At 37.2% G+C, this 72,089-nt stretch overlaps 1 long non-coding RNA gene across 1 annotated transcript; it reads right to left on the bottom strand.

Annotated features, from left to right (window-relative positions):
- Positions 1 to 49,803: 49,803 nt before the first annotated feature.
- Positions 49,804 to 71,696, bottom strand: LOC128943341 (uncharacterized). Its single transcript, XR_008483691.1, has 5 exons — positions 71,603 to 71,696; positions 55,241 to 55,421; positions 54,542 to 54,656; positions 52,046 to 52,238; positions 49,804 to 50,206 (listed from the first exon to the last, which is right to left on the bottom strand). It is a non-coding gene; the product is annotated as an uncharacterized LOC128943341 (long non-coding RNA).
- Between the last annotated feature and the right edge of the window lie 393 nt (positions 71,697 to 72,089).

The following is a 72,089-nucleotide window of genomic DNA, read 5'->3' as shown; positions in this document are numbered from 1 at the left end:
ACATAAATATTTAATTAGGCATAATGTGAAGCTTTAATAATGCACTCTTTACCGCCAAAATTTAAGGCAAAACCAGCAGAAACCTTTTGAGAAAATAAATGCCCAATTGCTATAATTTTGCTCAGCGTTCTAAAACCTTGCCTTGACTGAATACATCCTGAGGGTGAATACATTGAAAGAGCAATGTATTCATTGCAACTAAAAAATAGCAAACTAGCAACTAAAGGGGACTTTCAGGTTTGCTTTGTATTATCAAAACTGAAGACGCAGCTAACTTGATACCTACCTCCCTGCTCCACACAGCTCTTTGCAAACTGCTTCCATGACTCTTCAAAACAGCTGGAAAGCTGATGAGCCTTGAAACTGCTACCATATTTTCTCCCTTATATCTCTCTATCTATATACATAAATAAAGAAAGCCTCAGCACAGTTCTTGACAAACATAGGACAACTGGAACAAGAAGTAACAGGGATTCCTTCATGCGTTCAAGCTCATTACAAAGTTTGGCTCCTAAAGCTCTTCCCTGCAGTTTGTTTACAAATTTTGTCTCTTGCAGTGCAGTTTTTAAGCTCCACTAGACTAATTCTGAGTTGTTTCAATTTAAACTGTCAGAGAGCGCATCCTGGAGTTTAAGGTGACTGGAAACCCAACATGCACAGTCTAGAGAAGAAGGTGCTGCTGCAGCAAATATCCTCTCTCAGAGTTCATGTTAACTACTCCTGCCAGCTGCTCTCCTGATAGCAGTGTAATCACAACAGCTTCCACCTCAGAGTAAAAATACAAATATTTTTTAAGGGTCCTCCATTCTGTGGAGAACTCCCAGTGCTGTGACTAACATATTATCAATTTATTTAAACTAAATCTGACACATATATAAAGGAATTTCAATCACTCTTATCAGTTTATGGCAGGAATACCCTGAATGACTTTTTTCAGCATTCCAGCTGGTTGCATGCATTAAGAGTATTTATTACTGCTCACAACTAATAAGACTTGCATAACTGCCCCTGAGGGACTTGGAATCATTGCTATCATCTGGAGGCTCAAACACCAATAAACTCATACAAGAAAGTCATGTTTCTGCAGCACTTAGAGCATGTTTAAAAGCTAAAATATGTTACACAGTCAGAAGTATAATAGGATACACTTGCTTACACTTGCTGAGCATTAATAATCCTTGAAGAAATTTATCACCAACTTTTAATTTGAATGCCAAATAACATTTGATTAGAACATTTAGCAAAACTGTTACCTATTTCCAGAAATTAAATAAGAGTAAAAAACTCTGTCCACCATTTATTCTGCAACAGACAATATCAGGTTCACATATCATAATCTCACAGCTCCATGAGGTTGGAAGGGACCCTCTGGGGGTCATCTGGTCAAATCACCCTGCCAAGAGTCACCTAGAGCAGGTTGTCTATAGCTCTGTCTGGGGGGCTTTGGAGTATCTGCATGGATGGACACTCTGCACACTCTCCTGGGCAGCGTGCGCAAATGTTCAGTCACCCTCACCAGTGATAAAAAGTGTTTGCAAATATTCACACGGAACCAGATGTTTCATTTTGTGCCCATTTCCTCTAATCCTGTTACCAGGCACCACTTTGCATTTGCACCCTCCTGTCAGGTACTTGTATAAGTTGACAAGATCTCCCTGAGCCTGCTCTCCTTTAGGGCCAATAGTGCCAGCTTTTATCAGCCCTCCTCAGGCATGAGGTGCTCCCGTCCCTTCATCACCTTTCTGACCCTTCTCAGGACTCCAGTATGTCCAGTACCTTTCTCTTGTACTGAAAAGTCCAGAACTGGATGCAGTGCTCCAGGTGTGGCCTCTCCAGTGCTGCATAGAGGAAAAGGATCTCCTTTCCTAGCCTGCTGGCAATCCTTTGCATAGTGCAGCCCAGGACATGCCCACCTTTGCAGCAAGTGCAGGCCACAGACTCAGGTTCAGCTTGGTGCCCTGCAGGGTCCTTCTGTGCCCAGCTGCTCTGCAGTGTCACAGCTCCCAGCACGTACATTCCAGCATGGGAATGCTCCTTCCCAGCTGCAGCACTCTGCATTTCTTTCCTAACTCCTCCAGGTTCCTGCCAGCCCATCTCCCCAGCCTGCATACGGGCATGCATGCGAGGCACTAAATCTCATTCTCCCTTTTTTTTAGATGCTGATCCTCATTCTTAGAGAAAGGAATTACTAATGCAGAAAGACTGACATGCACTGTCCAAAATAAAACAGAAAGAAAATATAAACAGCAACAAACACATAAACACCAGGAGGTCTGCCACTCACTGGGGAGTAAGAACACAGTCACTGCAAAGCTTTTCAAATCGAAGGAATATGGAGCATATACTGAAGTGCAGACAGTTAATCAGAAAACACTTGTTTGTTTTCTGCTCATTTGTTTTCAGATGACAAGCCCAACATAGAAATCTTGTGTTCACAGAACTTGTTTGCATAATTTACTCGCACATGAACTGAACAAAAATTTCCCACTGCAGTAGCCCCACATTGGACACATTTTTCCACCAAGAAAGAGCTCTGGCCAAAGTGCATTTGTAAATAGTGTTGAACATCTCACAAGGGATACATGAGCAGACCTTCGTGTATTGTCTATTTTGTAATTTTCTAGCACAGCAGTTCACTTAAAATTCTTAAGCCAATAGTCAAAACCGTGCACACCTTTAAATGTTTCAATAGATAGGAAAAGAATAGCTTGAATCTTTCTTTAAATATGCTTATTATTATACAATAAGTAGTATCTGTTTCACAGCAGCATGCATAAAGTACCTAAAAACAGACATGAATTAAAAAGCTAAAATGGCACTTTTTGTTATTATCCTTAGTATTTGTCACCCTGTCTTTCATCCTTTTGTATTCTGATAATCCAAATCTTTAAATCCTTCAAGAAGTCATTTGGGGTTTGGGGTTAAGAAAGACTTAGTTCAAAATGCTAAAATTTCTCCCACAAATCTTTGCCTTCATGATAGTATATAAAATAAAAAATACTTTAAAAAATGCATATAATTATAAAAAGTTTTAATGAACAATGAAGTGTTCAGTATGGCACAAATATTTCACAATAAAGCTTGAAAGGACAATGTAGAAGTGATAATTTCTGATAACTATTATATTTCAATATAAAATAGTTGAGAATTTATACTATAGCAGGCTTATTTCACAAGAAGAAAGGCAAAAAAATCGTAACATGGAAGAACCATCTCTTTAGAAACTAGAAAATTATTAGGTCATTGATCAGATTAAATAATGCAGTTAAACTGGTTGTTGTATCAAAAGACTAGATACATACAAAGAGTGAACACTGGGAGTAGTTTATTTCCTCAACATTCTTCAATAGAGAGGAGTTTCTAAAGATAATCTTATCTTTAAAAGTAAAGTGAGCAATTTTCAGATGGTGCTGTAATCCATTCTGTTTCGTAAAATAAGACCTTATGGAGGTCTGGTCTACGCAAAGACAACCTCCTGCCTTTCCCATCCCAGCTGGCCATGTCCAATGGCCTGAGGTGGAACCAGTGGGGAACAGCTCTTCCTGCTCCGTCTCAACCACGTGAAAGTCATTTTCACAATTTTCTTACCATAACCTGCTGCCTTCCCACTGGATGCCAGGCACAGCCAAGCAGGCACCCACCAGCTGTTATCATTACATTGCAAGAGTTCTATTGCAAGGGTCCCATTTCACTAGAGTTTCATACCTCCTTGAAGTTTCTTGTAGGCATCTCCTCTAGGCACTGACTCTTCCTTGTCCTCACAGCGGCCAACTGACTCCATTTCCCCTCAACCAACCAATCCACTCTTTTATAACACTCTTATTATTGGCTACAGCTATGGCCTGTTAACATCAGGCCTGCCCCTAATCCATAATAATTGGCTCAGCTGCATCTCTTTAGGGGGTAAGATTACTTTCTATACTACCTTTATTTACTTACGGTCTGTCCCCCTACAACCAGCCTCCTCCAGCCCCCAGGGCTGTCCCACAGCAGCCCCAAAAGGCCACAGCCACCACACACAGGGAATGAGCCCCAGGCAGCTCCTGGGGCCTCGAGCTGCAGGACTGCTGTGTGCAGCCTTCTATGGTGAGTGGGAAAGTGCTCAAAAACACCCAAATATTTCACACACCATACAGCACACTGCCTGGCAACATGTCTGCAGCCTCAGGTACTGAGCTAGCAAGGGGTTTCTCCGAACTTATTCTTGGCTGCTTCTTAGAGCTCATCAGCAGCAGCAACGTCAAGTGGCCTTCCATTGCAAAGATGAAAAAAACGTTCAAAAACAATTACCAAAGCACAGTGTCTAATGCAAACAAAAAAGAGTCCTATGGTATCAAATGTCTAATTTATCAGTCCTTTGAAATGAGAAAGCCTAAAAATTATAAAGATCTGCAGGGAATCCAGGCCAGAAACTGGAGTCTAGGAAGGCTGATGTTCAGTTACATTGGAATGAGTTTCCAAGACACCTGCCAACAACTCAGCCGGCTTCACCAAATGCATATAGGGCATAGTCAGTTCACCAGTGCTATCTGGGCACTTACACTTCTTTTCTGAATCTGAAAAACCCTGCATAATATCTCAATAATGTCTGTGCCCCCAGAACACCTTTAACAGTGCCATGGAGAATTCCTGTGAGCCCACTTGTGTTTCCATGCAGAAGCTGACCCCCAAAGCCAGCCCTTAGCTTAGGTTTTGTAAGCATTCATTCTGCAAGATAAACATTTTACAAGTTATCTGCAAAGAGCTGTGGGAATACTTCATGGCTTTAAAATGAAAATTAGTACAAAGGATTGTGTTTGGGTTTTTTAATAGTAAAAAATCAATGGCAAAATGACAACAGTGCTATCAGCATGTAGAAATAATTCTGCTACTGACTAAAATTTCAAGAGGTCAAGAAAGAATAGAGATTAAGGGCAATGTATAAACCTGATTCATGTCTGGATTAAACAAAGTATTACTTAGCACAGCTGGAAGTAAGCTTTGATGTAAGATTACAAAAAGTACAATAAGATGTTGAAGCTTTCAAAGTTATTCTGTGGTTAATAGTAATAGAGGGTGAAATGAGAGCCATCTACATGGGTTTCTCTGCCACTGCAGACCAGGCACTACTGACTCATTATCTCCTTGAACAGTCATACTTAACTAAACCATTGCAAACTCATATTCTTAGCGACAAAGCAATCACAAGCTTAAAATATTCACCTTACTTTTCCTTCCCTGACATATCATAAATCCATGCAACCCTTTGTGGCAAAACAAGAAAATCTCATGTCTCCAGAAGATCCAACAAAAGAAAAATTATGCCCCTTTGGCAAAAGCCAAAGAGGGCATGATGATGCAACATCACCCTGGAACAGATAGGACACCTCCACTACGTTAAACTCTTGTGCAAAGCAGCTGTTTCAGCAGGGAAATGCCTCTGTTTCCTCTGACCACCCCAACACAACTCCCATTTCACTACAAGACACCTTCTGGCACTGCACAGGGGAAGCAAACACCTCCCTGACTGTGCTCTCCAGGTTTTCTGCAGGTTTATTATGTAAGCAAGAACTGTGCATCCCTTCACAATCCTGCTCTTTGTTTCTGGAGCTCAATAACTGGACCAAGTTAAACATGACCAAAAGCACAGCCATAGCCCCGAAAGAGCTGTGGCTGTAGCCAATGCACCAGCCTCTAACTTGGAAATGAAATTGAGGTAGAGGATTACTAACTGCTGAAATATCAAATTTGATCTAAGTGACAACTTCCAATGCTTTTTTTCTAAGTTTCACTATGTATGTTTAAATTCTGAAGATGGCAAATGACAAATCAATGAGGATATGTCACAGGAAATATATCAAAAAATTGTAAAAAAAAGAAAAGAAATTTAAGAATTGTGTTTCACCAAGAACATGAGGTGAATACATGAGCCCAGAGCCTTGATCCAGATTAACTTCATGTCTCACTTTGTGCATAATGTCTTTAACTAGTAGCTTTCCAGAAGTGAAGATATCTTCAGTTTGTACCACTGAAAAGAGTTCAAGGTATTCACATGATACATACAAACTTCACTAAAATACACTGCACTAAATGCGCACTTCTGCAATGTGAACTCTTATTTTTATATCAACAGCAATACAAGTATGTTTGCATCAGTAGGAAGTCTTAACATGTGAGTCAATGCTCACATGCACACCCAGCCAGCCTCAGCAGATGCCAGGTGACTTGTCCTGGCATTAGGTGTTTATTAGCCGTCACCTTGTCTGCCAGATTGTCAGAGATATTTCATCCAAATTCCATGATACTGAAGCTCATAGCTCCTAATGTGCTGATATTATTAGAATGTGACTTGGAGCAGAGTGAGGTACAGCATCCTGTGGCATCTAATCAGCCATCCTGGGCCTCCCCCTACAAGATGAATCTTTTTTCTTTAATACCAGCAAAGGAAAAGTATCACAGTGATCCAAAGCATCACAGTGTCTGCAGATTAGATACAGATGATCATTGGCATAACTGTTGGTCTGATTTGCCCAAACTACCCAATTACACTTCCCATGATCCTGGAAATTAAAGTTACTAGCCCTATCAGCTTTACTTCCAGCAGGCTCTTTTATTAATAATTATTTTAGGCCCTTTTATTAATAACAGCTTGCAGCTGCTCACAACGCTCTCCCAGAAAACCCAGTCATGCTCCCTTTGTCAGTATGATTTAAGAAATGAAATCTCCAGGTCCTACAAATTCTATTTCTTTTTCCAATTCTAAGTTCACAGTTCTGTCACAGTAAAGGAAAATTATATTCCAAAAGCGCTAATAAGACATCTTCCCAAGGGATTGCCTATCAAGTTTCAGTTTGCCAGAGACACATTTATTCTCTCCTGCACTATTGCTGTTACAGAATAAGTCTCTCAGGAAGATTTAAATTCAAAGAGATATTTCAATAAGCAAAACACAACTGTAAAAAATCACTTACTGACTTGTATTTAAAGGAAGAAATATGGGAGAGAGCCCAGCTACAGAACCCACCTAAACCCCTCTGAGGAGCTGAGACATCCCCAACAAGCATTAGAGAACAGGATTAGCAGAACTCCTGACTGATCTCAGCTGTGGAGAGGCCAGGTCACAGAGCACTTGTTGGGACTGGAGGACTGAAAGGCACCAAGGAAGGAAAAGCACCACTTGTGATGGGACCCTAATAGAAGCTACAAGAGAGAAGCTACAGAGAAGGTGTACGAGGTGTTCAGTGGCAGCATCACAGCACATGATGTGCACACAATGGATTCCTGACTGCTTTCTGCTCTCCCTGCTTCCATCAGCTACAGCATATGTCTGCCACTCTGTCAAGCATCATGTGATGCCTTTTAGCTTACACCCACTGTCAGCTCTCCCTACTGCCATCTCCTTTCTGCCAGCACAGCAATATGGTTTGATCATTCTCTTGGAACCCATTAATGCCACCTTCTCATTTCCCAGAGCATTTCTGTGGGATGACAGCAAGGTGTTCCTTCCCTTCAATGCCTTCCTGCATTTGCTGGAGTCTTCTCAAAGCCACTTCCTGCGCAGCAAACCAGACACCAAGATCAAGGACTGCATGCCACACGTTAGCACAACAGAGCAGAGAAAGAGTCAAGCCTAAGCACTAACTGTGTTCATTTGACTCAGACTGAACCTTGACAGGTTTTCAGGCTAGATAAAGTTTTGATAAGAAAGATTGAAAATAGTTAAGCCAGTTTTCCAAAGTACACCTACACTGGACAGTTTGTAACAGAAAAACCTCTATGTTAATTTATGAGGTTAATAATATTCAGCTAATTAAGCAATCGGATTAGCTAAGAATGATGAGCTTTTCAGCAACACTGAGGATCAAACTGTCAAAGCTGACAGTACCATGTTGCACCCAGATACAGCAGGATGTAAAATATAGTGAATTAAAATAGAAATATGCATTATACAGAACTATTCTAGGACAGCAGGAAGATTACAAACTAACTCAAGACTTAGCAATTACCAGAATTAGAGCTGTCTGTGTATCTAGAAAACAAGGAAACATACTTGGAACAACTGTCAAAAGAAGCTGATCACAAACTGCTAGGCCAGTTTCCAGGGCAAGGATACAGAGTCACTAAAATCACAAATGCAGGCTCAGAAGTCTGGTGATGCTCATGTTCTACAGCTTTCACTTGCCAGCCTGTGGATCACTGACCTCAAAGGTAGCAATGTAAAGCAGTATTTAGGAAACCAGCCCACTCACAGAAGAAGTCAGTTTGCAGAGTTGTATTCTCACTGAGGAAAAAGATGACACGGATTCCAGAAGCAATTACTAACACTGACACTTCCAAAGAGGGGAAAACCCAGCTGAAACACATCTGAACACAAAAAGAGACATTCTAATCAAGATGTCATCATGCAAACTTCTGCCATCTTTCCAAAACCAAGGAAAAAAGGAATCAACATATAAAAGGTTTCCATCAGCTGCCATTATGGGCTTATTGAAGCTTTTAAACATGATGTTGTAGGAAATGCATCATACATTTAGCATGGCAGGAAAGAGGAAGCAGGTAAAGAAGGGCACTGATAACTAAACCAGCTATTAGCTGGATTATCTGACAGGTATTTGTTCTTACCCAGCTGGGTGTTATTTAGTCCTGACTCAGTGAGCCTGAAATGCTTTAGAAACACCTCAGGGAGTCAACATCCCTGCTGTTAAAATGACAGTGACTCAGTAAATGGGTTCCTTATGTACATGCCAGCATACTCTGCGTTTGCCTGCATGATTACGTCTTAACTCTTTCAAAAAAAAAAAAATAAAAAGGAAAAGAATCATCTACAATCCTTGAAAATATTACTTAAATCAGACTATTTTTTGGTAGGAATGTTAGGTTTAAAAGGTGTTACGTTTACACCTGTACAGTAAGCAAAAGATCTGATTAATCCAAGTGACCAAAAGCACTCATTGCTAATTAAGTTATCCAATTTCACTGGTGGCCTGAAAGTATGCTGCAACCTTTCACACTACCAAAAAAAACCACATAACCCACCATAATCAACAAAAGGAAGAACAGTGGCTGAATATTATAACACGGAATAAACGTCAGATCTACATTGGGATTTTTTTTCAGGTAGATTCAGAGTGGTCACATGCTGAATTCACAGTAGGAAGGAAAACAAATGATAGACAGAAATAATATTTGTGCATAGTATAATTGCAGTTGTAGAAGAAAGCTACATCATTTCAGGGGAACATGACATTACCCTCCCCAAGAATAGATGGATTCACAATTATCACTTTACCTCCATCTCAAATATTGTCAGCAAAGATACTACAGAAATAAGCAAGGGTACATGCTATGGGTTGTTTTAAAGTACAGACTGGGAGAAAACACCTGACAAAGCAACAGAATTAAGTGGATGGCTGGGTAACAGCAAACTGGGCAAGAGATCAGAGCAGGTATCTGTCTAAGAAGCATTTTAAGAAAAAATGTATTTTTAATATTATATTAAGGAAAAAATCATATTCTGGTTATAATTAATTAGATTTTTTAAAATTTATCCATTTAAAAGAAGTGACAAGTACCCAAATTGTCCTGTCTGCCTAAAGAATCTTCGTGTGCATGTTGGTCTGTAAAGGGAAGACAGACATTGGAGCTACCTCATGTCTAAACAGGGCATCTATTTCTCTACAAATTACTATCAAGCAGAATATCTGGAAAAAAATGTAGTTATCATTTTGAAAGTGAGCCTCAGCAAACACATATGTAAAACTGACAGTTAGCTGATGGCTTTCATGACTCTGGTAATTACTAGATTTGAATCCAAGTCAGACTTTGCAGTGACAAAAAAAAAAAAAGCTGTATGAAAATGCTGGCAGGGAAAAGCTTCGATAATCTACACATGCTTGCAGCAAGCTATCTGTAAGAGTCAGCTGCAAGAGATAAACAGTTCTGCATGGATTGCATTAAAACTGCAGTGAAACAAAGGATCTTGAAAAAAAGTGACTATTCTTAAAAATAAAACCTCTATTTTTGTATTCTTTAAAGTACTTTTAGGCACAGAAGTCAAGTAGCAAAATGCTAGAAGGCTTGTCCATGTAAAGGAGATGAGAAAACTTAGAGATCTCTTTGAAACCTACTGAAACCTGGTTCTTAAAGATCAGAACAGTGGAAACAACATCCTTACAATATTTCAAGGAATAATAGAACAAAATATAACAGTTCTTATTGTTGTGCATCAGCATCAGAGCAGCTAATTGCATTTAAGTAACAATCCTTAAACAAGCAAGAAACACAGGTCAAATTCCCCTTGATTCCTGCCAGTGCAGATTAGTAGGAGTTTCAGTGGGGACAAATTGATCTATTGGCAGGACTATCAGGCTTTGGCCAATACCTTTGTGCAGTTCCAGCCTACAGCAGGACACTGTGGCAGTCACTTACACATTCTGAATGATCCTGAATAAAACAAAGAATAATCCATCCCAGCTATGCAGCTTAAGTCCAAAATTCTACTTTCTTTACATCTTAAAAATTATTACAACCTTGAATTGTCTAATATAGTTCAATTGATCAGGACAGGGCAATGTGATCTATAATACTTCTGTACTATTGACCTCTGGTGTGGGTAATCATTTCTTTTCTGTAAAAAATTGACTGGCTAACCACTGACTGAGACAGAGTGACATGATCTTTGACCTAAAATAAAGAACCCTCAAAACTGAAAAAATGCCAATAATACAGCACATAATTGCAGCAAAATATTACCAGATGATACAGAGCTCTTTAACAGTCATTTTTTTCATTATTTATTATAATCTCAACTGTTGTTACCCATTTATTTACACTATAAACTAAAGGATTTTTAGTAAAATACTTCTAAAGGCTCAACATGTCTCTCATAAGAGTCTACAAGGATTATATCTGTGGTGACATTGGGTTAGTGACATTACCATGTTCACTGACTGCTGATTGTCACCTAACTATAAATGAGCCCAAATATCTCCTTTACAGAAGAGAATTTAATCTAAAATGTCTTTGAAGATATACGGTAGAATTTCCAGCACAAAGAACAAAAAAATATTATAAAAGAAAATTCCAAGGACATTGAAAGATAACTTTGAAGTTATAAAATATAAACATGGTATGCTTTCCCAATGTACAATATGGTGTTTCTTTTGTGAAGGCAGAACTGAAAAGCTACAGCAATTAGTGAAAAAAAAGAAATCCATCCTTTAGAATTCTCGTGTAAAAGCCTCAGACAGACCACTAAAGTGACACAGGTTTAGTCTCTGCAGAAAAGACAAGAACAGTTAGCCTTGCGGGGCAGAAAGGTAAACATTATAAACAGACACACACTTCTGGCTTGGTTCCACACAAACTTTTTACTTTGTCTTACTTGCCACTTATTCTCACTTAAAATCCACTGAGAGGAGAATAATCACCCCTAGTGTATTTAGAAACTAGTAAATATTGACAGTGAAAAACACTTCTTTCATTCCCAAACTAGTCCTCAGCTTAAAAGGTAAATGAGTTTTGCCAATCATCTTTTCCACATGCTCTTGAAAGTGCAGGACATTTGTTTAGACAAGTGGAACCTTATCTAGTGCTTGTCCCTGTAAAATTCTAACACTTTGAGGGATAAGGAAAAGTAAATAATATACAAGACCTTGAGTTCTTCAAGTATATTCACACTATCTTGGTGTCAATGACACTTCTAAACTGAAATGCTGAGTAAGCATCTTCTGTTCATGGGCTGAACTAACTTTGTCTTAAGGATGGGAATTTGAGTTGTTGATTGTCCACTGTAGCAAAAGTTATGAAAAACTAATGAAAAAGGAATAGTTCCACCAATGTGTGAGGTATGGGATGTGTGCAACATTGAAGGAAGGTCATGAGGAAAGAGTATCATTATTTCAAACACAAAGCTTTTCTTTGCTGTTAGTCCCTTCACCTAATTCTAAAGGCAAACAAAAAAAAAAAGTAATCTGCATATCCCCTGGTGCAGGATAATTGGTAATACTGCTCAGTGACCAGAGAGTAATTACTCAGAGAAACAGTGCTGCTTCCCCTGGCTATTAGAATTTTTACATTCTTAAGCAATTCTGTCTGATCTTTCTGTCATGGTCCAGTTCTCTCACCTGTCCCTAAACATTTTCAGCTCTATTTTCATCCCAGAAAGTGCCATCAGGACTGTCCTAGGACATGACTCCTTCCAAGCTTCTTGCAGGTTGCAGGCCTGCTCTTGCCTTTTGGAAGTTCTTGATTTTCATTTCTTACTAATTCCTTGTAAATATGCCAAACATAAGCACTGAAAACACCAATATTACTGTAGGAAGACATTTTTAGATCTCAATCTTATTTTCAACCTTCACATCCTAATTCCAACAATGACCCTGCAACAAGTTACTTCATTCTGACGTTTCAGAAATGCCTACCAAGCACAGAACAGCTACAACTCCTGGTTTCCATTAATTTATTTGTATTCACTTTAAACACATCCCCCCTTTCCAGAGCCATTGTCTTCCCAGCAGTGATGTCTTTCTTCTTCATCACATTGAACATCACAACCAGAGCATCACTAAGGCTGGAAAAGACCTCCAAAGCCATCAGGACATCCACCTGGAGTAGTGTCCAGCTCTGGAGCCCCCAGCACAAAGGCCAGAAGAGGCCAGAGGTACTCAGGGGTTGAGCACCTCTCTTCAGAAGACAGGTTGAGAGAAATGGGGCTGCTCTATCTGGAGTAAAAAAGGCCTCTCAAGGTCTCCTAGGAGAAGCCTATAGCACCTTTCAGTAACTAAAGGGAACTTACAAGAAACCTGGAAAGGGGTTTCTACAAGGACAGGCAGTGATAGGACAAGAGGAAATACTCTCAAACTGAGAAGAGGTAGGTCTAGATGAGACACTAGGAAGAAATTCCTTACTGTGAGGGTGGTGAGCCCTGGCACAGGTTGGCCAGAGAAGCTGTGGATGTTTCATCCCCGAAGTGTTCAAGGCCAGGCTGGATGGGACCCAGAGCAGCCTGATGTAATGAAAGGTGTCCTTGCCCATCACAGGGCAGGTTGGAACTAGATGACCCCTAAGGTCCCTTCCAACCCAAACCCAGACCTGTTTCTATTACATTCTTGTCATTAGAAAGTCCTAGATACGCCCCATTTGCACATTTTTTAGCAGAACTCAAGCAGGCAGAGAAGAATTTAGGGAGAATAAAGCATGAGTGTAACTTTGCTTTTGCATTGTGTAAGTGCATAGGCAGTACTTCTGATGCTGCACTACTCAGGTGTAAAACAGCACTCTCTAAAAAAAGCATTTATTTAACCTCAAGAGTAATATTAAGAAAATAAAGCCTCCTCCATCACTAAGCTAAAGGAACTTGAATGAGTAAACAATGCTTTCTGACAGACTGTCTGATGAGTATTTCAACTCCAGGAATTCTAGTTTTGCTCTTCTATCCTTGAAGAAAGTTTATTCCTCAGCAGCTCCACATCTGCAGTTATCATCAGCTATCCTCAGGAAGTGCCTGCGTTCTGCTAGGAGCACACATTTAGTATAGTCAAGTCAAATTACTCTGCTTGCTCTACACCATAAATTACTTTTCATCTTTTTGTTATTACTGGCACAGCTTAGTGGCACCTACTAACAGGCAATACCAACTACTACATTCTGCTGAGAAAGGAACAGCTGGCCTTTCTCTCCATGCATGAACATTCACAATTAGACACACAGAGCCATCCTGGATCGATTCTTCCCACACAAGTGTAAGTTGTTAGCACACTACATCAACACTTAAGTTCAGAAAAATGACATTTTATAAAAGTCTAAAAACACTAAACCCAAAAACCTCACATCACTGCACTGATTATAGGTTAGGCATATTAATTTTACTGCCTATCCAGTAAAAAGACACAAACTCCCCAAAATAACCATTTTCTGAGCTGAAAGAAAAGAGAACAGATTTGAAATAGTTTGAAGCCTGAATAACAGCTAACAATAGTAAATCAAGCAACATCATTACAAGGACTAAGTCATCAGCAATAGGACAAAAAAATTCAGAGGTGCCAGTCCCAGTCTGGGGGATACAATAGATACAGTGTATATTCACTGATGAAATAACTTCAGTAATCAGTGATGCTGCAATGAAGCAGGGGAAAACAGACACTTGCACCTGAGGAGTGGAAATTGGGAAGCAAGCAAACTCAATGAAACAGAAAAGGTCAAACAAACAAGAGAGGGGCTCTAACTGCAAGAATCCAAAGCAAAGTGGTTAAACACAAATCTGCACAAAAGTACCAAACACCATCCTGTCAAAAACCCTAATTTGAGACTAAAATAATGACATTTCCAGGACAAAAGACTTCAAGGCACCCAGTTCATTTGGGTTTGGAATTGGAAAGTTAAATTAGTAGTTCATACCAGCAAGAAATAATGTTTATTGTATAATTAATCATATTATAATATTTCGTGAAGTAATAGGTTTGCATTCTCATAAAGGTATTTTTTGTCCTAAGTATGGGGTGGGGTAAGAAAAATCCCTTTTCACAGAAAAGTTAGAATAGTTTTACATAAAACCAATTATCAAATCACCAAGGCAAATTCCAATATGCAAAGGACTCATGCTGGCATGCTGATATGTAGGGTTACAGAAGTTAGGGCCAAAGGCAAGCATTTAAAACATCAAATATCCTAAGCACAAAACACCATTCTGAATCCCCATTCTGGAGAGCCAGGATCAGCTCACCACAAACAGGAATAAACATCAGAATATATCTTACACATGCTCAGATCTGAAATACCACAACCAGCTCTAACATTCAAAACCTTCAATGCCATTTTTTCCTGAATTTGTTTTAAAGAGCATAAAGCTTCAACACTTTATTATTCATTGAAAAAAGAGCAGAACAAGCTGTTCTGCTGTCATCTGTTCTGTTCACGTGAGATGCCAAAACAACTCTGCAAATCTCATCCTTGCTAATGCAGCAGTTATGCATACCCCGGTTTTGTGTGGAAAGCCACACAGACTGCAGGCAAGCCCATTTGTATCAGGTTGTGCCACTAACCCATTGCACAGCACCTCTCTCAGGGAGGAGTTTCACAAGTGTCCCCAAGAAGTCCACAGGTACCAGTGGAAAATCAAATGTATGCCTGAAGGATCCCATAGGATGCTTAAAGTAGACCAAGTATTTTCTAACTGCAAATAATTCCAAGGGGGAGTGTGACAGCTTTACTTTGAACACTCTGTAAAAATCACTGTAAACCAGCCAAAAGAAATCACAGGCCTGAGTCTGAATCAAACCATGCTGAGCAATCATTATAAGGTTTGTTTTACCCTTTTATTTGTTCAAGAACAAAGAACTATCTCCTACAAGGATGCTCAGTTTTGACATTTGTGAAGCTCCTATTTCAGTGTGTTGAAAGATGCTTAAATTCATAGAAATGGGTAGAATGTATTATTAAACACTTCAGGAGCTGCTCTAGTTACATGTAGTGGGGAGTCAGCTCTCATCCTACTGCTCCTTTTGACTGGTGATGTCCTTGGACTTTCCAGTTTCCCCTGGATATATTATGTCATTGATATTGACTGCATAAATGGCTTAACTTGGTCCTGAATATGACAACACATTGTTTTATGAACTCACCAAAAACATCTGCACTGAGTCTGATGGTTCATACCATTTAAATTCTAGGGAATTATTGCACAAAAATGTCTGAAAGAAGCAAAGTTTGTTAAACAAAATTCAGATATGATCCTACCAAATCTGAAAAGAAATATATTTGTGGTATTAACGGCCTTGGCCATATGGACTTCAACAGAGAGGTGCAAGAGAAAGTTCTCATAATACATTCATGCCATTATTATTTTTAACATTTTCATCTAAAGGAGCCACTGATTCACCAGGCCAGGTCATGTTTTAGTCATAAAAATTTTTAAAGCCTCATAAATGTCCTTTTGGGAAGGACAATAAAAGAAAAAGCAAAACAAAAAACAGAACAAAAAAGTTATGAGGATGAACATGAGTGGCAAATAGATGAAGGGGAGTAGTTATGCATGAACACACAGATCACAGAATGGCCAAAATCTTGCCTGCTGCAAAGTGTGAAGCTTTCACCCCCTTTTTTCACACAAAGGTTTCCCTGACAGTCTACATGTACTGTGAAATACATGTAAAATTGTGACTCGATTTAACCAAACACTGACTCACAACTGTTTGCTATTTGCAAGGCTAAGTGCAAGGGTTAGGTATGGACACCTGAAATTTTCTGTTTGGGTGATAAAGGGGCCACTGTAACAGCTCATGTAAAAACACATTAAAACTGGTTAGCAAAAGGAAGCTTTGAGTAGAGTACCACACACTCCCTGAATCAAATGTGAAATGCATGTTTTACATGCAAATTCTTCTAAGTATGCCAGTTTTGTGTGGTTGGTAACAAAACAGAACTGCTGTTAGGAAGCAAACTGACACGTGTATCAATTTCTAGCACATTCCTAAGACCAGCTAACAAATGCAACAGAGCACTAAGCAAAGGGCCTGACTTCCCCCCTCACATCCAAAACATTGCTCCTCCTCCAGTAAAAAGCTCCATACTGATTTTTTAGCAGACACTAGCTAAGACCTAAATCCCATTACCTGTCCCTTTTAACTAGTCTCAACTAGTACTAGAAAGTTTGGAATATTAATGCAATTCTTGAAGGGAGCAAGGGATATAAAAGGTATTTTGAAGCTCACATTTTACAGGCATCCAGCTTTGTTCAAAGTCTTAAGGAAAATCGAGAAAGAATCTAAGGAATTGCAGTAGGAGATACTTATCTCAACACCTTTGGTAGGAAAAACAGAAACTGCTGTTGGAAAAGGAGAGCTGAGCACAAAGCGTTCATCCAGAATTTGAAGTGCAGGTCAGATGCAGATTATGAAGGAAGCAACTAGAGCAAAAAGCCTTCTAAACGCAGCAGCAGAGGGCTGTAACAGTGAGGACTCAAACTCATTGGAAGAGGAGAGGACCACACATTTCTCAGTCACCCCAACACTTGAACTTCCATAACTGCATTTTAATAGAAGTCTTGTTTTCAGCTTTGCAATAACCTAACAATATAGTTTTCTACAACAAGTTTCCACTGTTTGTTTTTTATCCCAAAGATTGGAAGCCTTAGTAATGTTGGAATATGCAAATACTTGATCTTTATGGAAAGCAACTAACCTGAGCTGTGCAGGCAGCAGCTCACCTGATACCCTTAAAAGCAGAGCATAAAGCAGCACATGAACTTGAGCAACTGAAGCTTCAAAGCTGTGATTTATATACACCACCAGTGTAATTAATCTGATATTATCTCCTGCTGGGCACTGGTATATTAAGCATTCCACGATAATATTTCATGACGTGTAGCATACGTGACAAAGAGGCTGAAAGTACATTACACACATGGTTGTGGCTGTGGTAAATCACTGGAGCTCAGCTTCTCTGTCATTCCAGCCAGAAATGACCTACACAACAGGACCACCACTCCAGAGGAAAATAAATCAGAAAATATGAAAATACTGCTGCAACCTGCAATACCTCAGCTTACCAATTATCGTGCTCTAATGGAAACCTGGCACACAACTGAGTTAATTGCAAGAAAAGGACTCACAAAGGTTCCGCTAACCCCCGGGACTCGGCTCTCCCTAGCGGCTCCCAGTGACACATCAGCAGAGGAGGTGATTTCCCGCAAAAAACTATTTAGGACAAAAAGCCCAGAAGAGAAGGGAGTCGTAACGACCAGGGAGCTAATGATGAGGCGCGAGAGCCATTGTCCTGCCAGAATAATGACACGAAGAGCCATGAAGGGCTCGGGGCGCTCCGGGGCTCGGGCTGGCCGGTGCTGGCCGCAGGAGCGGGCACAGAACCGCGGGGAGCACGAACCCCTCAGGGGCCGAGAGAGCGCTGCTTTCTGCTGAGACTGAACAGGAAAACTGTCCCAAAGTGCATAAAATCCTCAGAATCTATTTGTGCGTGTGTGGATATACGTGTGTGTAAATAGATAGATAGACAGACAGACAGACTCAGTGTATTTATTCTTAGTGTATTTATATTTTATACACACATACACACACATAACATAAAAACCACCACATAGAAACATGAAAACCACCCCTCTGAGCAAAGCCAAGAACTCAGAGGTGAGCGAGGTCAGTGGCGGGCAGAGGGGGAGCCCCACGGGCTGTGAGGGCATCTCCCAAAGTCGGAGCGGCCGAGCCGACAGCTCAGCGGCTGGGGCCCGACAGCCACGGAGAATTATGGAGAATTATCCGTCACCAGGACTAAAACCGAGCACATCCCCTGAGACCAACAAAATAAACTTACCTGAGTGTGGGAAGAGACACAGAACAAGAAGAGCAGCCCCAGCTCCCGGTCACTGCAGCCCCCGTTCCTGTGCCCCCGGTTGTGAGGGAGGCTCGGGGGTTCCGCGCCCCCTCCCCAGCTGCAGCCAATTAACCGGGTAATTAATTGCACCTGAGGCAGCCGGGCCCCTCAGCCCAGCACGGAGCTCACCTGCGCTCCAGGGCCTGGCAGCCACCTCGGGAACACCCAGAGCAACCACAAAGCACACCAGAAAGATTCCATCTTCTGATACCTAGACACAATACACAAAAGAGATTTCTTAAACTATTTTGGATGTATGGCTTCGTTGTTTTGTTATTGTCAGAAGCACAAAGTACATTTCTTCTGTAAATAGCTTCTGGGACTGCAGGCTGCCTTGTTTTCTCTAGCAGTACCTGAGAGATTTACCAGAGAAAGAAGACAAAATTATAATTCCTCATTCCAAATTTGTGAGGGTCTTGTAAATTTTCTGTCTCGTTTAGGTCTTCCATAGAAATGAACTTCAAAAACATTTCATAACAGGATTCTCAGACTTATCAAGTGGATACAATTATTTATTCCCACCCTAGTGTACACACTGAGAATTGCCCAGCACAGATGCACACAGTCACTAATTCATGAGAATCTCAGAGAACATGGGGGAAATTGACCTTCAAGAGTAAAATACTTGAATATTCTTCCAAATTCCCACCTTAAATTCTTCAAACCAAAACAAACCAGGTATTCTGACATTTGTAACCTCACTGGTGCTTTGTCTTCGGTGTTGTCCTGTAAAATTTCCCTGGAATAAGAAAGGGCAAGTTAAGTTTTATCAAGGTTTTTAGTACTGCAGTGCTCTACACTCCTACAGCACTACTGCTGGCCCAGTGAAAAAAGAATTGATTCAAAACCCAGCTGGAGAGGAGGTTGAAGTTTTAAAAGGCTTTTACGGCTTGATCCCTTGCTGCTACCTCCTCTTCAAAGCATGGGAAAAACCTAGGGAGAATCTAATAAAACAGAATCAGGCCTCTTGAGATGAATGTCTTATGTTTTCTTTTACCAATTGCCCTTTGAAATTCCTTGATGGATGGCATCCATTGCATAACAGATATGTGGCAAGAAGTGTAGAAGGCAAGAGACCCATTTTCTGTCCTATTCATATACTATATATTTGTAAATGTTATGAATGGATGAGTGTCCCTGAAGCTGGCAGGTCCAGCCATTGACTAGAGCATTGTTAAACATCCTTAAACAAATTTCAGATTGACACTTACGTAGATAGCTCTTCTATGACACGGTGCCAAATGCTTGCTTAATGCAAAATAAAGAAATATAATGTAATTATTGAAACATTTGCTTTCTCATTTCACAGTCAATTCAAATTTAGGAATAATCATACACACATAAAAAATAGACCTTGTCTATATAAAAACGACAGCACCTTTAATAAAATACTTGCAATAAAATAAATAATACTTGCAATAAAAATAATGGGATCTTTTAATAGGCAGTGTTTTAGAGATACAGCTCATGTTTAGTGTAGTAGACATAAATCATTAAGGTTAAATTGCAGCTATCAAGTATTGGGGTGACTTCACTGTAGACCTATTTGACTCACAACCCCACATCAAAGCCACAATGATTATTTTGAGAACCTTTCCAAATCCCTTGAGTATTTCCTTCCTAAATAGGAGATAATTTCCTGAAAATTTCATGCAGTGTACATTTCCATTATAAGAAAACTTTTGCATCTAGTTAATAAATAAGCAAAGCAGAGGTGAATTTATTGACTGCATGTCAAAGATGTTTAAAAATCCTTTTTGAATGTCAAATGGTCTTTCATTTCCCCACCTTGAGATTCCTGTCTCTATTCTTTCTCTATATTTCATGTCTACTAGTTCTTTCAACCTCCTTGGAGTGCAGCCAGGCTCTCAGCCTCCAGTATGAATGTGCTGCTCTATTCCTGTTTGATCTTCCTCCCTTGATGTGTCAGTTTCTTTGTGGCCTGCCTACTTGTCAAACCATTTTCACTCTTCAAAACTTTTTATGAATTTTTAAAAAGCAATGCAGATCTCAATACATTTGATGAATTTTTCAAGAGCTAATCACACTCAAATATCACAAACATTGCTGTACATGTGTTAATATACTAAGGACAAACATTTATTTACAAATTTCTTTGCCTAAACCAGTCAGATAGCAAAAAAATACATCACAAATACACTGAGTGGTAGGTAAAAGGGAGAATGCATCTCTTCTATCTGTAATGGAAGCTAACTGCTCAAAATGTGGAAACCAGGGAGAACCACAGTTAAAAGTGTCTATGTCTACAAGCAAAACACTGAACTATAAATCTTAGCAATACCAAAGACATGCAGAAGAAGAAACAACAGGCAATCTTCACTTAAAATACATATTTAGGAAAAAACATAGAGTGGTGCAACTCCTTGTTATGAGGTGGCTTCATTCTTCTATGATATAGATCAGGATTTCTTACCAGTTCTAGTATGTGATAACCTTCACACAGTAGTCCATCCATAGGCATCCATAATGCACAGACCAATACATTAATAAACTGTTTGCTAAAGGTCATAAGAGATTACCGACAACACCTTTTTGGAGGTTAGTATGCTTTTCAGATGGTTAAAATTACTCTTGTTATGAGTTCATCGTACAAGCATACATCATATACATCAACATACAATGTTCCCTGGGTCAGATGGGAAAATAAATCCTAGAATGCTACAAAATAGGATGTCTAATGTCTAGACAGGAAACAATTTTAAATATTGTATTTGTGAGGTGGTAAATAACATTGTTTTACTTTTAAACTAGAGTCAGGAATGCCATCAGACAAAAGCTATCAATTAATCTAAAATAACTCATTGTGCTCTTTCCCAGGGAAGGCCACAAAAAACCCCATACTTAACTGAAATGTGCAATATGAAAAAGCATTGCTAATGTCTCTTGGAGTCAATGATACAGGAGGAGACAGGATAAGTGAATATAAGAGAAAAGGTATATATACTAAGTTGTAATAAAGCAATTTTTAATATTGAGAACATTCCAGCCAGGAAATGGTCTGTCCTTCCAGGACATGGAGAGGGTTTGTCATAACCTGTTACATGCTAACCTGAGGACAACACTCATTCTCAGACCACATCTCAGGATATGTTACCTTCTAACTATAGCATGACAGTTTTGAATTGTACACATTTTATAAAACTAACATTGCATAAAGGGCCCAAATATATTGGTAGAGTCTACATGTAAAATAAACTTTTTTGGTAGTCATATCTCACTGAAATTTCCTGTCCCAATTGTAGGAAACACAACATGAATATTATATTTTTTCAAGTAAGTTTACATTTCAATGAGACCTATGGAATATTGCTTGTTTTATTGTATTCAATTTTTATTTCCATTTGAAAGTGCAGATGCTGGTACATGAATATGACATTTTTGTTCTCACATAAGAGAGCTAGAGTAAGTATAGTAATGTACTGAAAATAGATTTTAGTTTTGAAACAAGAATAATTCCTGGAAATAGATTAATAGAATGGTTGGGGTGGACATATGCCAAGAACAGGATGTTGGTACAAACTCAATATCTGTCAAGGCTGAAATGAATTAATTTGTCTGTTCCACTTTACAAATCACTCTGATACCTGCACCTTGAGGGATCAGGTTCTCAAAGGCATTAAAGTTACTAGTTCCCATGGAATAGATATGAAAATAGGTGAAAAGAAATTTTTACAGCAAACTAAATTCATGAACACTGACTTTTATATCCCATCAGAAACAAAGGCCTTAAAAAAATCTTTCAGAGCAAAGAGAAGGTCGATTAGGTTAAATGATTATTAGTTCAATTGTCATAAACCACAACAATTGTTTACTAAACAAAAAAAATTGGTCTGCACCATATTTGACACAGGTGAAATGTATCAGCGCCCAGAGGGGACGCATGGAAGAAGAACCTAACAAATTGGGGTATATTTAGCATTACTGAATCATCCCTTAATGACTCCAGAGATTTTACTTTCTTGCTTATGAGGTAAAAAATAGTTTCCTTTGACAGGATTTATTGATCAACCTAAAATAAATTCCAAATTCTCCTGTTAAAAACTAGAATACAAAATATTAAGGAGGAAGAAAGTGTAGATTTACATCTATTGTGACTTAGAGCACCCTCAGAAACAGCTGGAGGAGAAAAACAAGGCTCCTAAAAAAGGGTGAAATCAAATAAGTACCATGTTGTGTTAGAAAAGGTTGGCATCTGAGAAAAAGGTAATTATGAAATTTCTTCATCCCTTAGCTTAGAATTCATTAACGGAATTTTTGGTGTTATTAAAAAAATTGATAAAAATGAGTTCTGACTGACCTCAAGAACAAAAAGTTTTTTAGAAATTTATTGTCACTTAGAAGGTTATTAACAATCCAAGTCCTAGGAAGTACCTGACATAATATTAATTTTAGCTCTGTGGATTCTAGAACATTCATTAGCCTTCTTTATTGTCAAATAATTTTACTGAAATTCTGTCGTAGCAGTAGATAGCATGGATATCAAGAGAAAATCACTCATCCCCTTCCCTGTTTCACCCTTCACCATAGATTTCACATGCCAAGTACATAATTAAACCTTACAGTATCATTAAAAAATTTAATATTTCCTTGCCATGGTGCTGTTGGCAGAGTCAACACACTGCAGTGGAGAGTTTGCTCCCTTTAAAATGTCTATGACAAGAAATCACAAATTTCCAATGCTCAGGGGTGCATGGGATGTCTAAATAGGGACTTCACATATTCAAGCCATTTTTTCAAGGGGGATCATTTCTGTTGTCAGTCTTGTAAGAACAATGATGGCAGGTCATTATGGGATAAAGATGTGATAGAATTGAATCCTGCTCCAACTGTCAGAAATGTCAGGTCTGAATTTCATTCATTTTGGTAGAGGCTTTCCTTACACAGAAACATGTTTTTCACTGTGGCTTTCAATGTGTAAACATTTCTGTACAAATACACAATTTTAGCCAATTTGCAAAACAAGACATTCCTGCAAGTAAAAAAATTATAGTATTGGTTGGTTCCTCCTGATGGTACTATTTGCATGAATTATTTATTCCTGAGCACAATACTCAGTATTGAGCAAGCAGGATAAAATCAATTGATAGCCATCATACCTCTGAAAGTCATAATCTACAAAGAAGCTGTTTTCAAGCCATGGATGTCAATGCAACCCAGCTCTGTAATGTTCAGACTAGACTAGCAGCTAGACTGAAAAAGCCTACAGATGGTAGGTTATGCCTTGGCACACTATATTTTTAGAATATTTAGGTTTATTTCATAAACCAACAGGTTTATGCTGTTACTGTCATTTTTTAGATTACTATTATGCAGATACAAACAGCACTATGCACGCAGGAACTGTTCACCTTTCTGCTCCCTACTCCCAGCCAGATACAAAACACAGAGACATTATTTAATGCCTATGTTAATTCCCAAGTTTTAGCTGAATAGGCATAAGAGCCTACACACTGTAGTAAATTGGGGCCAGCGTCTTCAAAGAGAGCTGGGAAAAAATAGATGTGAATAAAACTGTTACATTTTGTCACTTGTCTTTTAAAGGGTAGGAAAGGCATATACTAATTGGATGAAGAGACTGTGGGGAAAAAAAAAACCCTAAAAGGTTGAAGTATGCAGCTGAAAGAAAAATAAAGTGCAGAAAAAGTTATTTAAATAAAAGAAATTAAGAAAAAGTAAGGATTAAAAGAAGTGAATAGTTCTCTGTGCTGTTAAAAGCTCAAAGTTTGGAAAATTTGTTCATGTTTTTCTGTGATTATTTTATTTTTCATGTATACATATGAGCATACCTATAAACATGAAAGAGAGGAAAGGGACATTTCAATAGGCTTGTTTAAAGAATTTGGGATTACTGTGTTACTAAATTTGGGGTGCAGACATAGATAAGAATAAAAATCCAGCACATGTGAGTATTGTTTTTTTCCTACTTTCAACCATCTTTTTGTTATCTTTTTTTCCAGACACAAACTGAAGAAAACAAGCCTATATACCTATACATCCTTCCATAAATTAAATCTTAATGTGGTATATCAAAACAAGCCACTGGAATAGCTGTAAAATACAGTTTTAAATTATTACAGCCTTATGCTGTCTGAGCTGAGGAGTGGATAACTTGTAACAAAATAAAAGCTCTGTAGTTCATTGCAAGTAAAACTTTTTTGCTTTGCTTTCACAGTGGTTTTATAATGGGAAGAAAAAGTAAAGGTTGCAATACCACAGACAAATGGACCCACGCTCCACTTCCCAAGAAGCAATGGATCTGTTCCTTCTCACCAGCAGCCAGAAGCAGGAAACCTTAGAGGAGGAGGGCAATCAAAAGCGGTTTTTGTCTATGGTGACTCCTAAATACCAAATACAATATTTTTCTCAATTGCCAGAAAGGTGTCCTCAGATTAAAATTACTTAATTATTCTGAGCAGATTATTGAAAAGCTTTACATTCTACATACATTATATCAGTATTGGAAGTTTGTTCTATCCTAACCACCAGCATAACTTCCTTTGCCTTATTAGTTAGCATGCTGAAAAATCTGCAGAATATCCTGTAAGAATTGGAGATTGCCAAACTTTAGATGAAAAACTAATTGGATTGTTCTTACCTGGAATACCTTCTCACAATAGAAGGTAATTCTTAGAGGCACACAGATCAGTTCTGGAACTTCACCCAGATGACTTAGAACATGGAAGTAGCTCATGTGGGAAATCAGGTAAAGTAAAATTAAAGCTCTATGGAATTAAAAGTCCTAAAGAAAGAATCTATGTGTTATAGCCCTACTTCTTATCAGGGATCTACATATTTGCAGTAGTGAAGAGTCATCTGAGTCAACAAAATTGTTATGTTCTAAAACAAGGTTATTCAAATCACAGATATTGACAGGGACCTAAGCTTTGAATAAATTTGGCCTGGATCTTCCCTGTTCCTGTTTCTTAGCAGCATAAGGTCTCACCAATGAAAATACCATTTCTTAGAGATCCTAGGACCTTTTTGTCAAAATGCCTTCTCAGACAGCATACCTTCTCAGGAAGAGAGCAGAGAGGGTGTTTGAATTACCATGTGAATTGTAGTAGTTGATCAAATGAGTTATTCCACTGACTGATTCTGAGGAACAGGCTGAAGGTCAATCAATGGACACTGACTTTCTACCTCTGCTTCACTGTCATCTTTGTATGGATTTTTCCTTTTGCTGTTGACCTTCCAGCTCTGGCTTCCTGCTCTACATATTCCAAGGTACTTCATTCTTCATAGTTCACCTGAACTGGCTCTTTTTCAGTAGTAAAATTTAAAATCTTAGTTTTCTTAGTAGGATAATTTTAAGTGCAATTTTAAAAGATCTTTCCAAGTTATTTTAGCTTTCTAGTCTTCCAAGCAAACCAGATAAGATGAAATGGCTTTATTCTGTATGATACAATTGTGAGCATTTAATGAAATCTCTGTCTCCAATTTATTATTATTCCTTTCTTATCTTTTTGTTCTAAAAATTGCACACTGTAAAAGATGATTGTATATCAAAGTAATTTCATCATTAAAAGCCTCCTTATAGCCTGTGCTACAGTAACAGTCTAGAACTTGTATTTTGTTGAACCAGCTAAGAAGAATCTGCAGAACGGAGCTCTTTGCAAACCCTTCACATGTGCATGTTTCCCTCCTGACATGAGAGGACCAGGTTTCACATTGGAGTAGGTTTTCAGGTCAGCCTTGCAGGTATAATCTCAGTGTAAAAACTTAGGAAAAAGAATTTGCTATAGATTAAGGGTCAGATCATGCTCCAAGTTATCATGATAAAGTTTCATTACTGATCTATTAGTTTCCAAGAATTACCTTCTATTGTAAGAAGGTATTCAAAATAAGGATAAGTCCCAGTGAACTTTTCATCTGAAGTTTTGCAGAGTCCAATTTTCTCTCTTTGATAACTGTCCCAGAGAAAATGGATTAGAAAGAGAAACTTAAATAAGATCAGCAATAGACTATCAAATCAAGTTACAAAACAATCAATCTTTCTGCTACTTAGCTATGCTGCAATGTAATTTCAATGGCAAAGCTGTTCCTACCTTTAATTACCTCACAATCCTCTTTGGATATTTTCATGTTGCTGTCATAAAACAGTCAATAAAAACAGCACACACTGTTGGTGTGTCTGGTTATGTGCACTGACCAACAAACAGACCTTCTATATCACACAGTCATCTCAATTGAATGTTCCTATATGACTGCTGCTTTAGCTAACATAGTCAGTAACCTCACTTGTTTTGTGTGCTTCTTAATTAATATTATACTATGAAAATTAGCATTTATTTAAGAGATCTTTTCCACGCACAATCAAAAATCTTTAAAATGAGGACTTCTTTGCCAAAATGTGTTTAGAACAAAACACATCTCTGCTTTCAGCTAAATTCTAAGTCACAAAAAATGCCAAAAATAAGAGAGTTAATTTTTTTTTTTTTTTCAAGAAGACCATTTATAGCTCTCTTAAATAATAAAATGGGGGAACTGGTTCTCTAAGAAAAGTGTCAAAAGCAATTCTAGTCACAGAAGTCAGAAGCTCACCATACTTGACTTGTGACTCAACATTCATTTCCAGGAAAGAAAATGTTGATTACTTAGAGGCTGTGCTAATTTGCAGTTCTAGTTTCAAAAATGAGTTCATAATGATGTTCAAAAAACTGAAACATCATTCACACCAAAACAATCCCTTTTTAACCCACATTTTGTATCAAACTATTTCCATAGAAGAAAAATAATATTGAAGTGAATTAATTTGCTGTAAATACACTTTCTTTTTCTTATTTTCTTTGAAATGAAAAGAATTTGGGAATGACAGCTGGGTTTTTGGGGGGGCTGTCATTTTATTTATCAACTTCAAGGACTCAATTTTTAAATTTTTGTGTGACACCAAAAACATCTGGGTTTTTTATCTTGGATGCTTCTCTCTGTTACTCAGATAAAGATATTAACATTGGCACAAGAATTTATTATGACAATTTAAATACTAGAACCATGTAGGTAGTAAGATTAAATAGAAATATTGTAAAAAATAATGCAGTCCATCAAAGAAAATACTGCAAATCAGATTGACAGTTCACAAATATGTAAACTCTACGGAAAATGATAATATTTTTAATTTGGAAACACCTTTTTTATATATATTTTTGAAAAATAAGGCAGTTATTAATATAAAATATGCTTTCAGAATTAAGGTGTGGAGATTTAAAAAATCCATCTTTTCAATTAAAATGAAAGTCTGTGAGGATCTCTGAGGTCCTGGTACAACCTCAGATCTCTCATCTATCTTTATATCTTAGTCATATAATATAATGCTGATAACATTAGGTGTCTTGTTTGGGGAAATTGTAAGTAATCACATATATAGGAATACCATTACTGTGTAGGCACACAAAACAGGCAGAAAAATGGGGGAATTTTAATGTTGCAGCTTTTGTTTTGCCATTTCCAAGCTGTGAAGTACTTGACTGCGTGCTTCCAATAGTGTTTATACTAACTACATAGATTAAAATGTTCTCATCCCTGGATCTTTATCTTATATTACTTCTCTGTGCTGAATAGCACAGATGGTACCTGATGCCTCATCCTCAAGGCTGATTTTTTTTTTTTTTTCCTGAGGGTGTTTAATAAACCTAAAATTCCTGGCTTGTTCTAGTTTCCACTGAAGAAAATGAGAACACTCATTTTGGCTTAAATGCTAGAAAAGTCCAATCAAAAATTAGAAAGAACATTTGTATGTTTTCTGACATATGATCCAGCAAATAATTACACTTGATTTGTTCTCTACTACACCTTATTTATTTTTTCTGCACTGTTACAGGAAAGGGAAAAAAATCCATCATAGGAAATTCTGAGAACTTCTCTCATCTGCATCTTGTAAAGTTACTTTTGTTTTCTTTTTCTAAATGTATGTAGTCCCCATACCTAATGTATGCCTCCAATTATTATAATCCTGTAACTGTAATTCAAATGATACAGAACTCGAATAGTCAACTGTCCAAAGGCAAAAAGCACCAAGTGACCCTGTCTGAACTAATAAACAGTACTAAATAAAATAACAATTGGCCCAGTCTAAACAACAGCAACATCCTAATTTTATCTTTTCTAAGTGTTTTTTTCTTTCCTTAAGTAATGTATTGATATTAAAAATTTCCTTCATATGGTCATGGACTAAATCTATATCGAAAAAAATACAACAAAAAATTGTATTAACATATGAATAGTACAATTATCTACATTCAAAAAAAGTCAAATATGATTCACTACCTACAAGACCTGAAAATACATCAATATCTATCATGGTAACATTAATTATAATTTCTATTTCAATATGCAATGTTTTTCCCTGTCAGACCCAGACCAAAGTCAATGTAAACCATTTCTGAATCACTGGATAATTAAATATAGTAAACATATTTCATTTGGTTTTGCATCCTGATTTTTATTCTACTGCCATATGGTTTTTGCTTTCTGCATAAATGATAAAATGACAGATGATAAAATGTGGACCTATCTCTAATTTATTGCAGAGAATTAGTTTGCCAAACTCTTTATTACTAATTTTTAGGTATTGTTAACATGTGATTAGTGCAGATTAGAGGAAAGAGGTCAGGTTTCTGGGTTATAAGAAAGAATGGCACCATGATTTATATTCAATGCACAATTTTAGAAATTAATTCCTTGACCAAAGCCCAAAATTACTGTTACATGAATTCTCTCAATGCCTCAAAGAGAAAAGCAAGGTAAAGCATCCAGCACACACATGTCAAATCTGTAAATTTTATGATACAACAGGCACATAAAATTACCAATAACACATAATTTAACAACCATAGCTGATGAAGAGTTAAACAGATTGATTATCTCAGGCAAAATCCAGATCTATTTTGCGAACACTGCAACAAAGCATGTGCATGTGTGAAACTGATACGGTGCAGCACTTGCCAAAAATACTTCCCAGAATCCTGATTCTGTATTAAGGTTGCACGTCATAGCTAAAATTAAAGTGCATTTTGCCCACTATAGGCTCCATGTGAAGGAAGGGTGAGAAATCAGCTGTGCAGTCCCTTCCACTTACTTTGGAGCAATTGTTCCTTTACAATGTGCTTCAAACTCAGTGCTGACATTTTCACCTTTGAACTGGCCAGAAGCTGCACAGACTGAGCTGGGATTTCTCTGTTGTGTCTGTCCGGGATCAATGGGAAGAAGCAGGATCTTCATCTTTCCTCAGCAAGGCACCTGCACAGAAGCCATAGCCAGGACAGGCATGGGAGTGGGAACATCTGACCATGGGCCTGTGTTCACTTGCTCCAGAAGGATGGAAGGAGGGACCTGTGCTTCCCCAGAGACCCCTGACAGTGCTGCAAGGCTCTGCAAGGCACAGCTACATTCAAAGTGCTTCCAGAAACACACCAACCCCATCACAGGACCCATCCAGCTGCACAGTCCTTTTTCTCTTTTCCCCTGTAGGACAAATCCCAACCTTATTTACAGCAGGTAAATGTCCCATCTGCAAAATGCCAGTTGGCTAAAAACGTGTTTAAATGCTCTCCTACTCCTGAGGGAAAGAGCACTCTTAAGAATATTGCCAAGGAAACTGGAGCCATTTTCATGCAAAAGGCAGACTGCCTGGAAAGGCAGAAAGCAGCACAACAGAAAAGCCCTTTGTGTTGTATTTCCCATCCCTGTAGTACCAACAGGCTAAATACTTGCAACATCCAAGAGTAGGAGAACAAAACCTAAAATTGGTTCAATTTAAAACTAAGTGAAAAGTAATTATTTTCAAATATATATATTGTTCTGTCTAGCAGAGGGACACCACTGCTTGACTGTTTGAAATCAGGAAAGGCTGTCACTTTCAACACTAACATTCGATATAAGGTTTAAAATTAGATCCTATTTAATATAAGCAAGGAAGATATTTCCAATGCAGTCTGCTATCAAAACTTGTCTGTCTGTAGCTCTTTGACAGTGCAGATTATGCATTAGCTTATCAATATTACAATGTGAGTGGACCAAAACATTGAGATGATCCTTGTGCCTTAACCCCAAGTTTGCAGAGGTTATAGACAAGTTCACTGCAGGTACAACATATTTCCTTGCTCTTAACAAGAATTTTCAGGAGCAACATTTTAGGTTATCAGTCTATTTGCATTACTTATAAGTTAGAAAATTAATAGATTTGGTATCTATTTGTAACCCCACTGCTGGGCTTTTCTTTATCTGGTTCGGTTTGGTTGGCTGGTTTAGATTTTTTGGGTCTTTTAGGGTTTTTTAAACCTTGTAAGCGTCATTATTGCATGCAAAAAATATTACTTAGAAACAGTAGTTTCATTGAATGACGCTGAAAAATGTGCCACCATTACAGAATTTACTGAAGAAAAATACAGATTGCCTCTACTGTGTATTATTCGGTCATTTTTATAGACATCAATATAAAATTAAACAGAAAAAAGCATGTAGCACAAAAAAGAAACTTCTGGTTTTCTATACTCATTATTAATACAGAAGAGACTGACCCTTATTAAAGGAACTCCAGAAACATTTCTGGGGGCTCTTTAGGTATAGCTATGTTTCATTGTGTTTGGCTAGATTCAAAGATGCTCTCAGGGCTTTATCCTGGTCCCAGTTGAGCTGATCAAATGATTCCCAGTGGTCAGTGCTGATATCAGGCTTAATATCAGTAGAATTCATACAACATCACAGAGTAAGAGTCGTACAGGTTACAATTTCAAAAAATGGTAAAGAATCTCTGCTACTCTGGTTTTACTGGCAAAATACAAGAGCGTTTTGCCTTGGAAAAAGAACAAAACCCCAGAATTTAATGTGGCTTCAAACTATGATAGCAGCTCTGGAGTTGCAATTTTTTTTCATTATTGGACATGGAATGTACTTTCCAATTAATTCCCCAAGAACACATTTGAAACAGGAACAGACTGTGTAGTCAGTGCTTTAAGCTCTGCAAGCCTGGAACTCTAAGGTAGGCTGTTACTGTTTCCTGCTGAGTTGTTGCAGAAACATTTCCTTTAAATTCCAGCTCTGTGTTAATTTGTGATGGAAAATAACAGGATTATTAGGGGCTATTAACAGATTATTTTGACTTTTAACTAGGATAAATCTCAATGATGTGAAACAAAATCAACATTTTCTGAAATGCGGTCATTTACCCTAACAAATCCAATCTTGCACTGGAACTAAGAAAGAAATGTTTTTTATGTTTGTTTGGGTTTTTTCTTTTTTATTTGTAATTGTATTGTAATGAAGCAGTACCTATCAGATCTACCGTAGCCACATCAGTCCTGTTTCCCTGGAATAATTTTGATAATGGACTTCTTATTCTTTGCAAATTATTTATTTTCCCTTCTTTTTGTAACAATATCATTATTCTTAGGCATTCCTTCACCTCCACTCAAGCAAATACATGGCCCTCAGCATTCATGTGACCACTGCAGCCACAAGGCCAGATGTAAATGGTAATATTTTGGGGCTTTTTGGGTAGTTCATTTTTTATTATTTTCACACTACCTCTTTGCAAAAAATAAATGATGGTCATCTGAGAACAGGCATGCCTGCTCTGTGTGGGCAGTACCAGGCATTCAGGAGATTTGCCCCCTGATAACTGATTCTTGTTTGCATTTTAAATCAGACATTGCAGACTACAAAGACACTTTAAAAAAAATTAAGACACGACACATTATAAATTCTGTCTCCAGGCTTGATTTGAATCAATGCCCTAACCTTTTTAAAAACCTTCTAGCTCATCAATATTGCCCAATGGGGCAAATTATTTTCTCATCACTGATTTTCTATTGAACATAAAAACATACTTTAACTTTTTTAAGGTTCTTACTTGCAAATTACATATCACCATTCCACATGCAACACCTTTCTTCTGGAATCCTTTTGCTGGATTCCTCTTTAGTGTTCCTTTCATCAAAGTGCATCAACATTGGTATTTCAGGTCAGACCAATACTGTGTTCCTGAGGTGATTTCTTTTCTTTTGTTTGGTTTTGGGAGGGCGAGGGGGTTACTTTTTTTTTATTTTATTTTTGTATGTCAACAGTATTTAAAGTCCTCGGGTTTAGCCTCACAGCTTTTCCCAGTTGGATTAAGGTTAGAATGGACTGCATGGATTTTTAAGTCTACAAGGCATGGAAGTAAAATTTCAGATAAGGTCCAATATGCAAATCAAGGTAAATAATTCATCTAAGGAAATATCTCAGTTCCAGAATACTTTCCTTAAAAAACTCTTTAACCTCCATTTTCACCTTGTTCCATCGGACAATTGTGCCAAAGGCAGAGCCTTGTTTTACCACCCCCCAGCTAACAGATGCCGTTGAGACTGAGGCAGTAAGGAGCTGTAAAACTCCATCAGCATGGAGCTTATCTCCTGACTGGCTCTATGCACAGCACTCTGCACAATTTGCACTGCTCCCTGGCCAATCCAAGTGCAGAGGCCCTTGGCAGGGATGAACAACCTTGCTTTATGCCCTCCCCAAAGCCAGCCTGATTTTTCATTCCAGATGTAACTCGTGCTGATGATTCCTGCATTGCTGCTGGGTTTTCCTGCATCCTAATCAGGTCAAACCCTTATCAAGCAAAATCTCCTGCATTTGCATATGATAGAGCCATGCTGCTGCTGGTAATCAGCAACGTGCATGTGCAGCTTCTTAATACAGATTCAAGCTCATGCCATCATCCCTTCAAGGTGAAAAATCTGCTTCTGATTCTGCTCCTCATGCATTGCTCTTTAGGTCTCATTTTGATCAAGATCAAAATTTCATGATCTTTTTGAGGAAGAGAGTTAAGATATTTACCAATTCATGATTATAGAAGAATTCATATTAAAATATGCTGACGGAGAAATGAGTTTCACACTACAAATATTTCAGAAACGGTATCCTCAGCTAAATGGTTCCTAGTCATATGACTCCCTTTAAATTATACCTCCTTATGCACACACAGCTGTAGCTAGACCTGATAGTGGTCTACACATACACAATTATCAATGATAATTAAGAGAAAATAAAATCCCCTGGGTTACCCTGGGTTACAGTTTAAAGCCTACTATAAATTCTTAAGAACATTTTCAGAAGCTTACATCAGAAAAAAATTGTTAGCTGTGTAGATTAATATTCTAGGAAAAAAGAAGATAAATAACGTGGAATAATGGCACTGCAGGAAGAGGCAGAGAATTCTCATTACTTGTTGAGAATTTTTTTTTCAATTTTTTTTACTTTTCAATCTCAACTTTGAAGATACTGACTTTCAGCAAAGGGACAGAAATTAGCATATAATCAGTGGTTTTGTACATATACCCACAATCATCTAACCTGCTTAATATTCTTGTCAAGGGAGAGTGATATTCAAAGTAAATGTAAACAAATTACTCTTACTTGGGCAGTACTTGACCCAGAGCCTTTGTCACCCAGCTCTGTGCAGAGGCATGGATCTCATCATGGGCTCCAAGCAGAGCTCTGACACAGGGAGCTGAGAGAGGAGAGTTGTGAAAACAGGAAGGAATGTTTAGCACTGCTGTATTAAACCACAGACTATAAGCTTTAAATAAATTTTATCCCAGGGTACACTCGGGGGGCCTGGGACAGGTTTTGGCAGCAGAAGAGAAAATCCAGCAGTTTGCCATATAGGAATAATACACTGCCCTGTTTTTCTTTTCAAGGAAAGAAAAAAGCTAGATATCTTACTATAATGAGGGGACAGAAATGGTGGTGAAATAGATCTTTACAGTGTGATTTTTAACTTCTGAGTGCAGCCAGGCTGGAATGTAGGGTAAGTAAGAATAATGTTCCAGGGTCTTAATGCAGGAAGTGAAGAGCAGAAATACTTGTGAACAGCTTCTCCCTCTTCAAAGCAACTGCTTTTTTTTTCAGATTTGCAGTCATAAGCACATGAAAATTTTGCTTTGGTTTTGGTTCCAGGAAAGCTTTTCACTTTCTATGTTAAAATGCATATGCATCAAGTTAATGTCATTACTTTCATCTGCTGGATCTACCTGCAATTTAGCATCTTTAAGAGTAGCTGGAAGAATTTTGCTGCTGTCAAATCTCTGATTGAGGCTGCAAGATTAGAAAATCCCATTTAAAAGATTTTTCCAACAAATGTATAGACATGCTCACTTTTAGGGATATGCTCATTTCCAACATTGCAGTGTCTAGAATTAGTTTGAACTACAGTGGAAATAAAATGTTCTTTGGTCAGATTGTGGGTTTAGCAGAAAGCGCTGAGTCTGCTTTCATCAAGAAATTCTATTCATAAATAACATTATTTTTCAGAGATAACAGGAAACGGAATGTAGTGCCAACAGAGGAAGCCTGAATCTGACTTACTAAGGCATCCCAGCAGTGTGGAGGAGTGATATAATAATTTCAAAAAACTTTCTGCTCTCTGGCTAAAACGTTCACTGTATGGACAAAATAAACATATTTTAAAACTGGGTTGTGTAACAAAGGCATTCTAGGAACATAATAGAAGGATTTTAAGTTTAGCATTACCACTGTAGTCACAATGGCTAATGACCATGCAATCAGTGATAACCACCTCTACAAGCTAGGAAGAATTATCAATACAGTTTATCCATTTTGAATCCAGAGAAGAGAAGCCAAAGAAAACACACATTTTTTTCCTCTAATGGAAGCAAGGAGCCATGAAAAAGTAATTCAGTGCTAAATGTCTTAGTTAATCGCTTATTATGTGGTTCCTTTCACAGAAACACTGGAGTAAAACTAATTATAGTGAAATTTAAAGCATTACATTTTGGTAAATATTTGTTGAAGATCATTGAAACTATAATTATTTGTTGGTATCAGAATAGCCTTTACATACTCCCAAGTTCCACTAAACTGATCACATTCATGGAGTATATTCCCTCTGCACAGAAACTTGTAACGTAGAAAATTAAACAAAACAGAAGAGGCAGAGAGAATAATTGTGGTCTGGTAACAAGGAAATGGGAACAGAAAGAGGGAATTGGGACACAGGAAATTACCTGCTATTGGTTAGAGGAGGAGTCAATAGCAAATCCAGCAAATAAATCCAAGTTCTTCCTTGGCATTACTGAGGCTCCATCCTCCCCACTCAAATCTCTTGCCCTCAGGATTTGTTTCAATTAGTTCAATGGAAAAAAGGAATTGTCAGGTTTTCCTTTTCATTTGATCATTCTATCCTTTGCTATTATTGCCCAACAATAAATCTGGTTTATTGCAAATTCTTAATTTCAAAGAATTTTCCTATACATATTTACTTTTAATAGAGCAATCTGAATAAACACATCAAACTACAGGTAAATCACTAATATCTTCACAAAACTTTCTGTTCTATCTCTTTTTCCTCAAAACCTTCTCAAGATCATAACCTATATTATTATAAACCCTTTACAAGTGAAATACTGAAATACTGGAAACTTTTTTTCCAGAACAGCCTATTTTGTTTCTTTCATTTTTCCCCCCTCTCAAAACTGAATAACATCTTTGCTCATATTAAAAATAATATAACATTTTGGAAAGTCAAAACATATCAAAAAGTCAGCAGGTCTCTGCAGAGGTATTTCACCCTTCTTCCTAGAATTACAGCATTGCTTCTTAAAGATGTTTCCATTGGAACTGTTTAAAAGCTTTTAGTGTAAATCCTTCTGATGAATTTTCCAGAGGGTAATGTCAGATCTTTTACATTTTAAATCAATATTTGTTAAATCTGAATACAGTTAATTCTACCCACTGCAATATCTTCTTTCTTATTTGTTCCAATGATAAAATGCAACAGATCAAAGGCAATTTTTAAATATGACTGAGAAAACATCTCCCTTTTTATTGTCTACTCAATTTTCTGTAAAGCTGTCAACTGAACTAGAGCATATTCTTAGACAAGTTTTTAGGTTTACTGAGGGATGTAAACACAACCAATTTTTACAACTTAAATTAAACCAGGAAGGGATTGCATTTATGCAACTTCCTTTTTAGTGAACTATTCTGGTAATACAAACTTAAGGTTTTTTACAATCTTACAAAACAAATAAACAAACAACAAAAAATCAAACCTCTGCCCCTCCCCTGAGCCTAGAGACATCTTTTTTCCACCTTTAATACTCAGTTTGGTTTTTGCAGTATCTGAGAACGAGCTGCTGCCCTCAGGTCTATTTCTTCTGGGAGAAAAGTGACTTAAGGTGTAGAAAGAGTCAATCATTTTTCTGTAAGTATTGCTCTAAGCTGCTCCCATGGCTCAAAAGAGACTCAAGGAAATGACACCATAGTATCAAACGTCCTCCACCACTGTCCTGTAATATTCAATTACAGGGTCTCACCAATCCCTTATAGTATGTGTATGACAGGTCTTTGAAAACCTCCACTGATTGCCAGGGTCCTTTATTTGTGCAAAAACAGGTAACCCATCCTTAGCAGTCATTCAGCAATTAAGTACATAGACTTCAATTCTTTCTCTCTGAAGAATGGATAAAACTATAAAAGTGACTGCAAACTTTGTGCTTTCTGGAATACATGAACAGTAAGTACAGACAGAAAGCAGATTAGATAGTGCAACTAGAAAGAGGAGGGAAGCAACTCTATCTCATCAAAAGCACATATTTATAAGTCTTAAATATGCAGTACAACAACCCAACCAGTCCTAACCCATATGTCTTAATTCAGTCCACTCTGTATGTCCTAGCACAGAGATATCTAGCCAAGCTTGAATATGGGAAATAGTAAACTCTACAAATATAAAATAAACCTGTTGAACTTTTCATTTCAACAAGGCGTTTTATTCTGAACTGTCAGTTTTATGAGCTGTAAAGTGTAGGATCTCCAAGAGTACTGTAAAACCTGAATACCTTGACATTCATTTTCTGAATGACAGCATTGTAGGCCAGAGAGAGCAGGGGAAAGGACAAGAGGACAAGTGGAACTCTTCCCAAGTTATTCAGAAGAGAAGCCTGATCAGTCTTGCCCAAATGCTTAAACATCACCATTAATTTAAAGTTTTTGTTACAACAGATATCAAACTGTCCATGCAATCCCCGTTACACAGCACAACGTCAAGATTCTTCACCTCTTACAGTTACCTGAATTCTATTGCATGGCCTTAGTTTAAAAAGGTAGAATTTTATCAGTCATGCTGCCATCAGATTAACTTGGCCACTGTTGCTGATTTTACAGGAATATGAGAAAATGAGTAACTTAGACATAGAGCATTCCTACCTTTACTGTGCTTAACAGGTAGTAAAGAGATGTCAATAACATCACAGCTTTAGAAAAATTAATATTTGAATCTTAACGTAGCCTTGGCTATGTGTTTTATCAAGTATTTATCTCGCTACAGGATGATTTAACACCATGAGATATTCCACATCTCAAACACAGAATGTATGGTCAGTGAACATATTCACCAATAAAAAATTAATTTTACTACATGGTTAATAACATATTAGGCAATTAGGTAATGAAATAATTACAGTATACTTGAACACTACGCAGAAATATGCTTATGAAAGATTGCAGAAATTAATACTGAAATTTGCAACAGCACACATATGCAGAATTCTGCATATTTAACTAGCATTCCTTTATTTCAGAAGTGCCAATAAATTAAAGGAAAATTTGTTTCACATTTATTTCTATGATGAAGCAGTACATACAAAGCCCATCAATTACAGTGATAAAAGTAATTAGGCTTTCAGTTTCTATGAATTAACAGCATGTCATGTTCTCGGGGATAAGTGGCATGCATGATTATCCCTGATTGTATCTATCCACTTAATTTTTAATGAATGCCATAGGATGTATGCAGATTTTAATTGACAATAAAAACAGGTAGATTTATTAGTTGTTTTCAACATTATTAGTTAAACTTGTGCCATGTTAATGATCTTATGCTCAGTAATGGATATTTCTCAGTGTGTTACTGAATGGTCTCAGTGTTACATCCGTGGACAGGGTGAGAGCTGTGACAGGTATTAAATAGTTAAACTGCTAAATATGGAACAAACCAGCTGCATTCTGACTCTGCATTCCTGTAAATGAGAATCCATAATAAAGTCATAAAACGTCCTGTTGTGGACCATGCTAGTGCTAATAGACTCCCAGGAAAATTGCCACAGTTTCAGTAAGTATTCAACAGTAGTTCAAATGGCTCCTTCTCCCATGTATTTTATTTTCCTTTATAATTCAAATACATCATTTTTTATACTTTTGTAAAAAAGTTTTTCTCTTTGAGCATTATGGAGCATCTGAGTACAAGAAGTGGAGAGAGCTTATAAAATTTAGTATTTGTTGTACTTCTTATATAATAAATATTACACGTAACTATTTTTTTTTTCCCCCAGAATTCTGAGGCTGGTTGCAAAAAGATAAGATTGGGTACACTTGGTCCCAATGGGCAGACTACACCACTATTTTTTTTTCTCAAAGCTAAACAACTTTATTTTATAGAATCATAAGCCAAGGAAGACAAATTTTAGCAGAGAGAGATCAAATAATTTAAAATATCAATATTAATGTTGATCCTGATATACATAAAAACTTGGCTAACCATTTCATTATATATTTATTTATATTCATTTCTATATTAGAAAAATATCACACAAAGTATTGCTTTCCAAAATACATTTCCTTCTTTTTTTTTTTTTTAAACTAAACAAAAAGTATTCACCCTCCACACAAGCACGGACATATCCACTGTTATAACCTAGAAATTAAAATAATTTAATCAATATGGTGAATCAATGCAGCCCCTTTTCACAAGAACTGGTGAATGAGAACTGTGGTCTCATTGAAAATGCACCAGCAATTCAGCTGTGATTGCCACTGGAGAAATGCATTAGAGTAATATCATTAGTCATAACATATGCTTAGGGCTTTTTTATTTATTTAAACACATTTAATTAAAGGATATTAAAGAAAGGACAGATGAGTAAGGGTCTATTTCCAGGGAAAATAATGAGGAAGGTATTAACATAATTTAGTTTTTATTTCTGTTACTTGTATACATCAACTGACATTGCTTTAATAGTTTCATGCTCACTTTCATGTTTGCTTTGCCATCTTTCATTTGCAAGCCTTTTGGCACCTAAAACACCCTGAGCAATAAACGACTTGCTAACATTTGTCATGGAAAAAAGCCGTCTTGCATTCAAAGGCTGAAGGACCAGAGGCCAGGAGCACATGAAAGTCACACGTCATTCACCATCCATTACCCCAGCCTGGCCCTCCCCTCTTCCCGCCTCTGGTAGGCAAAGTCTCCACTGAGTGTTTATGCTCCCCTTCAGGGAAGAAGAGCTCTTGGACTCTTTTGCTATGTCATTCTGCAAATTGATGTTTGAATCAACTCATTCTTTAAAAATTCATGAATTTAATTAATGTCACATCCTGTTGCCGGTTTCACTGGACTTAAAACATTCACTTAGTGTTATTGGCCACAGCTTTTTCTCACTGAAAGCGGCAATCAAAAGCAAATCATGGGGAGTTTTTTGTTATTTTATTTTTTTCTCTTATTTCACAATAAATAAGTGAAAAAACCCCCAAATTTAACATACTACCAGATGCATAATCTAGAATTACTTGTAACAAAATATGGTCTTTCAAGAGAAGTAGCTAACTGGTTGTCTTAAGATATAATGCAGCTCTCATCATTAATTATTTTCTACATAAATTTTATTAACTTCAAGAGCAATGGAATTTGACAAAATTCTCTTTTTCTTTTTTCACTGATCACCCAAATATCTTTCTGAGACATAACTCACCAGGGGAAAAAAATCACCTTATTTTCTCCTCTTCTCTTTGATTACCTGTTTTTCTCATGTTACCCTCATGGGGTTTTTACCTTTTTTTTAGAAGGTGTGGATGCCTACCAATCTCTGCACACAGCTGAGCAAGAAGCAAGATGTTACTGGGTGATCCATAAGAGGAGAGGTTCCAGAGCAGTCTGGAAGCACTCCCACAGTTGCACACCAAAGATTATGTCCAGCTCACAATCAGGACAGCTCAGCCTCTCCGGGGCTGCTGAGCTCCTGCTCCCAGCCTGCAGGGATACAGCAAGGTCATTGGCACTCAGTGGCACAGCATTCACAATTTCTTCATGATAAAGTAAAACATTTCTAAAGCTAAATTTTAAAGCAGTCTATGCTGGAGAGAGCAGCATCGGTGTTATCAAAGTTTTCACTCTATGGTGACAGCTCAACAGAAATGTTTTAGGTAAAAGAAAAATGGAAATGCAGTTCTTACATAAAACACATGTTATTTAAGTAAACAGAAAATACAAGGTAGTAACCCAGTGGGAGATATATTGGAATTTAATCATAGATTATAAAACCCTTTAGAATTTCCCAGAAAAGGTTTTAGAGAGAAGATATAAACAAACCTCATCAAATTAATCTCTTCATTGTTCCTAATCTCATGTGCTGTCATAAGATTACCAATGCTTGTTCTCATATAGATATTAAATTTCACCCCTACACAATGGCTTGTTGGAGAAAGGGGTGGTTTAGTAGAAGACTAAACTAAAACAGAATAACTGAAATGATTTTTTTTCGTACTCTCTAGTTGAGATATTCTCTCCTAGTCCATTTTTAAATAGCCACAGGAGCGTCTCTGAAAAAGGAATTGATGCAAAGAATATCACAGCTGGAAGACATAGGTCACACTAAATAATAATTTATCTTAGGAACGTGAAGGGATGTACTACATTTAACGTGGAACATGTCCAGGAAACAGGAGATAGTTTCACATGTTTACTGTAAAGACTTTTGATTACAAACATGATGAAAAATGGGCAGCAGCAGCAGCATCTTTATGGTCTGTCTTGTTCACTCTTCCATTTGCTAGAACAAATGGGGGTAAGGAAGACCAGATCTGAAGTCCTGTGATATTCTATGAATAGCATAAAGTGATAAGAGATAGAGACTCGCATGCAAATTCATACTTGTATAATCCCTGGAAAAGCCTGCTTTAAACAAGGTTTTTAGTTCCCCTTTTCTGGAAACTTAACAATTGTATCACTCTCTCTCTACTGCTTTATATCTTCATATCTCTAACTGCTTCATATCTTCTTTTGTTTTAATTCTGCCAATTCTTTTATTTTGAAGGAGCAGAGTATTTCACTCTCCATTCTTGCAGAGCTGCAGAGTGTCTGTCTTTGTGCCAGCTGGTCCGATGGGTTCCGAGAGAATGAATCCCCTCTGCTCAGCAGCAGAGAAAGGGGCAAACAGTGTGTGGAAGAATGATTACCAGAAACCAAAGGAAAACGTAAAGAACAAAACCAGGCAAAGATAAGGACTGTGGAGTTATATTTTTAAAAACCCACTCAACCATCTGAGGTTTGGATTAAGCATAAATCTTTGGCCTAATGGGATAGGCCGAAGGCAGCACATTAAATATCTCTGCCATGTGACTCGGCTGTTCAGCAGGTCAGAAGAGAAATTCACTGCCACTGAATAAGCAGGTTTTTGGATGAAGTCTAGCTCTGCCAGCCAGGAGTCAACAACAGATACAACACTAACAGGCAGGCAGGACTGTCTACAGCAAAATCCAACTGAGTTTGCATTTTGCTCTTTGCAGCATTAGTTTTACTGTAACAAGTGTTTTTAAATAATATGAAATACCCTAATATACTTTTACAAAAGTACTTTGTGGTTTTCAGAGCCACTTAAATACTTTAAATAGATACTTCCAGAAAGTCTCACTTTTCAGAGATTCTCAGATTAATCATACAAAATTTCAGGTGCTAATATGAAAATCAAATCAGTCTGCTCATTTCAGCTCCTTGATTTTTCCATGAATTTCAGTTCAAGGATCTTTAACATATTATTATGTCAGACTCCTCTTTACCAACACATCATATTTTTCATGGATTACAGGACACACTGGTGGTTCAATCACTAGCTTTTTTTACTCTGCTAAAGCTTGTTGAGCTCTACTTCACACTTTTAAAACCCGAGCTTCTAGCTTGCAATTTGCAGAGAGCTTCAGTTTCAAAGACTGTCAATTAACCACAAATTTTTAGGAAGTAAAGACTTGAGAAATCTCCTGCAGGACCAAAGAACCCTCAACTTTTTTCCCATGTTATGCTCTGACATCTGTCAAAAAACAGGAAGCAGAGTACAGCTCTCATACACAATAATGTCCAAAAATTAGAAGATGAAAGTGCAACAATAAGCTATTAAGATTGCCTGATAATAAGTCGAACAGTGGGATATCAACACTGTGATTTTTTTTTCCCCCCAGTTATGGACACAATCTGACCCTATATGCAGTATTTCCTTATACCATTTGACTGAAAACATAACCAACAGAAAAACTTCATAAAATAACCTTTTGAAGTATCACAGTATTAGATAAAGAAATTGGATCAGAGATAGAGGAAATTTAGAATTCTCATCATAGGCAGTACTAAAGATTTGCTCTAATGAAATGCCCTTAGATAAAATGAGAAGTATTAACAACTTCAAAATACTGGGGTACAGACAAACTGAGAAGAAAAGTGGTGAGGCAGTTAGAAAATTCCTCTTCTGTCTGCCTGGCCTCAGGGCTATTGCAAACTAATGATTGTGGCCACACACCCTGAGTTTCTGTTTCAAACCTGGTCCTGAAAGTCCTGGGCAAAGAAAATACTCCTCTGGAGTAATAAATAGTACATTTATTGTTAGAGGAATTTTTAACTGTCAATGTGGAAATTATTTAAAGGTAGAGGAAATTAAGAATCACTAAGTTTAGGCATTGAATGGAAGTTTTTTCAGAATAACTGCCTTAGCAGTGTAAAATACCCAGATACATGTTTCAAGTACATCAAGTACAGGAAAACTTCAGAGAATGAGGGAGAAGGAGGGAGGAAAGGATACTTGAAAGCTTCATGGACCCTGAAATCAACCTGACTTCAGATTTGTGCCCAAAACCTATCAGCCTAAGAGCAAACAGCAATTCAGCCAGCTGGAGTGAAGGGGTTTACTGATTGCACCTTGTCTGTGCATTTGTTGCAGAAAACTGTGGGGTTCAATCACAGGAGTACAACAGGCAGCCAGATTCAGGTGGATATCTGAGCTAGCAGTGATTAAATGCCTGCAGAAATCTAGAGGCAAGATCAGAGCAGAGATGCTCCTCAGAGACATTTTCAGTTCACTGACCAGAACAGACATTCCCAGTCTCCATCTCCTGCTCTGGAGAGATGCTGACTCCTGTCATCCTGCTCTGCTTTTTGAGTGCAGGGCATGCACTGGCACAGACTAGAGCTCAACAAAAGCAGCTGGATTTCTGCCCTGTGATAGGGAATTCCTCTCCCCCTTTAGAACCAACACAGTGTGATGGCAGCCTTTCTTTAAGCATAACTTTATTAAACTTCATAGAGTAGAAAAGAGACAGCATTTCAGAGAAATCAGAAACTGGAAAATACAATGAGAAGGAAATAAGACAAAACCAAAGATCTTTATGACAAAATAGAGTATGTCTGCTCAAAAGAAAAGAGAAACATCAGATAGTGTTGGTTGAGGGTCTAGCTCTAATTGTGGAGTTGCTTTTTTCCCCTTCTTTCTTGCAAAGAGCTATTAAGAAACAAAGTTACTGAGACTCTAGTCCAAAGAAAAATAGTATAAGTGCTGTCTCCCTCGTCTCCAAACTTAACATTGCTATAGTTTCCAGATCTACCTGGTCCTTGCAAATTTTGTTCTGCTAAAATCACAAACATGCCATCTAAAAACTATAACAAAACCAATATTTCTTCTTTTTTGAATTACTAGGCTAAAATTCTACTTCTCCTACTTGGATTTGAATGAAATTCCTGGGTATGCTACAAGCATTCATCACTAGTAAGTTAACTGGGCTATGAGCCCTGACATCACAAAACCTTTCAAATGGGATTTCTCCTCTGAAATAATCCTCCAAATACAAGCCACTGGAGCCATTGAAACATAATAAATATGGTCTACAGAGGTCTATATATACTAAGAGAAGAGTAAATACCCTTCTTTCTATGACAGTTGCATGATCATTCATTTCACTTGCTTTTATGGAAAATTTGTATAGGAATATCAAATTTGTTTACCCTTAAAGCAAAAATATTCTGATGTTTAATTTTGTTCCGCTCAGTTGCTTTAAAAATTTACATATAGCAAACAATTCTTTAAAACAGCATAGAAAACTTTTCTAGATAAAAAAAATGTATTTTTTAATATGTTCTAGGGAAATATTTCTTTGCAAATATATATTTTGGAAGACTAATAAGTAAGAATGAATCTAGAGTAAGGTCTGTAGAACAATGCTAGACCTGGGCTCCTTTAAACTGAAGTTGTCCTCTAGACACAGTATTCACAGACGAAAATTTCTTTTATATATGTGACATATCATGAGGAGAGAGTTCTGTGTCCCTTCCTAAAACTGACTGAAAGAGCACATTACATCCTGTAATCTCAGTTTTAGTCCAGGGAGTCAAAATAATTCTTATACCACATTTTTGAAGTCATTGCTATGATTTCACAGTATTTCTCAAGTGAAAAGCAACAACAATTAAGCAGCTTCTAATTTATTTGTGACACTTAAAATCTAATGAAGATAATTTCTTTAAATTACAGAATTTACCTGAGGAATCAACACTAATTTAACAGCTGATGGATCAAGTTTATTATATGGGTCTGTTTCTTCAATTTAGGAAGTGGAAATTTTCAATTTAAACAAACTTTAACAGTAAGGAGGAACATGGAGATTTTCATAGTTAATTTCTGAGGTTCAGAGGTCTCTTCAAAAGTCAGAACTCTAAAATCCTTTACAAATAATGTTATTTCAGAAGTCCAGATACAGTGAACTGCCTAAAGCTCATGGCGTGTTTACAAATCCTCCACCTTGACCTAAGTACAGGAAGGGAAAAAAATTAGATTTCTTTTAAGTCTTTTGCTTCTTACATCCATAACCTAGAAATGAGGGTGAGCTAAGCTTTCCCTGCTTGTTTATGACTGTTAATTGAATTCACACACTAAATTCATACATTAAGGTAACAAAGCCATCTTGGTGTTTGTTTTCATGTCCAGATCAATACAGGGAATTTTAACTATTACTGAAGTAGTATCATGCAAAATAAGGACATATTTTCCTCTTTCAATCCATCAGTCTTGTTCCTTCAAAGATAGACACCGGGGTGCTTAGAGGTCAGGATGTTATTATTTAGTTGTTAAGCAAAAATTTTAGATTTGTTATAGAAAACATGGATGTTACTCACTGGATGCCTGCAAAATATTACAGTTTTGAGAAAACATCCTCACCCAACCCCTTAGAAATACACACAAAATTCCTGGGGTTGACCTTCGAGAAGATGTGGATTGTGGGTTAAAATCTGAAAATGAAATCACAAGTCCCACATAATTCTGGCATCTGACTTTCAGTTTTTCAATTGCTCTTGATCCTAAACAATTTTGAGTTTTATATAGCTGCAGTTGTTCAAACTAATTTTGCCTTGGTGTTGGATTGAGGAAATGCAGGAAAAAAGCACAGAGCTCCTGCCACTGAGACAAAAAAAAAAAAAATCTGTTCTGACTCAGATCAAGCAAATCACCCTATGTGAAAACAAATTATAACAAAGTTCAGTTGTAGAACAAGAGGAGGGGTAGCAGCTCACCTGTAATTATGAACACCTCTGAAGTAAACCAGAAATTGACCTGGTGCTGCCATTATGTCGAGGAGGCAAAGAGCAGAGGAAAGACTTTTTTTTCCCTTTGTTTTTCCTCAGCAGACCACCTTGTCTCAAAAGATTTGTGAAGAAAAGCAGTCTAAATTTGAAAACATAGTCCTGAAAAACAATCTTTCCTTTCATTGGTGAAAAATTGAACAAAGACACCCCAAAAACCTGCTACAACTAAGAAACCCAGGTCCCAGCAGCAAAAATAAGAGATGTTAAATTATTAAGTAAAAAGCAATGATGAGATCACCCACATATGGCATTAAATTTAGAATACCAGTGAGCCATCATGTAAGAATAGCTTTTGATAACTAATGGCCCCTATGTGAAAGGCTTCTTATCCAATTTCAATTCTGTTTTGCCTTCTCTCATTTCATACATCCTTTCCTAGATTAGAAAGCAACTTTCATAGGCAACATTTCATAGGAAATATTCCACTGACTTTCGTGTATCTAATGAATGCTGATAAGTTATTTTTCTGCCCTACTGGATGCTGGAACTAAGCATCAATCTGAGAGCAAAATAACAGACAAAAGTTCATTATACTCAGAGATTAGCATCAAAATTCATGTCTGCAGTTACAGAGAATTGTGTTGTAATAGTTATTTAAAATTTATATTATATCTGCTGCAGACATAGACTTTTCCTTTGAGAATTTCTAAAAAGCTAGAAAAGGCAGAAAAAGTTTCCAAAGCCATAGGTCAATAAACCAAACTCTACTGAAGTTAATTCAAAAAATTTGCATTGTTTTACTTGAGCAAGGGAATTTTTTTGAGCAATCAGCACAGTAATACATTCAGTACTGGTGGTGAGGAATAGATAGCCATTAGCCTTCTGCCTCGTATTACCTTTGGCTGAAATAATTTCTTTCTCCCTGCTAGCTGCAAACAGCTGTGCAAGTGAATTCTGCTGCCTCTAACTGAGCAGTCCACTGCTCTAACCTCCTGCAGGCTGTCAGCATCACCAGAAGGGTAATCAAAATTCACCTGTTTAAGATATCAGTGCAATGTTTTTATTCAGGTAGAAAATAACAAAAATTCCCAGACCATCCAGGTCAAAGCAGCACAGCTGAAATCAGTGGAGTTACAACGGTCAGACAAGATGATCTAGCCCAAAACCCTTACAAGGGCTGTTGACGAAATTCTAGTAAAGCCTGTATTCTTTTACTGTCAAGAATTCACAGGTCAATAGTTATTACCATAAAGTGGAAGGCTCTGTTGACAACATAGATATCAGCAAGGTCCCATCAATTTCAATATAATGTTTATAAAAATATTGATAAAAATATTGATGGAAATTTATTGATAAAATACTCCAAACACAATCAGAATAATAGTAAAAAACTGAGTAATTAAAGTCAGAAACAACACATTCAGGTACTAACATGCAAATTACAGTTCAGTTTAAGCATTTGTCTGTGAAAGCTTCTAAAATACATATTTTTGCTTGATTATGGAGAGATTAAAGCAGAAATGCATCCTCTGGGATTCTGTTTAAGAGGTTTGTATTGAAAATGAGGCAATAGAATCAGTCAGCATATGCATGTGATTTATACTACTAATGTTTTTAAAAGGCATACTTATTTAAATTTAAATCAAAACAAAAACTTTTCAATAGCATAAGATCTAGAACTAGTTTTGAGCCCATTTTCAATTTATAGTTATTACCATAGTAAAAATAACCCATAAGGGCAAACTGAAAAGAACAACTTTCCTGATGTGAATTTTTTCTCAATCTGCCATAACTTCATTTCTACACAAAGAAACTCCATTCCAAATTGGAAAAGGTTTCAAGATATGCAGTAAACCAGACTACAGTTAAAAGTTCAGACCAGAGGTCAGGAGAAAAACACCACTCTGTGTCTTATGTATATTTAAGTGTACTTCACAATCTGTGCAATATTTCCATTGCTCTGAGATCTGGGATCTATACATAAAAATCAGATTTTCTGAACTGTATCTCAGCTTTATTTTTCTAATTGGGTAGGAACAGTTTTCATCCACAAGTACATATTCCCTTAACTTACACCATATTCACAATTAATTTTGAAAAATTCAGACTCGCAGGTTGCACATCCATAAATGCCCTTGGCCAGCAGCATTTTTCTTAAATTGTTTGGCTACCACAACTCAGTGCAGTTTTTCAGACAGCTTATATTAGTTGTCCTCAGTCTATCATCATACTGTGGTGCCACCATTTTTTCATTCTTTTCAGGATAATAATCATAAGCACAGAAGAGAAAAAGGAACTGAAATTACTGCTAAAAAGGAAAGTAAAGCCGATTTATAGCTACTATACTCTCAAACCTCAGTGTTAACCACGCTTCATTGCAACATCAAAATACCCAACAAATAAACCATAACTTTATCTTCGACAAAATGCTGCACAGCACCACAGAATTCTATGCTTGTTAAGGTGATAGCGTACAGCATATTATTTCTAAACATTAAATTACTGTATGATTCATGACCGAATCACTGACAATCAAAATACACAGAAGTTAACTGCTCACATATTTGAGAATTTTCTCTCTCTGCTTTGATCCAAAACCATCAAAATACTTGTTAACCTTTTCTTGGATTTGTTAGAAATTGGAATCAACTTCTCTGTCGTATTTGCCCAGTAAGCCTGAAATTGCTGATTAGTGCAATGCATTATTGCCTTTGTGTCTGTAGAACCAGTGTCGCTGGGAGTTAGCTTCTGTGTGTGTGGGTCTGCATAAGTGATCTGTATAATTATTCTTCCTAAGTCACTGTTAATTACATCTGTGTTTCTTCACTAAAGAGAGTAGACTGATAAAAGGTGACTGGGACCATAAGATAATGTAATCCACAGACAAACAGACACATGATGATTACAGATAATAATTAATAAAAACAATATAATACAACTGAATTTATTGTTCTAAAGTGGCTGTAAAGAACCTGGAAACTAGAAAGCAAAAATATGTCTCAGTAGTAGACTGTCTTGTATATGAAAGTTATTGACTAGGAATTGAGCAGAGTCAGTTTTGAAAGTTCAGCAGCACTTTTAAAAATGAGATTAAAACAAATTTAAGATGAAGTTACAGCAACTTTCAGGTTCTTTTCAGCATGCTAGTCTTGTCTTAGCATAAAATACAGCTCCCCCATCTTTATTGTAAATATAAATAGCTATGGATATATGGATATACATATGTGCATTACCCACATTTAAATCCAACCATCCAGAGTGCAGAAAGGAAGGCTCTGAAGATCAGCCTCTGAAATGTTAATTGTTGAGCCCAGTTTGCAACCAGAGGAATAGTAAAACAAAGAAAAAAACAGACCAAAGTTCCTTGGAGCTCCATCCTCAGTAGTGGCAAACAGAATCTGCTGAATGGCTCCATCCACTGAGTTGTCTGTATTTAAACATGTTGCTGTTACCAAACCAATGCACCCAACTTCAGTGGGATGTAATGGACAAAAAGGAACAAAACAAAAAAATTATTTATATATGCTGGTGCAAATCTTACTTTTAAAAGCACTTCATCCATCCTTAGCAAGACACCTCTCAAATGACAAAAAAACAGCCAAAATCTTGCCAGGCACTAACTAGCTATGCCTTTGATTGCACTGTTTGCAAATCTATAATAGCACTTCTTCCATCTGTTCTGCAGTTTCCTTCTATACATCCCATTTTAAAAATGAAATAAATTGCTTACAGGTTCATTCCAAAGACCTCTTCCAAAGAGGTCTTTCAGCATATTGGCTATTGTGGACAATACTGTAAAATCCGGACAAAAATAATAGAGCCTTGTATAGGAAAAAAATATTTAGAAGAGCTGACAGGTTTTTCAAGGGAAAATTTTAAAGAAATATGTATCACTAACAACTCAGCCAATGACTGGTTCTTCAACATAAGACACAATTAGTTTACAAAGCTGCTTTGTTTAAAACCCCAAAGTAAAAAAAACAGCTGGTTTTCAAAAGCAAAGTTAAATTGAATTCCACACATTATCTATAATAATTTTATGGCAAAATTATGCATAGTTTCTGAAATCAGAGGAAAAAGTTCCCTGTTACTCTAGGGATGACTCAGCAAAACAGTTTGGAAGTTGATTTTAAAATGCTCAGATCCCTCTCAGAAGACGTTTGGAATTATCCATTACTTCACGTAGGTGATGAGTCTTGTCTTGCTCAACATCCCCTATAAAGGAGCAAACATTGAAATAATAGCCACAATTTATTTTTTTATATAGATATATAAAGCCTAAAATACATGTTAACAGTTTACATTACATAGAAAATGACTGTTACAGAATTACAAGACTTTTTCTGATGCCAAAAGGAAATGAGATAACTAGGCTTCTTTAGAAAAAAGTATTTCTCAGGAAAAAGAACATTTAATGTTTTTTCCACTGGGTAACTAGTTTGGGTTTTTTTGTTTAATTAGCCAAGCATTCAGAACAGGATCAGATTAGAATGATTTTTACGGCAAGTCCTCCATTAAACTAGTTTTAATGTTTGTGTATGTGCATGTGTGTTTGGAACTCATGTAATAGAGCCAAAAACGAGATTTCCTTTCTGTTATAATAGGACACTACCTTTGCCATTATTGTTCTTATTGTTTAAGCGTTGCACTTGAGCCCACAGTTATATCTAAAATGCCAGTAACTCTGTTAGGCATCACTACTGTTACTACTGAGCAAGGGTCTAACACTTCAAAGGGCTCAGTAGCTGAGCAAATCCTTCCAAAAACACTGTTGGAATTAAATAACATGGCACTGATGAATATAATATGAATATAGCTCATGTTTCTTTCTTGAGTGAGTCAGAAAAGTAGCACTTTCTGACAGCCTGCTCTGCAGTGAATAGTGAGCACTGAGTCACCCACACCACCCCAGCACAGCATCCCTTCCACTTGATATTTGCCATTCTATAATTAGAACAAACGACATTCTTGGGACACACCAAAATGCTTTTAGTTAACTTTCTGCTTAAACCCATTTACAGAGTCTTTACTGTTCCTGTCTCAAAAGATAAGGCACACAATCATGACCTGTGCTATCTCCACTTTAGAGACAGACCTATTATTATAAAAGTAAATGCCACCCACTTGCTAACACTGGAGACTAATTAACTGTTCAATGGCTGCTTACCAAAGAGGGTAAAAATCACACTTGTCTGTACCAACAGCTGTCCTAGAAAATCAAGAGGATTAGATAAAACTTTCTCTTTATTGATCCCCCCCATTCCTTTAATTTTTATTTCTTTTTATTTTTAATTTCAACGTGTTTTGCTTATAACTATAATTTAAATACTTGTTTTTGTAAAAGTATAGAAGTTCTCTCTATTCTGGTTCTCTCTGGTCACGAATCCATTTCCTGGAAAAATATTTTGAAATCCTTTTTATTTGTTCATCATCTGATTCATGTTTTGAAATTTTTTCTTTTAAAAGCAAGTCAGCTTGATTTCAATAGCTATATTGAAAACTGAAAGCTATATAGATTCATTAACCACATGGTATGGAAAGCAAATCTTTAAATCCCAGGTGTATAGGACAAATCCATTAAAATAAAAGTCAGTACCTATAACTTTACTTTGCACTTGACTATCTACATATCTGTTTAAACCAAACTTCCTCAGGTTGAGGAAAAAATTCCAAAAGGATATCAAATAAATATGCAACTCATCCAAAGAAAAAAGGCACAAAAAAGTAATGTCCAAGTCTCAACAGACACACACCGGGAAGGAAATACATTAGTTACACCAGCATCAATAAGAATTTTGCAGTTCAATTAATTGACAATGGGAATAATAGCATAAACAACTTGCAAAAAGTCTCTGAACTGGCTATAAGTCAGTGATGTGCTTTGGAACTTCCCACTTAACTTACATGACTTTCTGTCCCCAGCAAACAATGAGCAAATTAGCCTGTCCTGATTCTCGAGAACAGCCAGCAGCAGGGAGGGCATGAATAAAAATACTTTAGAACTCCAGTTCTATGAACACTTTTAATGAGAACTCTTTTCTTTTTCTATCTTACCTTTTTTTTTGTGTCTAATATTGAAACCTTTTGAAAAGTAGAAATGTTTTTATACAGGACACAGCTGTTCAGAAATGGACCTCAGTCACTGCTGGCTTCAGTGATCAAGTGAAACACATCTCTGCTACCAGCTGAGCTGGGGGCTGGATGTAAAGAAGCCTTCTTTTTGTTGTTCTGATGTTATGTCCCAGCTCTATAATACATATAGAAGCAAAAGAGTTTAAACTGTATCTTATTGCTGGTTTAGTAGGACTTGAATGGTAGAGCAGAATTGCTAAAATGTCCCTCTGTTGCTACTTTTACAAGCTCTTGCTGTAGGGACCAGGTGGAAAGAGGGAAGGATGGAGAGGATAAGTGGAGGGATCCAACAGCTGGTACCCATCTTGTCAGACAGTTACAGGAAATACAAAAGAGCTTCAAAGAAACGGCGACCCAACAGATTCCAGCAAAAACACAACACGGCTGCAGTAGGAAGGGAAATTTTAACTATGAGGTTCTGCTTGCCTTATCAAATGTGATAGCTGAAGTCATGCAAGAGTCACCCAGACATTTCAAGCTCTCCAGAAGGCCCTGAGATACAAACAGGAATAACTTAGCAATTGTTGACCTGGTATTTTTTTAAAACAGAACATATGGCCTGTGAAGGCTTCTTCTTCCTTTGGATCTAGTCCAGCAGTCAGGCAGACAAGTTCAACCTTGCAATTAGGGCAAAATTGCTGGAGAACAACTGCTAAAGCTCCCCCTTTGCTGCTGCTACTGCCAGTCTCTTGGTCTGTCACACATGACCTGGCTGGGGATCACAGGCTGTCCCATCCCTGCAAGCTCTCCCCAAGAACTCTGGTGTCCCCTCTGAGCATCCAGAGAGCCAAAGCCCCCTGCTCAGAAATCCACACTCATTTCCATTCCTCACACTTGATAGTAATAATAAGCCACCCCAAGGGAATCAACCCAGCCCACAATTCTTTAATGCAAAAATCAAAGTGGGATTGTATATTTATTTCTATTGTGGTAAATTTTGTGGCTAACTGATACATTTTTTCATATAGATTACAAGTCCAGGTTTGCTGTCCTTTCATGGATTATACAAATCAGCACAGACACACAAGTGACAACAGTAACCATAGCAGCAATAAAACTGCATCTGAAACACTAAAGAATTGCTATTGTATAAAATATTAAAAAGTAAAGAGATTCCTTACTACAGTAATAAACTGTCATTTTATTCATCACCTACTGAAAATTATTTTTTATTGCTCAGAAATATTCCATCATTACAAGATTTTGATTCCAGTCATGGAAGAATCTTTTCAAATTACAAATTTCCTGATTTAGGCTAGAATTTTATTTTCTTACATGCTGGAAAATATACTATAAATTTTATTTACTGTTTAAATCAGTTGTCAATTAGTCCTGCTCAGCTAGTTTTCAGTCGGATGAGAAAAAAAATGCCTATTTTCTGGCAGGATAGAATTGAAAAACTGCAAGAATAAAAGTGTCTATTTACCTAACAATTCTAATAACTACATTAGTTCTGTCAACTTTGACTTAAGTGACAGATGCTGTTTCCTCTATACATGATTATCCAAAGGCACATTAGGGACACTAATTAATAAACAGGGACAAATGCTAGTGCCTAACTCATATAACCAGACCCAGCAAGGAAAATTGTTTTCTTTAATGTTTCACTGAAGCTTATAAGAAATCAACCGCAAATACTTTACTTATGTAGGAACTCAGTGTTGTAGACAATAGGGTTGGCTTGGGCTATAAATAAAATTAATACTTCAATATCTTTGGGTAAGTAATTTCATTACATATTTATACAGCATTAACTTTAACAAAGAGTCCATCTAGATAAGATCTGCAGGTACTACAAAATATATGAATATATGAAAAACAAGAAACTAGAAACAAGCTTCTACTCTCTAAGTACTTAATTTAAAATAGTTTGTTTACTTAGTATAAACTGTGGGTTTCAGATTTTTTTTCATGGCATATCTGTAATATCTATTAACATAATTCTTATTTGTAATTAAGAATCTTATTTTCTTTCAAGTTTCCCCCCTACAAATTGTGGTCGTATTTTCAGGGAACACATATAAGTTCTATTAATACTAATCAGAGTTTAGCCTGTACATGAAGGGAAGGCAAAATCCTTTTATGCTGAACATTTAATTAAAGTTCTTTAAAGAGTTTCATGTGTGTTATAATGTGCAAATTATTTTCACGCCTAACAACTCAGAAACTTGGCGGGAAATGATAGAAATTGTCCCTCTGACCACTAAGACTGTGCATACAAGTTCACACACAATCCGGATTCATGTAGCTACAAAATCAGGGCACAGAGAGTGATATAATTAATTTATTCAGAGCTTTTCACATTTCATCAGTGCATCACTCATAACAGGTTCTCCAAACCACCAGTTATGCCTTATTTGGCTGTAATAGACAAGCTGTATTTGGGACTGTGTGTTTCAGACTACATCAATGACTTACCAAACATGTATTTTATGATGAACACCTTAATTTCTTCCTTGTAGAATGCTGGCAAGTGACACATAGCAGAGCTCTTAGCAACAGTACGTGCACACACACTGAGTGTTGTAGCAACCTATGACAAAAATAAAATTATAGTGGAAATAAGTATGTAGGACTGAATGACACCCAGAGAGTAATTGAGAAGGGACAGCTTGGTGATTCAGTGAGAGCTGAGCTGTGCTTTGTACATTATCCTTGTGAGGCAAGAATGGCTGCCATTAATCATTCTGAAATCAGGCTGAGACACCCTTCATCTGACTGCACCCTACCCTCTGCTACTGCCTCATCGAGGGGCTGCAAGGAGGCTCCAAGATGTTTGATGGTTTCTGGAGCTCTAGATTTTCTCCTATCCAAGGGATATTAAAGGAACTTTCCAAGCATCCTCTCAGCTATAAATCTGCCATGTGATCTATGCTCAGGTGTCCCCAAACTTAGTCAGAGGAGTTGTAGAGTATGCATGGGCAGACAGGCTGTGTAGTCCTCTCTGTAGAAGAGAGCCTTGGAGGGCCTTTAGCAGTTCATTAAAATTACAACTCATTCCACATAATTCACAGGCAACATGGCTATTGTGAGATTTACTGTTCAAAACTCTCCAGGCAGACCATTGCTAGCCCAGGAATTCAGCCAAAGCTTACCTGATAACAAAAGATTTGATACCTGCATTCAGTCCCAGTGAGGCATTTTGAGAACTGCAGAATGTGGAAGGAAAATCAAAGTGAGGATTCACTCAATTTGCAGACATGAAACATCATATGCAAACATGATAAAGCCTCTCAGAGGATGAAAGAGATTCATTCTTCATAACTCCTAGAAGACTTAAGGAGTGGTTGATGGAGGCCTGAGAGAAGACAAGAAAAGATGGCCATGTCCTAACATCACTGAAGAATAATGGGAGACTGCAGAAAATAACACAAGAATTAGGACTGCCCTATGGCTATGCACCACATCTGATCAAATTTCATTCAGCTGTAGCTTTACTCATTTAGGTGTCAATCTGCAGATTTGGAAGCTATGGATTATAAAATCACACAGTAGTTGACTCCATTTTCACTTAGAAATGCCATGAAAATCTGTAATTTACTTTAACCTTAGGGGCTCCCCTGTCCCCCTCCCTTACAAAGCAAATGGTAAGCAGTCAAAAGGATCTCAGTCAGCAGGCTCAGCACATGAACATCCCACAGCACTATCTAATCAAATATTTGAGCATCATGCTCTTACAATTTGCTCAGACTGTGAAGGACATTTGATATGTTTGTTAAATTGTTTGTATCTACTGCTGGCAATTTTTAGCTGTGGATTTACTCTAGAAACTTGACACTGAAGTGAAGTCACAGGAAATCTGGATGTTGACATTGGCAATAACAGTACTCGTTCTAAAGTAGGAATAATAAGGATTATATATATCATTATTATTTGACCAAGTGTTGTTCACCTGAATTCATGTGTTTGTTCCAACAGGAAACCTTTTTTCCCCCCTTGTAATATGCCACCTGTTCCTAAGTTGAGACTCCAATTATTTATTTTCAGCTCTTTTTGAATCGCTAGCTAATCTAAAAGCAAATATGTCCTTTAATTTTGTTTCTGTGTGAGAGCTGGGAAGCTAAATGTTGACCAAATTTATAACTGCCAAAACTAATAACATTTTAAAACATTGACATAAGGGAAAGGAATAGGAAACTATTAGGACATATCCCTTAACCACACTTCAAAGGACAGAGGAGAAAGATAAAGTGTTTGAATTGGAGAAAACAGGTTCAAGCTCATGTCCTCACAAGTGTACTGGCCCTATCTCCTTATGCAGGAAGGGTACATAAAAGGGACAAATGAAGATTACAGCATCTGCGATAAAAGAATTTGCTAAAAAGATGCCCAAGATTGTCAGAATTACTAATGTATCTTTTTCCCATCTAAACTCTTAATGATAAATATAAAATTGCCTCTGTAACTACTGCATTCACAAATCCATTTGCAAAACAAGGCCTTATTCTCTACAAATTAAATGCAGTCCAATGCTATTTTTGATAAAAACTCCAGGCAGCCTGAAGGCTGCTGCACAGACTACCCAGACTTCACCCTCCAACAAAATCTCAATCTCTCTGTAGCACTACAGCCATTTTATCCTCTGGAAGCCAAGGGGAAAGCAAAGCTCTCCTCTCTCCCCACCATGCATACCATTTCCTCTAACAAGGACAGTGTCTCCTTTTGAAGTTTGATTTACAGGTGCTATAGAGCCATTGTGCTGACTTCATGTCAGTCTCCAAGGAAACAGGTAGCAGATATATTCTAGAAGCATCCCAAGAAGAAAAGAAGTGTTATCAAAAGTATTCTCAGCATAACCTCTGCTATGAGTAGAAGCAGAGTTCAAGGTCTTCTCTTGAATGGTTGAAGGATGCTGTGTTCAAATAAAAGGCTCCTAAGGAAATAATAGCAGGTCAAGCTGTGGATCTGGCAGTTGTACAGTCTCCATTTCTGAAAGAGTTGAAGATTGAAAAATAATCTATTTAAAGTTTTAGAAAATCTTGATATATGTTATAAATCAGCCAAATTTTAGGTTGGCATCTCCTCTTCCCACTTAGCACTTTGTGTAATACCTTGTCTTTTTGCTGCAATTACACTTCTCAGCCCAATCCATACCCACTTGTCCATCTGTATTTAAAAGTTGATGCTTAAGCTCTGCCTAGATTTTTTCTCACTCATTTAGAAGACTGAAACACAAGACATTGCACCTCAGCCATCTCTGCAGTCCTCTGCTCCCAGCAGCCAAGCAGACCGGTGCCCTGTAGCTAGGAGAGACAGACAGTGTAGCAGCAAGACTCTGTTGCTGGAAAGACATCACATCAAAGTGTGTACTTCCATGATCATTAAAAATTGTCCATGGCATTTTTAAAGTATGTACAGTAGAAGTAATGTCATACCTGAATTTTAAATGAAGAAATAAATTCTACTCTAAATTCCCATCTGAATAAGGTACGCTTACTTTTTTTTTGTCTTAAACAAGTAAGGATTATTTTATCTTTGTGAGAGTTTTATCCAAGAAAAGCTGAACTAATCCAAATCTGAATTTACTAAAGCATTTTGGGAACACATTAAATTATTGGTATTAATTAGTATGACATTTTAATTATTGTTGCTTTTGTACAGAAGAAACAAAACTTCTCAACACTGAAGCTCATTTTCTCTATTTGAGGCACAGTTCAGTACAAGCAAACAAGAGACTACAGCAAACAAAGCAAGTAAAAAGAGAAAAGAATTCCATGAATGATGGATAGCTTTGTTCCCAGCTTGGATCCAAGTGGGCCATGCTAATTGAAATAATTTCCAAAAAACAATTTAATTTCGTTTTATTCAGAAGTTGCCATTTCCTAACCCTCTCTGCCCAAGTATGTATCTGAATAGACACATTCAAGAAAATATCTGAAGACTGAAGAAGGAAGATTTGGGCATCAGCAAAGTTCAAATATGATTGTGAATTAATGGCACTGACTTGGAGATTAAAAGAGTTAAAGAAATTTGTCAGAGAAAAAAACAGTGAACGTAATCAAATATAAATATTGCTTGCAATTCTTTTAGCATTTTTCTACTACAAAATCAGGAAAAATAAAACCAAAAAAAAGCATGTCATAGACTTAAGGTCTCATTTGCCCCTGTTGTACTGCTTATCTTCACATTTCATAATTATGAATCCTTAGGATACATATCAGCAATAACTTCAGTCACTCTCATCAAGAAAATGAAACTTGCAATGTAACGTGGCCAATCTGTAATTTTCTACAGTAATTCTATCAGACCCAGAAATGAAACAACTCTAAGCTGGCACCATGGAAGAAGAGTTATCACTTTCTGTATACAGAGAAAGATCCTTTTACCAAATAACCATTCATACATCTTAACCTGGCTTACATTTTCTTCTCAGAATTGGCAGCAGGACAAAACAGTATTGACAAGACAGTCCTGCCAATACTTGTTCCCAAATCACCTACCTTGCAGGACATCATCTGCAGTTACCATTGCATTATTCTCCCATTATAAAATATGATTTAACACGACATTGTGCAACAAGAGAATGTTTTCAAATCCCTCTGCTACCCTTTTGTATTTCTTATTGAATTTGTCTTGCATTTGCCATATCAATAGACCTTTTTTATTTGATGTTAAAGCATTTTAGGTAAACATAGATATATTTTTCTATTGATTTCTACATCCCACGTGAAAACCAAATTAAATTTATAAGAATCTACCAAATGTTAGCACTTCATGTGGTATTTTATGCTGAAAAACGTGCATCCAAACTAGACAGCAAAGACACACTGGCAGAGATAAAATAGAAAAAAAAATTTAAAAGCTTTTTCATCATGATTTGCATCAGTTTTTCTCTTTTCCTTGGAAAACCTTTTGCAAGCAAAGAGACAGGTGATGAGAGTGATATTCATATACATAACAGCATCAATGTATAGCATTTTACTTGATAGAAAACACAAGTCTATCTCAGCATCAGAGCACACAGACAGGGAGTCAGACACAATTGTTTAGAATCATGCCCACGTGGGGAAAGCACAGAAGATCAGATAATCACAGGGCCTAATCTAATAGAATACAAAATACATTCTGAAAAATTGCCTATTCCTCCTCTATCTGAAAGGTGATCAAGCCTCCAAATATCAAAGGAGTAAAAGAGCAATGTGCAAATTTACCAAATATCAAAGGAGTAAAAGAGCAATGATCAAATTCTAAGATCTACAGTGAGGGAGACAAACAGGGAGCAAGAAAGTAATTTTCATCATCTGGCAAGGATGGAGATTTATGTCAACACCTGAAAACATCCTCCTAACAGTTTGAAGAAATAAAGTATTAGTAGTAGTTTTCTCATTACAAGTCACTCAAAGTGAACGATTCAAGTCATCTAAAGAACAGAGCAACAATTAATTTTCAAAGAAACCACAAAAAGGTTACATGAAATTATCCTCATTAAGATCCATTAACATTTTAAAATACTTGATGGCTTTATGCAGAAAGCACAAGAGATATGCTTTTCAAACTGTAGTGATGAAAACATAATGAGCAGATTTTGTCTCCTGCTACCATGTGTGATACAATACCGAGGGATAATGAGCGTTCCTTCAGGCATCTGACCACCTGTAACAGAAAATCCTTTTCTATTCAAGTCTGAAAGATCTGAGAAAAACCCTACTCATTCTCTAGATGAGCTAACTTCTACTTAAGATGTTTAGTTAATAACCCCAGTCCTCCATGCCCTTACCAATTAAAGGAGAATAAATTTCTGTTGCAGTTGTGTTGTTAGTTCAAACAAGAAAGCCTAAATTCTTGACCATGTATTGACACAGCACTGATGCTGAAACCCCAAGTGCAACTCAACTCTCATTGGATAACCTAATCAAATGCTTAGAATTCTTTTAAATGCTTTTAAAGCTGTATTGACCAGTGTATCTTGATTAATCATAAAATTTTAATTCTTTATTGTGTAATTCAAATGAAAGAATTATCTTTACAATTATAACAGTAATTGTGCACACCAGTCATAAAGTCAGGAGTATAAGATTATGGATAATTTGAGAATAATGTGAAATCATTCCAGGAGCAATGCTAGGCTTGTTTTCTCTGTTTTAGATCAGGCTATTTACAGAACTAATCCTAATAATGGAAAGATGCATGCTACTAAAATAAATGAATTAATTACTTCTCTAGTCACTACAATAGGCAGCAATGCTCTTTTTATTGTAATTGTACAACATACCAAACAATATGTCTAATACTTAAACAAAAGGGAAATAAAAATAAATCCAAGAAAAACTGGTGTGGTTGGTATGAGCATCTGCTGACTTTTATAAAGGCGCTTAGTTTTACTGACACTTCCCACTGCAGTTTCTAAAAATCTGACACACTAATTATTTAAGCTGAGACTATCACCATTCTGAATGTATTTATTTCCCTTCATTTACACAGATTACACATACTGACCAAAACAATATGCTAAGTGATAAAACTAGCTTCCAGAAAATAGATGTTAAGTTGCTCAATGTCTTTCATTTAGTACCAAGATTTTCAAAGGCTGGAAGAATGATCACAGGACTGAATTAATTTTGAAATCAGCTGTTTATGCTCAAATCAATCACTATTAAAATCCTACCATTGCCTGCTACAAATAATAATAGTAAACAGAGTACCTCCTCACTTGCTTTGAGAAAGGCAGAGCAGGTGCACAGTCAGTACAACTGGAGAATGTGACTTCTGCTACACCAAGTGTGACATTCAATTAAGTAGGATCAGAAACACTCTCCTATTGGGAAACACACTTTCAGAAAATAGGATTCTCTTCTCCTCCTCATCAAGACAATGTATGAAATAGTCTTCCTATTTCAGGACAAAAACATTTGATCTGAATAGAAGAACTTCTAAAATCCAAACAAACACGTAACACAAATGAAGGTTAAACCAAATTTGCTGCTCCATTTCCTTTTGATTCCAAGCATTAACCTTCCCTCTTTCCAGTTCAGTCTACAGCATCACCCTAATCCCTATTTCCTGAGAGGAAGATGGAGAGCCACTATCACTATTCCAATTCAGTTGAAGAAATCTGGCTTTTAATTTTCTTCCCCCATGAATAAATGTATCAGTCAGTGATGAGCCAGGTTAGCAGACACTAGACTGTAAGCAGAGACACAATCCTCCTAGGGGCTCAGAAAATACACTTGTGTTGTAACCTCTCGCCCATGCCAGCAGGTACAGCCAATTTGATTTCCATAGATGAGCAAAGAAAGGAAAAACTGATATCCTCAGTATATAATGGCAACAGAAACAGGACAGTAATTCCCTTGTTTGCAATGGAAACCAAGGTACTGACTGTTTAAGAAGCTCAGCTCACAAATATGTGAGAAGTTGATTTCCCATTTCTTTCCAACTTTACCTCCTCACTGCCTGAATTTCTTGAAATGTAATTTTTACATATGTATATATTTTTACATCTGTTGGGATGTTTTTAAGTGAAAATTTGAAAACATTTCATTCATTGGCTGAAATCTACTACTTCTTGACAGAAAATATATGACAAAAGCCAACTCCTATTTGAAAAGACATAGGGGTCAAATTTAACAGTTTTACTATGTCTGTGATGTAGCATTAAAGCACAATGTTAAGACCTTTCAGATTAACTTAGATGAAGCTTTACATCTCCCCACAAACTTTTAAAGAAATTTAAAAGGATAAACTTAAGTATGTATAATGATTTAGATTTCAAGTTCTTTCTTCAAAATCACCACTTATAAGTGATCTAAGTAGACAATGTCCTGACTTTTAATTGTATCTCATTTCAGTATTTTTATAAAGTTATTTCCACTTCATATTTAATGTATATTTATCTTCATTTTTAATGCTGAAATGCATTTTACTACACTCATTACCTACAAGAAAGAAAACCAGAAAAATAGAAACTGTTGCTATAAGAACTTCAGCTATCTCACAGTTTACAAACACTCACATCTTCAATTTTACACTTCATTAATGTACCAGGTGGTGTTAATGGGCCTCTCACATGTGTGCATGGATCTTGCAACTGTGGCTCAAGAACCATCGAACACAGTTGAAGTACAACAAAGCTTTAGTTCCCAGATCACAAGACCACTCAGAAAAAGGAGTCAGCTCTAACCCTATCCAAGGAATTAGAGCATTCTAACCTTTTTTTTTTTTTTTTTTTTGTAAAGGTCTGCAGCATCTTCCCCAGTTGTTCAGGGAAGGGAGACTTTTGCTGGAATGAAATAAAATGCAGAAGTGGTTGGGAGAGCTGTGTGACACCTGAGGTTACCTGGGAAGTTGAATAGCTCCAGTGGCTGATGCCCAAGGTACTCTTTAGGAATTCTAGGGAGGACAAAAGTCAGAGAGCAGAGGTCTCCCTCATGCAAGGTAAGTGCCTCAGCTGCTCTCTTAGGCCTGGCTATGCTTCATTCCACTCTGCTGGTTTTATTAAATTGCTGGATGTTTAAGAGTTAAACAATGAAATAAATCTTCATACAAGCGATGCACTTCATTAGTTGCAAAAGCTTCAAGAATCTACCCAGAAACAAATAGATACAGCTATAATGTACTGAACTGTTGATGACATTATTTCATCCGTTTTACAAGTATCAAAACCAAAATACTGTCATTTATTTAACTGCAAGGTATTTAAATTTGGGTTGCATTTTCTCTCTGTTATTAAGTCTAACCAGATAATTAGATATATTTATTTAGCAAATAAAGAAACTGACGCAAAAGGCCTCCAGGATAAATGATAAGAGCTGCAAAAGAGTTATTAACACAGCACACCAACATGTCAATCCTACAGATTTTCGTCTCTCAAAGAATATCCTTGTGTAAGAAATGTATTTGAGACACCATATAACTATTTCCTTTCTACCAACAAACACCACTTACTCTTTCTGCATCAGACATAAGGAACGCCTGCCATTTTCTTGAGATTAAATCATCATCCAAATTGCATAAATCTGTCTATTACTAAAATGTATGGTTATGTTATCAATATCATGTATAAGATGCTATGCACACAAATTCCTGCAATTCAAAATTATTCAATACCTATAAGAATATTAAGAATTATTTCAATGTGGCAGTCTTATCTACCTTCTACTTCCCAGACCTCTCAGAAACAGGAACTAAGATACATTTCACAGAGTAGCCAAATAAATGAAAAAAAAAAAAAAATTTCAACATAAAACTGTAACTGCCATTTTCATATCCAAGACAGGTAATAATAAACAGTAAAAATGTTTGTATTAGCTGGAACAAAAGCACCTGCGTTAAGAGTACAAGTTCTTGCTGTAGACTGGTCTCATAAAACACTTAAAACTTGCATTTGGTAACAACCAAAGCAAAATTTTAAAAAACCCTTAACTTTTACACATGAAAAAAGCCTCAGTTTCTTTACATCCATATGCATCAGAATAGGCATAAATATATTTTAATATTTCAAGATAGCATTCCATTGTAATAAAACACCAAACATTTGTCACAGCGACTACATAGGACTCGCATCTTTTAATAGTTGTGTGCAATACTTATGCCCAGAAGGTAGAAAAAAGAAGGCAAAAAAAACCACTCCACGTTTACAATATGCATTCAAACATGTCTGGCTCTACTCAGAGAAATCTTCTCATAATGGTATTGATACACAGATGGAGAACTTTGGTGTGAATAAATGGAGGAATGCACTGGGGGAATGTGACATTTTCCAATTGCATATAAATTGCTAGATAGGAAAGATGATTTTTTTTCCCCCTGTAAGGAAGACATAATGATATGAGATCATTGCTAAATATTCTGAGTCTGACCTCTTTCTAGCAAAAAGATACTAGAATTAGGCCCAGGCTTATAAGAGGTGACTAAACAGTACTGTCCAAGTCCAAGGTAGACTTTTCTTTTTCAGTTTTTTTCATTGTTTTATCTGATCATGTCTGACAACCTGGTGCAGATCCTGGCTGCACAAGTATTCAGCATCATTTTGGATCCTCTAAGATTAGATGTGCTGCCTCCTGCTCCTTCCCAAGGGGCACAGGATTGTCTGTGTCCTGGGATATATTTGCCACCTTCTGCAGGTGACCTGGATGCCCAAGCCATCCAACAAGGTGCTTGCCTTGAGGAGTGAGGAAGTAACTCATACCTTGTGGAAATCAACCCCTGCCTTCAGGAGTGACCCATTGTAGGCAGCTGCCAAAAGCTCAGGGCAGCCTGACCTCTACCTCCAGGTGGCCTGGGAAGTGCAACTCAGTGGAAAGGTTGACATTTCTCTCACTCTGTTTCTCCATAGCTTGGTTTGGATTTTTAAAGAACTAATCATTATTAATTTGTAATACATCTTTTGTTTAATGTTTTGAATTTAAAAAAAGAAGCCTTCTTAATTTAAAATTACTGAAAATAACAGACTAGGAAATTTGCTTGACTAACCAAGGATGTCTGAGATAGTGTCCAAGAAGTAACTTTCTGCAGTCTGTAATTCTCATTTGGATTAAAATCAGCCTAGATATCTCCCCATTTCATATGTTAATTTGGTGTTTTGAAATGAGAATGTTATAAGTTTTAGTAAAATACAAGCTGGTGAAGAAATGCAGGGCTGCTTTTTCCTTCCTCAGCATGTCTCTGTCATCAACTGCTGAGGTTTTGGCTTTTAAACTTAGGCACATAAAGCATCAGTATGGCAAGGCTTCTGGTTCCCTGCTGAAGTATACTCCCTGCTTCCCAGAAAATCATTAGATGCCATTGTAGCTCACTCTATTATTGTAGGATTTTGCTGTCAACTGGGTAGGAAAAAGGAAGTGAAAAAGCTCAGAGCCACCTATTGTTTCTCTAATTTTCATCAGTTGATCCCTGGTACCAAATGCTTCTGACTGAATGAATCTGAGATCTGCAGAGCCAGGACATTCCAAATGTAGGCCCCATTTTTAATAGTTTAATGAAATGCATAACTTCTGCTCTGTTGCAATAAACACTTAATGCACAGCTACTTTCTAAGGCTCCTGTTGTTAGGGAGGATTACAGCAGAAGAATTAAGAGAGATGACATTTTAAATGCTCTAGTAGTCCCTCACCTAGTCCACACCTTACACTAAAGGACAGATGGAGCTAAAATCTAGGTGTAAGAGTCATAGCTTTGTGACTTTCTGTCTATACACCAGCTATCTGCTCTGCTGGCCTTTGTGCCACACACTCCAAAATCAAATCAAATCAAGGCACTGCTTTGACCACAAGCTCCAGTAGGTTTGTGGCACACTATCTGAGTCCCCTAGTACTGATTCATGGTCAATGTGCTTCATTTGCTGCCTGGATGTATCCTCAGACAGGGTGAGGAAGGACTGAGATCTACTTTATGCCAGGCTTCATTTTGCTGTAAGAGTAATCCCAGTGAAATGGGAACAATAAGAGATTATGAATGCCAGGTATGATGGATGGACCCTTGAGAAGGAGAAGAAAAGGCATCAGCACCAGTGCCATGGAGAAGATATCCATAGCACTCTAATCCAAATGGCAGAATTTAGTCCACATACAGGTCCTTTATAGTGCTTTGGAGGAGTTCGTATTTAATTAACAAGTCATTAAAAGGTTTTGCTAGCTGTTTTAGAAGTGTAATGAGCTGAAACAAAATCACCCAATAAGCAATAAAAACAAATCTTAGGTATATAGAGAGAAATATTCAAAGACAAAGGTTAAAAGCAACAATTCTGTCCCTACTTATACTAAAACTAGAATTGAAATGAAGTTAAAATTGTAAAACTATTTCTGAGAACACAAATAAAAAATGTCTGATGTGCGGATTTAACAGCACTGAGAATTATGGTTTGGGCATGTAAGGAAGGCAGAGAAGAGAAAAGGGATGAAAGGTAACCATGAACATCAAAGACTATGACCTGTGATTAAAAGAAGCTTTAAAGCTAGCAGACAAATGTGACTTGTTAGGGTAATAACAGATCAAATTTTTCTTACACCTGCACTTTTATAAAGACTTTCTACAGCACAGCAATGTCATCTTAAAACCTCATGTTTCATGTCCCAAGCAATCTCCTTTAAAGCCCTAAGAAGAACTTTAATGATGAGCAGTCTTTCAAAAGAAAGAATAAAGTACATATTTTACAGCTTCCATAAAGTCATTGTGCTATAGTTTTTCTTGATGCAAATTGGAAAGTTTAGGTATCCATGTGAAATGCGCCAAAAGTCAGATGAAAGCTGCCTGTTCAGACAGAAAGCCAAAGAGCACATCAACATTAGACATGCTTAAAAAATAATAAATTTATATTTATCTTAAATTACAAATGGCCCACATCATAGTAAATACAATCATTTTCCTCTTTCTTTATCATCTCCTCTCTCCTGTTGCACTGTTTTTCCAGATTATTCTGTTCCATGAAGCAGGGAATCATCTGCATTATACATCTGCATGCAATGCCTTCCTTCTGTTTTTCAGTAATGCTCCTTTCAGTGGAGCCTTGAGCGTGCTGCTTTTGGCTGCAATAGAGTCAGTTTGCCTCTCAGTAATGGCTATGGGACTACTTTGGATTTGTGCTGAACACAGTGGTGAAGATAGAAGAGATGTTTTTGCTATTGCTGAGCAGACCTTGCGAGGAGCCAAGGCCTTTTCTGCCTCTTGCAGCCCCAGCAGTGAGGAGGCTGGGGAATGCAAGGGGCTGGGAGGGGGCATAGCCAGGACAGCTGGCCCCGCTGACCCCAGGGGTGTCCCACACCACATGGAGCCATGCTCAGCAGAGAAAGGCTTTTACCTTCCCAAGCAATCCTGACACTGATGGAGCCCTGCTTTCCTGGGCATGCCTGAACACCTGCTAGTTCCTTGTTTTGCTTTACCTGTTGCTCTGTCTTTATCTCAACCCACGAGTTTTCTCACTTCTACTATTTCTACAAGACTACGGTGACTCCTTCTTATGATGAGAAGTTACTCTGTTATTTTGTTTTTAATAAATGTCTTTAAATATTTATTCAAAGTGGCTTAAAAAAATCTGCAACATATTTTTAATTAAACACTGCAAGTTAACATTGTTTTCCATATTATGTTTTTGAATGTGCAATTTTTAAATGTGCAAATTTATAACTCATTTTGTAGCTGTGCTAGTGATGTAATTAAAGAATTACATCTCTCTGGAGAAAATGCAATATGCAAAGCATAAAACCTAAGTAAAGGCCTTAAGCAGATAGTTGAAGGGTCTTTATTTTTCTGTGTACATAAAACTTACCTGATTCTAAATACAGACTCTAAGTCTGTTTGAAATGGAGCCTAAAGAATCAGCAGAGCCTGGTCACCACCAGATGTGCTGCTTTAAGGACCAACAGAGCCCCTGGAAGCCCATGGAGTTCACTCCTTGCACAGTTTGTGTCCAGCATTTTGCCACATTATTCTCTCAGCACACACATAATTGAGCACACAATTATTGCCTCTGCTGTGCCTGTGGCTTTGTTCTCCTTCAGCTCATCACCCTGAAGAATTCCAGAGCTTCAAATAAGAGATTTCAAAGGCCTCCCCTCCTTTATACAACAGCAGACACCTGCTACAGAGCTCCCTCATTTCCATTCCATGCTACACCAAATTGATTGCCACAAACAGCACATACTAAGGTGTGGGGACACTGTTATTCTTACAATCTTATGGTGACAGTGACCAATAGAAAAAAAACCACAAGAAACATTATAGGTGAAACAGCTCTGTTCATGGTCCTTAAGGGGCTTCAGGACAAAACATTAAAAATAAAGTTCTAAAGATCAAAAATTAGAAGAGATTATGAAGTTGCTTCACCAAGGGAGGTGAAAGTTTCAACATTTTTCTTCTTTCTTTTTGTGAAGTCAGTACATCGAAATTCCATGTCGGTGGATTATTTTTTTAAGAATTTCCTTTTAATCTGATAGTACTAACTTTAAAAAGTAGTCTTACTAGAGCTTTTCTGCTTTTTCCTTCTGCTTACAGCATTAATGTTTTTTTCCAGAAGTAATTTTTAACTTTGCTTCAGAAAATATTTTCTCCCTGTCAATTGCATTTTCATCAAATGAAAGTGTTAAAAATCAAGTTTAGATTCGAGGCTGCTGACAATTGGGAAAAAAATTCCATTATAGGACACCTGCCAATGTAGAAGAAGACAATAAAACTTGAATTGTCCATTCTTATTCTCTCCAAATTTTATATGTTAGGCTGAGGCACAGAATGAATTAAAATAGAACAATTAAACCCTTCTATTTAAGTCCCCAAAGAAGAGACAGTAGACCTGTTACCATAACATTTGCAGATTAATAGTACAATAATTCCTACCAAAAACCTCCCATCTCTTGGTATCTCAGGGAATATCTCTTTGCCAACTCACTGGACCCAGACCTTTAATGCCATTTCACTACTGGCTGATATTCAGTCATTTAGCACAGGAAGATGAACAAACCTATTGCAAACCTGTCACATGTGCTGTGTCTCTTCAGCTGTACAGTTTCATCCATCAGCTCAAATTTAAAATCTGCAGACTGTTTTAAGTACAATAATCAAGAAACTGAAGGCAAAATATAAAAAGCATCATCTCATGCCACTACTATTTCACAATATCCAGAAGGGCTAAAATTCTACTTAAAAGAGATCTGTCAATTTTCAAAACACATTGTTTAGAGAAGGTGCAGGAGCAGCAGCAGAACTGGCAGTAGCACCACAAAGCAGAACTGCCAGCCCTGCTTAGCTGCACTTCAGAGCATCCCCAGGAACCAAGACAAAGAGTTCTCCAGCTGATCTCAGGATCTCCTCCATACCTACCACATTAAAAAAACACACTAAGTTTTCTATATCACTTAACCTTAGGATTCTACCAAGTTGGATAAACATTATGCAAACACTGTAGATTTACAGCATATGTTCATAGAAGGTTAAGCCCTATTGAGAAGTACATATTTAGCTGTGTATACACAATTACAGAATAGGTACTCTAAGCACTAAATTACATTGCATACTAAGTAGGGGGACTAGTTCTTCCTGTAGAGTAAACAGTTTTTATTCTGTGCTAGAGAAAAACATAAAAGGAAAATAAATGTTTAACAGACAGTTCTACTGAAATCATTCAGTGACAAAAAAACAAAATACAAAAAAAATATGGCAATGCTTCAGGTATACTGAAATTAGTTCTAACAGGAGGCAATTCTCAGACAAAAAAAAATCTCAGGATATTATTGGAATCTTTGTTACCCTGTAACTAAAAACTGTAGCAATTTTATATGTTGGCTACACATATCCTGTCAGCTTTTCAAGTGTAGCCCAATCCTCACCAACACGTTTCCTAAAGCTCAGGCTGCCCCCTTGCTTTTCCCTGCTATATCAGAGGGGAGCAGGGCAGAGGCCTCATTTGAAAGATTCCCTGGGGGTTTTGAGCACAAGGATGTGCCACTACCTACCCTCTTGCAGCTGCAGCACTGAAGGCTTGAATTTCTGCTCACTTTTGCCCACTGCAGGAGGGGGAACAAATCTTATTGGCCATTAGAAACCTTCATCTATCCCCCTTCCTGCAAATGAAAGGGGATGTTGTTATGGAAGACCTCCAAAACTGCACTAGTAAAGAAAGGAGATGTGAGACAGCAAGCAGGACACAGGCAGATGAAAATTTGGTGCTAGGAACCACAGTAATATTTATTTCTAACTGGCAATTTTTCTCTTCCAGGTTGTATGCATTGAGGTTTTTTAAAAAAAAAGGATTTTTGATATCTTGCATAGTAAATATCATCTACTGAAAGGACTGAAATACAATTTCTGCTACAAATTACTCACTAGGCTACTGATAGCTAGTGATTGCCCTCAGCCTGTGTACCTATGGAAAGATAGGCAGGCAGGTACTAATAACTCCTCCTTCTCCTTCACCCTCTTTACTTTTCCATATTTTTCACAGGTTTCTCCTTTTCTCTCTCATGTTCCTTTCACAGCCCCACGTGGAAGGTAAACCAGATAATGTTTGAGTTAGATATTTGACTCCATTTGGTTAAATTTACTTGGAAATCAAGCAAAGCAAGTATGACCCACTTAAGTCACTGCTGTTGAACTATGACTTAACAATGGACAAGCATAAGAGCAAAGAATATTTACTTAAAATGAAGCAATCCCTGTAGAGTTTTGTCCTTCTGGCAATAAGGAGGGAGTATACCTGGGCAGGACAATGAGCACTTAACAAAAAAACAAACACAAAAATGATCATTCTAAGAAATATTTAGCAAGCTCCCACTGAGAACACTTGTCCACTAAGAAATGCACACATCCTTTCTGATGCAAGGATCACATTCTTTTTGCTTTCATTCCAGCCACAAGTCACACATCCAGCTCCAGTTTAGCCCTCCCTGAGGAAAATGCACATATAATTGATGTGGTTTTCCCCTTGCTGCCTCTTCTCAGGTGCCCTTCACAGAGGTGCGAGCCCCTCTGCCAGTCTGGGACAGTCAATTGGGTAAAATCACTCAGGTGAGAATAATGGAGGACACGGCACATGGCATTTGTGGGAAGAGTTCAGTTACTAACACTTTGAAGGATGCACAAAATATTAACAGTAAGCAAGCATGACAGTGAGCAGAAGGGAAGCCAAGTGTGTAGCCTTGACTGAAAATTCCGACAGTGGCAGGAAGGGGATTTAGGGCTGCTCCTTCAGGTAACTGGGCCCTAGTGATGCCAAATTCAGATCCCTGAGTGGGCACCGTATATAGCACCAGAGTCAGGCTGTTGTTCTCTGCCAGAGAAAAGATAATAAAACCACAGGCTAATAACCTGGGGATCATTAATGTTTCTGTAGTAGCTGGAATATATCAGGACAGCTTGAAGCAGCACCCTCCCTGCTCTGCCTGCTCCCAGGGTGACAGCCCAGGATTATGCTCAATTACTTTAGGTCTTTGTTATACAGCAAATGGAAAGGATGGAAACTAAAGCTGCACTCCAATTGAATATAAAAGTAATTCCAATTTATTAAATTATTGCAGACCACACAGTTCTTGTGGAGCTACTTCTGAAGAGTATGTCTTACTAAATCTCTTAAAATATATTGACTTTGCCAGCTTTAGCCCACATGGCAGCTCCTCTATTCAGTAACCAAACTGTTTCATGTAGAGATTAACCCAGTGATCCCACACTTGAAAGAGATCGCTGCAGGACTTCATTCATATTCTAACACCACCATTCTATTGGGAAAGGCTAATTAATCCACAGTAATAGCACAGTGATGGAACCTGAAGGAACTGCTGAAAGGTGGCTTTTGACTGAAGCTAAGGTGCTTCAGTCAAACCAGCAAACTTTATCTATGTGCTATAAATAAGTATCTTACAGGACCAACAAAATTATGGGAAATAGAGGACTAAATCATTAGTTGGATATTATATTCGTAACTGGCTGCTAAATATGCCCCTTCTGACATGGTGTTTGTGTTATAACATTGATCTCTGGGTAAGAGGCAACAGTCCGCAAGAGCTAACTAGGGTTTTTTTTATGGTAAAATAAATTGATGAAGAATATTTTCCTTACCTTATCCTTGGAATTCAAAAGATTCTTTAAAAAACTTTCCAAATTTCAAGAGCTATTCCAAGAGAATGCAGTCCTCATACGAGATTTTTAGTTTACAACTTTACAAAGAAGTATGCAAGTTCTGAGTGAACGCAATTGTAAATTTGCTCTTTGAACCCATGTAGCAGTGCATAATTGTTGGAACTATTTGTTATACACTTTTTGGGAAATAGAATTTAAAATGCATGCACATATGCTTAAATTCCTAGCATCACACATCTGGGCCACAAACTCGGAGAGAATTACTAAGGTACCTAATTCTGTAAAAATGAGCAATCTCAGCAAATGCAAATTTCCATCTGAAAAGATAATTAGTATTAATTAGTGGACCTAATGAAACACAAAACATTTACCTTAATAATTTTAATACTTAAAAATCGATTCTGACTGCTTTTATCTGCCATATTTTTGTCCTTGATAGTAACCAGAATAGATTTCAGTTCATATT

This window comes from Melozone crissalis, unplaced genomic scaffold (genome assembly GCF_028551555.1).
Source record: "Melozone crissalis strain CALT ecotype California unplaced genomic scaffold, PUWL_Pcris_2 ptg000045l_1, whole genome shotgun sequence".
NCBI lineage: Eukaryota > Metazoa > Chordata > Aves > Passeriformes > Passerellidae > Melozone > Melozone crissalis.
This window is presented reverse-complemented; position numbering and strand designations above follow the sequence as displayed.